General features: G+C 43.2%; 1 protein-coding gene and 1 pseudogene across 2 annotated transcripts; both read right to left on the minus strand.

The window, feature by feature from the left end:
- Positions 1–16,345: 16,345 nt before the first annotated feature.
- LOC147448335 (uncharacterized) lies at positions 16,346–17,029 on the minus strand (annotated as a pseudogene).
- Positions 17,030–19,000: 1,971 nt separating this feature from the next.
- LOC147448336 (F-box/kelch-repeat protein SKIP30-like) lies at positions 19,001–56,363 on the minus strand. Of its 2 annotated transcripts, none has more exons than XM_086524180.1 (2): positions 56,011–56,363; positions 19,001–20,374 (listed from the first exon to the last, which is right to left on the minus strand). In XM_086524180.1, exon 2 carries the CDS (start codon positions 20,322–20,324, stop codon positions 19,281–19,283), a length of 1,044 nt encoding a protein of 347 aa, XP_086380306.1. In that variant the 5' UTR covers positions 20,325–20,374; positions 56,011–56,363; the 3' UTR covers positions 19,001–19,280. The 2 variants fall into 2 exon arrangements, with proteins under 2 accessions (XP_086380306.1, XP_086380305.1); XM_086524179.1 differs by having other exon boundaries at positions 19,001–20,378.
- Positions 56,364–72,089: the final 15,726 nt, after the last annotated feature.

Consider the following 72,089-nt stretch of genomic DNA (forward strand, 5'->3'; position numbering starts at 1 on the left):
CAGAAAAGTTATTCGTAGCAATGATGTGCATTTCAATGAAGCCAAGTTTCACGCTAAGCCAGAGAAGACAGAGGAGATCAGAAGAGTTGTCTTCAGGGAAGATGGACCTAGTGCTAGCACATCAAGACAGCATGGTTAGGCTCAGGAACATCCTATAGTGGCTAGAGAGGCATAATTAGTTGTGGTGAGACGTTCTGAGTGTGTCTCCAAACCATCTGATCGTTATGTGCCATCTCTAAATTATGTCATGCTCACAGATTGCAGAGAACCATCTTGTTACAAGGAAGCATTACAAGTGGTTGACTCGAAAAAATGGCAGTTGGCCATGCAGTCAAAGATGACAGCTCTGCATAAAAACCAGACATGGAAGCTAGTTAAATTACCATAGGGCAAAAAGGCTCTACCTTGTAAATGGGTTACAGGTATAAGATCATCGCTCATGATAGTCAGCCAAAGTACAAAGCAAGGCTTGTTGCCAAGGGCTTTAGGCAAGAACAAGGCATTGACTTTGATGAAGTCTTCTCTCCAGTGGTCAAGATGACTACATTGAGATGCTTTCTTGCATTGGTTGCCATATTGGATTTGGTGTTGCACCAAATGGATGTCAAGACAGCGTTCTTGCCTGGTGATTTAGATGTGGAAATTTACATGCAGCAGCCAGAAGGGTTTGTTGAGAAAGGCAAGGAAGATTTGGTATGCCAGTTGTTAAAGAGTCTTTATGGCTTAAAACAATCACCGAGGGCATGGTACCATAAGCTCCACAAGTTTATGCTTTCTCAAAGCTACAAACGTAGTGAGTTCGATTACTGTCTATATACAAAGAAGGCTAAGGATGGCAGTTGGCTAATCCTTATTTTGTATGTGGATGACATGTTGATTGGTGGCAAACACTTGGAAGAAATTTCAGCTTTGAAGTCAAAGATGGCAAAATCGTTTGACATGAAAGACATGGGTGAGGCAAGTCATATACTTGGTATGCGCATTGAGAGAGACAAATCAAAGAAGTTGATTTGGTTATCTCAAACAGAGTATATTGATAAGGTTTTGCAACGTTTCAATATGGAGAAGGGAAAGGCATTGAGTGTTCCATTGCCACCATATGTAAAACTTAGCAAGCAAGATTGTCTTCCAATGCACAAAGCCCTCTCCTGGAAGTCCCTTTGTGAGTAGATCAGCAGGATTGTCCTTGGTGTGGATCTTTAGCAGTTGTATCTGCTTGTCTTCAAGTACTTCCCTAATGAAGTGATATTTCACATCAATATGCTTAGTCTTCGAATGGAACACTGTATTCTTTGCCAATTGTATAGCACTTTGACTATCACAATATAACTCTGGCATATCTACTTTGATTCCCAAGTCTGCTACCAAGCCAAATAGCTTCTTTACATGCCTCATTTGCTGCAACATACTCGGCTTCTGTAGTAGACTGCGTAATACAATCTTGTAATCGAGATCGCCATGATATGGCACCTCCAGCCAATGTAAAGACATAGCCTCATGTAGATCTCCTCTTATCCAAGTCTCCTGCATAATCTGAGTCAGTGTATCCTCTGACACTCAAATCATGACTACCATAGCATATGCGCATACTCTTTGTATGTTTTAAGTATATCATGATACCTTTCACTGCCTCCCAATGTTTCTTGCCGGGATTTGACATATATATGCTAACCACTCCCACTACAAATGCAATATCCGGACGTGTAGCAATCATTGCATACATCAAACTACCCACTGCAGACGCATATGGAATCTTACCCATTTTAGCCTTTTCTTCCATATGCGTCTGCAGTGGGTATTCCATCCAACAAGTCATCATCTGTTAAAACTGTGTCTTTGAGTAATCCCCATTGTCGATCATCTATTTCCAAAGTGTTGATGGAAATCGGTATCTGTTGATTCTTGAGAGCAGTTTTTCGCTTGAGTACCCAAAGCCTAGCTTCCTCTTGGGCTTCATCAATAACCTGTTGTCGCTTGATCTTTCTTTGTTTGGCTACATGCATTCTCTCTAGCAATTTATTGGTTAGTGGCAAATTGTATTTCTTTAAACGACATTGGTTCACCATCTAGGGTGGACAATTTTACTGCTCCACTTGGAGAAACATCTTCAATGATAAATGGTCCGTTTCTCTTTTTCTTAAACTTGGGAATGTGTTGCTTAAGGCATTAGACTAGAACTAAGTCCCCTTTCTTGAAGATTTTTGTGATTAAGTGAGAATCAAAAAACCGCTTTTGTTTCCGCTTTTGTGCATAGATATGAGCTACAGCAGTTAGCCTTTGCTCGTCTAGCTTTTCTAAATCTTCAAGTCTTTCTGACAATTCATGTCCAGTCCACTCAAGATTATGTGCTCCCCTTAATGTCGGCAATAGAAATTCTATTGGCAATATGGCATCAAGACCATAAACAAGGTTAAAGGGTGTAGCATTTAGAGCTATGTTGAATGATACTTGATAAGCCCATAGAGCAACATGGAGATTCATTTCCCAGTTTGTCCTTCCTAAACTAACCGCTTTGGTCAGTATCGAGCTAAGAATTTTATTCGTATACTCAGCTTGTCCGTCTGCTTGTGGGTGATAGGGAGCTGATTTGTTATGGATGACCATAAACTCATTAAGCAAATACTCTATTACCTCATCGAGGAAATGAGTTCCCTGATCAATGACAATCTCTATCGGCAGTCCATATCTCGTGAATACATACTCCTATAAGAATGCAGTAGTGGTTCTGGCATCATTCTTTTGAGTCGCTTTAGCCTCGGCCCACTTTGTCAAATAGTCCGTAGCTACAATGATATATTAAGCTTGGGTTCTATAAGCAGGTGGCTGTATCGGTCCAACAAAATCTATACCCCATTTTGTGAAGGCTCTAGCCCCCATCATTGGTCTTAAGGACATGTTATCTACTCGTGTTGGAGTTTTTGCTTTTTGACAAGCATCACACCTTCAAACATATTCTTTGGCATCTGCAAAAAGTGTTGGCCACCATATGCCTGCCATCAAGATTTCTCTTGTGGTGGTCTCACTAGAAAAGTGACCTTCAGCTAATCCAGCATATGCTTGTTCTACAATCGGAATATACTCGTTTTCATTTGCACAAAGACACAAATGTTGATCTTTACCTCTCCGATACAATTGGTTCCCAATAAGAGCATAGTCTCTTGCTTTAGTTTTAATTGCTCTTTGACGACGTTTGCTCATATCCTCAGGGAATGTTCGGCTCGATAAGTAAGTAACCAGATAATTACTCCACTTAGGAACAGGTACATTTGAAACAATGTTACATGAGGAATGGGTGGTTGTTCTTGACATTGAGGGCAATCTTTTACAAAAGATCTAACATCTCTCCTCATAGTCGGCCAAAATACTCCAAGTTTCAAGATTCGTTGCATAGTTTGGTCTTCCGCAAAGTGAAGTCCTACTATGGTAACATGTGCTTGACTTAGGTATTGTTCTTTTTCTTCAGGGTTAATGCATAAAAGCAATATCCCGTCCTGATTTCTTTTATATAGCCTTCCAGCCAGTAATTGATACATAGTCGATTGCTCGATTAAATCAATTGTGATAGAAAGTGGTATTTGTGAATCCACTTGAGCTATTGTCATCAATGACACAATGTTTTCCGACCATCTAGGTATCATTTCCACGGAGAACAAATAAGAATCTGGTAATCATCGTCTACCCCTTTAAGTAATTCCCCTGAAACAATCTGTGACAAATGATCTACTCGTTGATGTGTAGTGCATTTTTTTACAACCACAGTGAAATCAAATTCGAGAAGAATGATGAACCATCTCACTATTCTTCCTGTGTTGCATGGCTTGTTGACCAAATATAACAAAGCTTGGTGGTCCACAAAGAACACAAACTTGTTGTCTAATAGGTAATGTCTATACTTTTTAATGGCATAGATCATTCCTGGTCCTTCTCTTTCGGTGGTGGTGTAATTCTTTTCTGCCATGTTCAATTGTCGGCTAGCATAAGAAATAGGAAAGTAAATTTTCCCATCTCCTGGTTGGTGGGCTAGTATACAACCAATAGCAAAGTTTGAAGCATCTACATGTATGTGGAATACCTTATCCCAATTTGGTGCTTTCAATATTGGAGCTGAGGTGAGAGATTGCTTAAGCTTCATGAAGGATTCTTCACATGCCTCGGTCCATTCAAAGTGCATAATCAAGCTATACATGGATTTTGCAATTATAGCATACATGTAGATGAACCGTCTCGGTAATATCCACAATGTCCCATAAAGGTTTGTACCCCCTTGACTGTTGTTGGTCTAGGCAAATCAACAATGACATGAATCTTCTCAATATCAGTAGCTATGTCATTTTTAGACACTATATGTCCAAGAATTTTCCCATGTCTTCCCATGAATGTGCACTTTTTAGGATTTAAGCAACTCCTATAAAGTCTACATTTCTCGAATACCTTTTTGAGGTGTTCAAAATGATCAGCCCGGATTGACGAATGTACGCATAGATCATCCATGTATACTTCTAAGAATTTCCGAAGATACTCTTTGAAAGCATGGCTCATCAACCTCTGAAATGTGACTGGAGCATTAGTTAACCCAAACGGCATAACCCGATAGAAAAATATACCCCATTCTGTTGCAAAAGCATTTTTATGTTGATCTTTTGGGTCAACCAAAAGTTGATTGTATCCCGAAAAGCCGTCTAAGAAGCTTTAAGCTTCTTTTCTTGCCACTCGTTCTAAAACATGCTCAATTATTGGAAGAGGAAAGTTGTCTCTAATGGTAGCTGCATTCACCTTTTTGAGATTAACACACACTCGTAATTTCCCATTCTTCTTAGGTACTACCACAATTGAAGACACCCAATTTGTGTGTTCAATTTCGTAAATGAATTCAGCTTCCTTTAGTTTTTCAATCTCTTCTTTGATCTTCCTGACAAATGTTTCGTTATAAGTGTATGGTCTCTGTCTACTTGGTTTCGCATCATCTCTCATGGGTATAGTATGTTGACAGATTTCTGGATCAACACCCTTGAGATCCTTGTAAGATCAAGCGAAGATATCCCGGTATTCCTTTAACAAGCTCAGAAAAAGCTTTTCTTCTTCTTCTGTTAGGTCATTCGCAATGTAAGCAGGTCTAGGCTCTTCTCCTGGTTCAGCCAAGTCTACCCTTTTAGCATTTTCAGGCCCTTCGTAAGATTCGCCTTATTTTCGTAGTTCCTTAACAGGTTGTTCAATTATGATTTTCCGATCTTGGAGAGTATACTTTTTGTAATGGGATGGAACATGCATTACATGCTTACCATCCTCTTCCATGGTTTCCATTTCGGTTGTGTATATCTCCTTTAGAGTTTTTTTCAACTCTTGATATTTCTTTTTCCGCTCAACTCTGGTCATGAGTGGTTTCTTATTCTGTGATTTTTCTTGAGTACCCTTCCTTGTTTTTCTCGATGTCTGGGATATATTTGAATTTTTGTTTGAAGGATATCTGTCAGTTACTTTGTCCTTGACACAATCATTAGCATCTATCTGTATCAAGAATTGTGTTTTACTGGAGACTGATGGTACAGGTCGTGTTTTCACGATATTGGTGTCTCTCTTTTGTCTATACCATTTTTGTCTTCTTGATTTATGGTTTGGAAAGTCAAAAAACTTTTCCTCCCCTCCCCTTAAGAGTAACTGAGATCTCGTATGCTCTTTTTCTGACCCCGAATCTTCTGAGGTAGTTGAGTGTTCATCTAACTCGTCAGTTGCATCGTAATAGAGGTCAGAAAAGACTTGTTAAGCTTTCATCAAGTCCTTGGGTTCCTCATCTTTTTTTCAATGTTGAGGACTGACATCATTTGGATGGGAATTATGTCGTAGCCTCTCATTGCAAAATTGAGTAGGAATAGAGGTATTAACACATACATCAATTGTTGTTAAAATTTGGGTCCACTCGAATGATTCAAATAAATGCTCTGAAAAGGGTTCAGGTATGTAGGATTCGTTTGTACAGTCCCTTTCTAGGATACATTCCTCTCGTCTTAAGCTTCCATTTTCTGAAGCTCTGCACATCCAAATAGGAATGTCTTTGTTTAGTCAGGATGGAAGTTTAGTTTCAGCCAAAGAGACTGAATCAAACTCTTGGATGGGTGTTTTCAAGACATCTCTATAAGTGTGATCTTTTAGATTGACTCTTGTTATAGATTCCACCTGCTTCAAGTACAGATAGTTGTTTCCCCAATCTTGGATAAGATGTACCTGTCCCATGAAAGGTCTTCCCAATATGATTTCATAGTTGAGTTTTTTCCCAAAGTTTACTATGGCAAAAGTGTGTTGTGGAATTGATTATCACTTTTTCAAGTAGCCCTAGTGGTCTCTCAATGTGTCCGTCAACCAACTGCAATTTTGTTCACGTTTGTCTAATGGCTAGCTATCCCCACGATTCCATTAATGCTTTAGTGGCTATGGCTATGCCAGCTCCACTATCCAGGTTTGCCATGGTTTCAATGTCATTATATTTCACTGGGAGGGTGGTGTTTCCTTCTTCCCCTTCATAATATTCTCCGACCTTGTTCATAGGAACTGATTGAATCTCTTTGTTTTCCATTTCATTTTTCAATTTTTTCAAATTCTTAGAGATTAACCCCATTATTCCCACCTTCTCTAGGGTTTTTTGTAAATCGTTCCACAAGTATGGTCTGAGTTTCAACAGTTCTCCCAAAGGAAGAGTACATTGCATGGGTGTAGACATGATTGAATGAATGTTGTCTACTTCTAGGGTCTGTTTGGCTCTTTTTACTTGAGTGGTCTTGCAAACGATGGATTCACCTTCGTTATCTCCCAAGTAAGAAGGTAATGTTTTTAATGTCAATGGTTTAGATATTCCTAAAGCTTCCGATCCGCAATCCCCGTACAAGGATTGTAAATCCATGTTCATATCAGATGGTAGGTTATCCAACCAGACTTCCTCTATAGGAGCTGACTTTAAAGTTAGGCTCCCATCATTGATCTCTCTCACCTTTTCCCATAAGTGTCCTGGCCAATCTTCCTCTACGAATGGAATTCTGTCTAAGGCATCTTCGTTGTCCGGCATTATAAGCTCTGGTTCATTTGTTTCAAGGTGGGGTTCTGCCACCACATCGGATTTTGCTTTCGTTTCTTCTACCACAAGCTCTTCAGGTTTTGCAATACTTTCAAGCTTGGGCTTTTGTTTATCCAGCATTTCTTGCGTGATTCTTACCAAATTTTGATAAGCCTCCAGCTTTGCTGCTTCCATGTCTGGAGATGGATAGTTTTTTCATTTGTTTTCCATGTTTTGGCTTGCTTTAAGTCCTGTTTGGTAGGCTTCCAAGGCAGCATTAATAGGCTCAAAAATTTTATCAACTAGAATGGATCCTCCAGATTTCACGGTTGTTTCCTTGAATTCACTACCAGATTCTTTCAACTTGTCATGGGCTAGCATTTTTGCTTTCTCTTCGTTTTCAACCCGTTGTTTTTGTTTTTTCATCTCATATCTTTTGCTTCTACTCCTTTTGATTCTTTGAGAAGAAACTTTTGTGTTCTCTAAATCATCAGAGAAGTTGTGTTTCTTTTTCTTTGCCTGGGCTCTAGTGATTACTTTGATTGGAACAATCGGTTCACTCTTTGATGGGCTACTAGGCATCACGTGGACTACGTTTACGATAGTTTTTCCCTTGTTCAAAGGATTCTTAGGACAATCTTCCGGAAAGTGTCCTCCTTTTTGCAACATTGTATGCAATAGGCTTCAATTGGTTTGAGGTTTTTGTCAGGCTTTGGACATTTTTTTTTTCAATGGTCATCAGCACCATAGTTATGACAGTTTTCTGTTCTAGGCTTCATCATGGGTCTTCCCATGGGAGGTCTGACACCTTGATTAGCTACATAATACATTGGTGCGAGCTCTGGTGGAGCATAAGTCATGATTTCTTCCATTGGTGGTGGATGTAGACTATACCAATCTCCATCTACCATTACTGTAGATGGACTAGGCTCTGCATAGGGTGTAACAGGCACTAATGCTTATTTATCTATGACTCCTTCCGAGTGCATGTACTTTACAGGCATTGCATTATGTCCTGGATACGGAGGTTGTTGTCCCAACACAAGTTGAGGTCTTTCCATACCCATTGGTGGTCTTTGAGCTTGGGCCATATTAGGCTGATATCTGTACATGGGTTGTCCGGGGGTTGTCCTTGGGGCCTCATGTGCACGTACAGAACATTTCCATCATACTTTGATCTCATGGTTGGTCCATTTTTCCTCGATTGCACACCATTTTTGTGGCCTAATTGGTTGTCCCTGTGGAGGTATCCCTTGTCCTGGTCCTCTCATAGGTGTTTTTTGCATATTGTTCATCATGTCGTTCATCCTTTTTAGCATATCTTCTATGGTTGAGAGTGGTGCCGCAGCAGCCGTTCCCACTTGTGCTGGTTTTGTGGATGTTGTTTTCTCGCTTTGGTTATCCTTAGGGACATCTTCTTCATTGAAGATCTCGCAATTGTCTCCTAGGTCAATCGCATCAGACACACATGCTTCTAGGATTGTATGCTTTTTATTATAGAGTATAGCATGAAGTTCTTTGTTTAGCAGTCCCTCCAGAAACAAAGATACAAGTCGTTCTTCTGCAGGTATCTCCATCTCTGGGCATCTGGCAATGTATTGCTTCATTCGAGTTGCACAATCCCTAACAGACTCACCATGTTTCTGTTTAAAGCTGTAGATTTGAGCTACCGTATTATGTTTAATCCCCGTTTTGGAACAAGCAGCTACAAATCCTTGTTCAAGTCCATGATTGAACTTGGTGGAATGTTTTGGAACCATGTCAAAGCTTTTCCTTCTAATGTCATTCCAAACCCCTCGACTTGAGTATGGAAATCGAATATATGCTCTCCTCTTAACACTTGCTTAAAGCTTGCTAAGTGGTCATATGGATCCCCTGATCCACTATATTTTCTGACCCATTTTTGAAAATCAGCTAGTCTGACACGTCTATTTGGTTCAACTCCCGATCTTCTGGGAGTTGGTTCTGTTTTGAGTCCTTCAAACCAGTCTGTTGGAAATAGTGACTCATGTAGCCCTGGACTGGCCTTAGTGTCACCCGGTTTTCTACGTGATGAGGTGGTTTCTGGTTTCTTCACATTACTCTCAGATGATCTCTCACGGTGTTCATCCCTTGGAATTGTTTCTGGTTCTTGCCCCAATATCCAATTCTGTATGGAATACCCTTGGTATTTGGTTTGTTCTACCTCCTCAGGAGTCGTCATAACAAAGTTGTTGTTATAAAAATCCCTAAAAAGGTAGGTTGGTAGGTCTGGTGATCCCTTATCTTTGATCTTGAAGATATAGATGATCTTCATAGCCGTTAATTGTCCTAGTTTGGCATCAGAAGTCCACAAAAGATTTTTGATGTTTCTATCTTCTCAACAATAGACTCCGATCCTAGGATTATCCGTACTAAGCCGTTTCAAAGGCTTCATGTCTACTTGATCATATCCCTCGAATTCCAAAGTTGGTGGTCCTTCTTTTGCTGAAATAAATGGGATTATAGTATTTACTTCTAACCCCCATTTGTCTATCACGTCAGGGTTTTTGACCTATAAATACTGAGTCCCGTTTCGATCCATGTACATTTTTCCTTGTTTGTTTGCCCTAACCTCTTCTTCGAACTCAATACCATGGTCATCAATGCGAATAGCATACTCCTCGTTAGGGTGCAAGTAAACTTGGGCTCCATGATGGTTAGTCTTGTAAAAAGATAGTATATACTTATAGCGCATTTTCATTCCGGTTTTTGAGTGAGTAGAGTAAGAAGACATTTCGGATGTTGAATCTGAAAAAGTGTCTGAGACTTCTTTAGGAATTGTGTGCAAGGAATTGCCTTGATTCACGCTTTCTTTGATAGATACTCTACTGGAGGTTTCCCCGAGTATGCCCTGATTTACTAGTACACGACCAGATCTAAGGTTCATATAGACTTATGAAGCCCTGGATAGAGTACTCACCTTTGGATTGACTTGTCGTCAATTTCCACTCGATTCAATTGCAACTTTCTGTCAAGCCATTGATTCCTCCTCTGCAACATGATTCCTGTACAAAATTAATCAAGTTAGCTATTCTTCTATAAAGACAGTAGAGCTCTTGAGAACTCTCGTGATTGGTCTCTATGTATCACTTCAAATAGTGCTATGGAAGTCAAAATTTGACTTTCAGATTCGACTTTAGCAAAATCAAAGGTGTAATTTGCAACCTGTAAACTGAGTGTATCCGTACCAATTTTGATCCGATTGAAGCCAAAATTGCCATGTGGCCTTATATTATGTTGGTCTATCACTATATGAGTTAAAAAGTCCAAAATGATGTCTTTGGATAGCAGAAGTAAATAATCGCGATTATTTACTTTTGTCAATTTTTTGCACTTTTTTGATAGGTTTGGCAAGTATACAACTTGTTAGAGTCTCTGGGAAAATTTCAACAAGTTTGGACCAATTCTGATCAAGTTTAAGTCTCACTTTTGAAATCCAAATTTCACCAAAATTGATTTGTGAGGTCTACTTGATGTGCTTGACCTTGTGGTATTCTCAAATTTGCAAAATCATCAAGTTTTGAAGCAGAAGTAAATAATCGCGATTATTTACTTCTGACAAATTTTTGTAAATTTTTGCCCCAACTTTGACACAGATCTGTTAAGCACCTTAAGTTAAGGTCACTAGCCAATTTCCATCCAGTTTGGACAATTTTTGGTCAAATGGTCATCAATTATCTGTCTGCAGACTAACTTTGCAATTTTAGTCACCAATTTCACTCCAGTGGTCCAAATCTTACCAAATTTGGTTTGTGGGCTTATTACAACATGGTGAAGCTAGTGGTATGCACACTTGGTCAAAAAAGTTGAAAATTAGAGTAGATGTAAATAATCGCAATTATTTACTTCTGACAAATTTTTGCAATTTTTTTGTCAACTGAGCATATACATATGTTTATCACATCAACATAAGCCTATGAATCAAATTTCAAAAAGTTTGGACAAATTTTTTCCAAATTTATACTCAAGATTCAAAAAATCAATACAAACTTTAGTTTTTACCCTTTTTTTGTCAGTTTAGTGATCCAAATCTTTTGGGCCTTTACAAAAGTTGTTTGTACACATGCAATGAGTCAATGGTATGAACCTTGGCCAATTTAGAGTAGAAAGTTAATAATCACGATTATTAACTTTAGGCTTGAAATAAGTACTTTTTTGCAATTTTGTCAAAGACAGTCCTTTTATGATGTTTTTTAAGCCTATAAATCAAGTCAAAACTTAATTTGGCCTAAAATGTCAAGAAAAAGTAAATAATCTGAGTTTTGTTCAACTTCTTGAAATTTTTACCTCGAAGTGTCTTTGAGCTTACGCACTGGTTTGGACAACTCTTAGGCTTACTCTCCAGTCGGATTGAGTGGATTCGAGTTTTTTCAAGCTATTTCTAGCCGCAAACCTGAAATTCTGCAACTTCCAATAACAACTCACACTTGATTCTTTCATAGAGCAATGTTCTGAAATCCACCTCAGATCCTACTTACCCTACTCCTAGATTCTCATGCAATGGGGTTGTGGAAAGTATCCACAAACACTCATTTTCTTATCTTTTACAGTTTTCAGAGCCTTGATCTTAAGACTTGTCTCACCTTTCAATCATTCTCCAAATCCTAACTTAATCCTACAATCCTAAAGGCACTCAGCAAGTACGATTACTTCTAAGCTATCTCTACACAGCAAAAGACGACAATCTTAAGCTATGTGGTTTCTAAAAAGAAAGTTTTGAACTCTATGCGAACCTAAAGGAAGTTAAAGGACAACTACACAAGAAGCTCGTGTTTTTTTCTAGTTTAGTCTCTTCGATCCCCGGCAGCGGCGCCAAATGTGGGACGCATGTCTAACCTCACCATCCTATCTTATTGCAATATTAGCGAGAACCACGATTAAATTGTCAATCCATGGGACGAAGCTGACTCGACTAGTGCATAGAGGCTAACAAGAGTCAATCTCTCGGAAAACAACTAACAACTCGCATCTAGCTCAAGCTACACTCAAGTGACTAAAATCACCAAAAGTCGATCGCTCATCGGCAAGCAAATCACATTCGTTACAGCATCAAATGACATCCAAATGTAACGAAACTTCTAGGACAAGTTTACAAGGCCTAGGCACACATGCCTATGGTCTCAAACCCCACTTTAGGTCAAGTTTCAAAATCGTGATTATTAACAGCAGTGGATTTTTTACCTAGTCATTTTTGACCCAGAATGCATCTAAATGATTAGCAATGATGCCCCAATACCCCGCCTATGCTTAGTTTTCGACTTAAAAGTGTAAATTCCTAGTTATGATGAAATTAGGCCGTGGGTTTTCGACGACGCCAAAAGTTACGAAATACTGTGAATGGCTTACGTCAATGCGTAGAGCTCTTACTTGCGGTTACAATGCAACAAACGCATTCGCAATGTGACAACCGGAGAGGGAGTAGAAAGCGTGAGAAGGAGAGAAGTGAGCGTCGTTAGCTCAGGCTGTGTATTTCTTATCCAAAAACTTACAAAATTTGGCTTTTATACCTTAGCCAAGGTTTTTTGGGTGGTCAAAACTAATAATCAGAAGTTCTACCAAAGCTGGGAATTGACTGGCTGATACAATCTAGAAGCTTGTAACCCCGCCTCATTAATTACAAGGTTTATCAGAGAAAATAGGAGTTATAATATTCCCAATTTATCAAAATAATAAATGTTTTACAAGGAGAACTCCGAAAAATGGTATCTGTGTTAGCTTGCTGCTAACAACCATGCAGTTTAGATGCAGCAAACAGTTGGGACAGCATGGAGTTGCATGGTTGTCCCAAAGGGCTAGGCATCTCACTTATGTGGATCTCTTGCTCTCTCTATGGCACTATGAGTGTCCATGGAAACACAGTTTTGGGGTAAGACCTAGAAGGTGATTACTAGATCACTGCATAGGCATTGAGGATCACAGTTTGATCTATTCAAGTTATACTTTCAAGGAAAGAATCCCACAATCTACCACGGGGTAGTAGACAAATTCAACTTGAAATGATCGACTATGTTGGTTACCGTTACCTGCTAGTTGAGCAGTTTCTATCAGGGGTCTTTCCAAGGGGTTTGACTACGTAGAATCTAACCTACGGGTTTGGATTGCAAAGGCAACACCCCGGGTTACAAGTTTCAATTTCTTTGTCAAGGGGATCTTTAAGCTAGAAGTCTTTCATCCAGCTTGCTCTTTAGCCATGTGACAAGGTCATGTAAGAGCATAGCCTTTTGAGAAAGTGTTTTCTCTCTTCACTGTTCATCAAGATACCATGATAGGTTTGGTTCTTGTTAAAACAGTTACAAAACTACATGGTAGGGTTCTGTCTAGCACATGTTGTCACATGGGATACAACATAGTCTAGGAACTCATGGAGTTCCGTTTAGCCAGTGTGGAGCAAGTCTATGAGGGTATCTCTCACTCGCGTCGCAGAGTGTTTACAATTACCTCCACATACAAGTACATCTCGTACTTGATGGATGTCACTTTTCCTGACATCCTCATTTGAGACACTTTCCACATGTGGAGAATATGAGTCTCTAGGACAGACATTGGCGCCTAATTCCTAATAATGTGTCGCGACGACATCCCTAGGTGCTGGTCACATCCGTTTGTTAGACCATCTAGAGCACACAGTATCAAGAACAATTTTAGTAGCCAAAAATTGTCGGGTAAAAGTCTCGTCATGAAATTGCGGTTTGAATTTGTTTGTGTTAAATGCATGCACACTAGGTGTTATGTGCCCTAGTGTTTAACACAAATTTTTTCAGAGCAGCATGCAAATTCATGGACTTTATTGTTTCTGCAAGTGTTAGCACTTCAAGAGCAACCTCTCTAGCGGATTTAGTATGAGTTCACACTCGACCATATGTGATAATGGTTTAGTATGATTGTCTGTGATTGGATGATCTAAAGTCTCTAAGTTTACTTCGCTCCACTGCACATCAAGTATTCGACTGGAACCTCACTTAGTTAGTCGTAGGTTATCGTCAGTCACAGGGGACTCTTTAATTTATTGGGGAAAGCACCTCACTCTTATTCTCTACTATTCATCCCGCGTTGGATGGACAGTTTACAAGCATTCTATTTAGTACTAGAGGATATGCTAAGCGTATACGTTAGTAAACCACGCTAAAGGATATGTTAAGTGCATACGTTAGCACAAAGCGACACAACTAGATCGGTTATCTTTCTGGTTTAGAGTTTGCTTCATATGATGAAAGGCATGTTGCAATTAGTTTTAGTCTCTGCCTGTTATTCTCAAGTTCTCAACCTTCATGATCAGTTTTGATGAGCTTGGCTACTGGCAAGAAACAACAGCAAGTCAAGGACTTGGTTGTCGCTGATAAGTATGTCAGCATATTACTTTCATGGAAAGTTGAATAGAGGTTTTACTGCACGTTCCAGTATCTTCAGAAGGTCTGAAACCTAGGTTTGTATTTAGACACCTCTTAGTTGTGATAACTTGTTTAGCATTCTCAAGTGAGTTCTACATGGAGTCTTCACTCTATGTTGGTTATGAGACAGTTAACCAAGACGGTTGCATAGGGACAACAATGTGGAAAATCAAGATGTTACTATTGATTTCATTGAACCTCCTACTGGACCGGGTTCCGCTTTAACAAACCGTTGGATCCATGAGGGATGTCACAGTGGAAAACATTAGTATTCTTATGAAGATACCATCACTTGTGTTTTTGAGGACAAAAATGCTTCTCCAGGGGAGTTATGTCAGGCCAATGGTAGGACCAGGTAGCAAGCCAAGGGCCAGGGGCTGAATGGCTCAGTACGGCTAGGAGTTGAGGGCCAGGCATGAGTTAAGGGGACCTACTTGCAAGGGCCAAGGGCTATAAGTAGAGAGGTTGGGAGGAGAACCACATGCCAGTCTACCCTTTGGCCTTTCACTGCTTGCCCATAGCTCATCACTATGTCCCAAATCAAATCGTTGTCTCCTAAGGCGTCCGGCACGCAAGGTGGGCCGACGAATGCACAACACACGAGAATTGGCCCGAGAAATACCTGTGACGGATGTAGCCGTGACTACTACAGTGAGTGTGCGATGAGCAGCAAGTGCATCCCTCGATCCCCGTTGAGATAGTGCAATGTAAGAACGTCTAACACTATCTACGACTGTCGTTGTAGCCCGACAGGTCCTCGGACTACGGATCTCGATAGTTATGCGGGGCTCAACGAGACAAGGGTGTCGCAACCAATGCTCAAGCACCTGAGTGCATGAGGAGAGATCAATGTCGCTGAAGTAGGTCTCCACAATGATGCCTGCACGATATTTGGCTCCAGACACGCTATGTGAGTATCCCATCACCGAAGGACTCGGCTCTGACGCTACAGTAGGGTCCACACATGCCTCCATGCCAACTCCAGAGGGTGCTCCAAGAGCAAGCGAGGGAGATCCACTCGAAGAAATGAGGCGACTATGCTGCGTCGATGGACTACCGAAATGCTCCAAGGTTGGCGACACCATGTGAAACTCCCCAAAGGCACCCACCATGGGGTGTGAGCTTGCCAGCGGGTGACCCCTCTCCTAGCGGGACTCTAGATGTTGAGGAAAATGGTAGAGGGACCGAGCAAAGGGAAGAAGGCAAAAAGCTAGGCGACAGAGGGAGAGAAGAAGAATCACCCTCATACGGCGGTACATGCATGTGAATACCCCTAGATTCCTCGATCGTAGGGCTTGTAGTAGGCTGTTGCAACACATCTGCACGTAATCTTGCTCTAGAGCGTTGCGTTCTCGAGCTTTGCGTCAATTTTCTTCCGCATGGGCAATTGCTTCCCCATCTCGAACTTTGTGGACGGGGTCTTTGTGCTGCCTATCTTGCTTTCGAGACCTTCGTGATTGTGAACCCATGCTTATTCTCGTAAACTATGCATATGCCCCTCATGAACAAGGTAATTGTATATGAAAGCAATCTTTGAGGCATGTCGATATTGAACTCTCACTTGGAAAGGACAACCACATCTCTTGGGCCTCCTAAGCCACTTCATAGTCCCACTTCTACGGGCCGTTCTTCCTCTGTGGCATGCATAGACAACTGTAGTTGTGCTTCCATTTTGGCTTTGATGAGTGAACCTTAACGAGCCTCACCTTGTATTAAACCATAATCTAAATCATAACTTGGTACACGCATAAAATGTAAACATTCTAAGGCTCATGCTTCGTGGCATCCTTTATATCTTGGTGATAGCAGTTGATTTGTGGCATTCATGACCATTGGTCTTTTTTTCACACCCACAACATTCCAAAAGGGCCTTCACATATGCTATGGTTATCCCTTAGTGCTTGGTGTCCAAACACCATGTGGCCTTCCTGTTTCTAATTGTCTCCTCATAAGTGTGGTGAGAATTATTATCTTCACGGAAATGACATTGAGTGATGATACTCTCACATTCCTCAATGGGTGAGATTTTCAAATTTGGGGAAGTTGTCATGCACAAGCACCAAAAGCCTTGTGCATCCGTCCTTAAACATGATCTTTAATTCATTCTTCTCTACCTTTTTAAGTCAAGCATGCCTCTTGGGTCACACATCTCCAAATCCTTTAGGCTAGGTGAATCTTCTCCTTGAAGTGCAAGCTTCGTCAATTTATAGCTAGAAAAAGGAGACACATACATGTACGGATCAAGAGTGGAGAATCCATGTAGCGCATTTTATTGCTCCAAGCCGGTGTCATGGGAATCCATGCCTGATCTACAATACACTCTTTCTTCACTATCGCTACACTTCTTGCTCTTTTTGTCATTTGTGGAGAAAGAACTTGAAGAAAGGGTGTCTAACCATTGAAGATTCCCTTTGTCCTGCTTTTGAGTCTCAAAAGCCAAAAGCCATAAAATCCTTGTGTGGTTTGATCTGAATTTGCGTGGAGGTTTAGGATTGCCGAAGATGCTTGGCAATTGAAGTACACACAATTTAGATCGTAGCTGCCTACAAGAGAGAGAAAAAGTTGCATCTATAAGCATGAAAGCCTAAAAAAAAACAAGTTTATGTAGTGTTCACTTGAGGTTTGAGAAAGTGTTCACAATTGGATCACAGGTAGTTTATGTTGAGAAGCTCTATTGACTCCCCGGACTGCACTTCAACATTCTTCAAAAAAGAACGTGCGACAGTCCCATTTTTTTCAAGCCTCAGTACCTCTGTTTTTAATTGGGACGATGAAAAGCAGGTGCCATCAATGCCGGAGTCAATTTCGTATTCTACTATGTGGAATATCCTCAAGACTATTAGAGCACCTACACATAGGCCTTCCAAAATGGAGGGCCTTTCAAATTGGAAGGCTCATTTTTTGAAGGTTGTGCATTCCCATAGGTACTCTCCTCGCAAGTAGATAGGTGGGATTCATTGGAACTTCCAAATGAGGACAAAAATAAAGCTTTTGATGGGAGGTAAAAGGATCTAGTTGGCTTGCTCTAGTAGGTCATTTCCAATTTAGAAGACCTTCCAAAATGTAGAGGGTGGCTCAAGGACCCTCTATGATAGATGTGCTTCCAAGGTGTGTACCATATTTAATGCCAATGTGACTGCATTTTTTAACATGAAAGACCCTTTTAAAGGTCGCCATCGGCTCTACGTGAAGGCGCTCTTAGATAGACATGATGCATGGTTCTCAATTATTGGATTGATAACTATGCGCTTGCAACTACCCTTTGTAACTCTGCCAAAATGGGCATAGTTGCGAAGGTAACGGCTTGAGAAAATTTTAATGAGCATTGCAAAGGCTTGTGTGGCGCAACGCTTGCCAAAAGCCGCCATGAGAAAAAGCTGCAACGAGTCATTCCACTCCAACGCACACAACCAGAGGCCGCAAAAAAAAAAAAAAGAGCTCCCACCCATGTTCAAAAAAGTTGGATGCATCATCCCATGCTTGATTTTCAAAATTTGTATTGCACAATCACAGTGGTTGTCAAGCCAACAATTAGGCGTAGGAAGCATAGTAGACATAGGGACCACCTCAGCACTAAGTAACACCGGGCAATAAATGAAGGGGGTTGAGAAGATCTATGGTCGATAAGTCCACGCACGAAAATTAGGCCAATCGCAACCGCAAAAGTTATGTTAAAACTAAACCCAAACTCGAATTAACCTTAAAAACCACGACAGTGTATGTTGGCTCACAATATAACATTGTAAACACAAGTGACGGTACACAACATGCACGGGGTGTGGTGGTTAGCCCACATGACCTAAAGTTGGACTATGAGGTTGCAGGTTAAAAACTCAAGTTGCGCTCATTCTTTTGCACTACCCAGGTTTACCTCACCTCCAGGTTCCTTCCACTAGTCCCAACCGTCGATCCCCTCACCATCACTCATTTGATGTGTGGTGTTAGTTTTATTTCAGAATCATAAGGTCACATCTTAAATCTACTAAATCCTCACAATGTGGCAATAAATGTTTAAGGCCCATTTTGCATGCATTCTGCATTTTTATTGGCTGATAAGAGACACAAACCAAGCACAGGCCTCATCCATCAGTAATTCCCACTCGGGAATGAAAGTAGACCTTTTCAAAAACATGCTCTTTCCACAAGTATGTTAAATCTACTTGCTAGCTATTGGCCTGAATGCCACCTCACTTCCTCGAGAGCATGCCTGCAATATCACACAAGTCGGCCCACGTGATGAGTAGTAAGGGAGGTTACATTAGTTACCATATGAATACGACTGAAACCAGACAAACCACACGAGCCATTCAAATTGCACATCGAAGTTAAGTCCAAACCTTTCCATCTGCATCTGGAGGAACCTTACACAAAGAAAACAAGCAAGAAAAAGGCCGTGAAACGCTAATATAAAGTCCACATGTTGAACATACCGTTAGAAAGAATTTTGGCATTTGCAATTCAATACTCATGCCACCCTTAAACCCACGCACCAACACGGGCCACTCACATGCACGCACACACACACAAACGCACAACATAGTACAGTAAGTGAACCCAAATGGGGGAAAGTGAAAACCAAATCTGTATCAGAGGATGTTCTATGGAGTACACAAAACCATTATGAGAGATGACTTGCTCCATGATAAATAGAGAACAGCTGAAACATTTTTCCAGCTGTCATAAAAGAAGCTCGATGTCATCTACAAGCACTTTCAATTTTCTGATGGTGGTGAATACTGACTGTAGAAAGCGCATGTTTCCTTAAAAGCTCCCAAAAAGTCCTATCCCATTGTTGAGATGCATCACATGCATTAATGGTGCGTCAGCAGCTACAGTTTGAGAACCACACAACCAACCACAGTACCCTGAGAGACGGTCATGCCCACTCCTTGTCGCCAAGTGGGTCGCTCCCCATCTAGCCTGCATATCCATACTTCATTCAAAGGTTCAAGGTTGAGATCACCCTGCCTCGGCAATGTCACTCCTCCAACCACATACAATTCTCCAGCCAAACCAGCTACTCCAAACCCAACTCGCCGATACCAGGAGGGCCAGGAGCAAACTGTTCTCTTTAAAGCTGCTGATGTGTGCTCTCTACTTACTATACCATTGAAAATCACATACAGATCACCATTCACCATCCCCATCGGACCTTGTGAAAAATAGCAATCAACAACAACCCATTTGTTCTCAGAAGCCTCGAACACCTGCGTCAAGGGTACTTCCTTATGTATCACGTAAATTTTACCTTCCAAAACAGCACCAGAGCAAGGTGAGTTCATTGTTTGACAGAGATCGGCAATAGGTTTCCAGCTATCATCAGCTGGATAATAAATCTCAGCTGTAGCTATGAACTGTCTGGTAGATGTAAAACCTCCCGCGACAACTATGCAATCATCAAGCACACAGCAGGCAAACTGTGCTCGTGCCATTAGCATTGGCGCTCTCTTTTTCCATACTCGATGGATGGGATCATACACCCACACTTCATTCGTCGCAACTATACCCCCACTGTCACCAGTGACCGGGTCTACATCATCACTTCCTCCGCCGATTACATATATCTTCCCACCAAGTGCTGCAGTCCCAAAATTTGAAAGATGTTTTACTGACGAGGGTACAATAGGTACGGTAAACCAGCGATTGCAGGATGGGTCAAAAGCCTGCCAGACGTTATCTGGGTCACGTGCAGAGACGTATAGCCATTCCTCAGAGCTTCCTGTTTCGTCTCTCAGTTTATAAAACTCCTCACTGCAAAGATGAGATCTCCAAGCACGATTGACAGCCCTCATGAAAGGATGACTACTAAGTGGCACTCGTGCTAGGCACTGCAAGGCAACAGCATCTGGCAACCCATCGATTAAAGCTGCCATTGATTCAAGTGAAGGAGTGTACGGTTTCAAAGCCACATACTCCAATAGACCTGTCTACAAGCACATGCAGCCCAAATTTCCAGTGAGAAAAAGAACAAATATCAGCAGAAAGTACACCTAAAGAATACCCAAAACCCTTGAAAGGACTCAATCAAATGCTGAAACACGCCTGCTTCAATACGTGGAGGCTCATAAAGAGCTTAGTACTAGTTAACAAGCAGCCTATTATAAGTTAACAAGCAGCCTATTATACTGAGCAAAAGTCAGCCAGTCTCACAACCATAGTTTTTTCAATGTCAATCAAACGAGCAGACGAGTTTGATTAAAACCCCTTGGCCAAATCAAAAGCAACCCTAATTTTTTCACATCTTACAAGCATAATGTAGCACTCAAGTCTAAATTACCCATCGACTATCAATATAGAGCATTTGCGAGCAAGGACTTTTTTACTTGCACAGAAAAGATCCTTCTATTAGCTTTTAACCTGCTCAATGGGCTATATCTCCCCTATCAAGAGGGTAAACATGTACAAAAAGAGGAGGGAGACTCTCCCAAAATGAATGAAAATTGTACAATGGCTAGCTTACAATATGGGAGCCACATAGGTAGCCCCTAGTGCCAACAAAAGCCACGATCCACTGTGACAAACAAACGAACGTACTCTCCTTTGAGTGTGTGAATCAGTTCCAGACAGAAGGATTGCACCGTCACTGTAAGATACTAAATACTTAAGCTTTTCAAAAGCTTGTTTTTGTTCGGGTCCCCAATGGAATGGAATCCACTTCTTCGTCAAATCATGGAGAGGACCGGCTATGGCGGCAAAAGCTCGAATGGAACGCCGATAATAGGAACAAAGACCCTGAAAATTTCGAACTTCATGTACTGTAGTTGGCGTAGGCCATTCTACAATTGCTTAAACCTTATTAGAGTTCATTCTCACCTGATTGTAAGACACTATGTGGCCCAAGAAATGGATCTCTTTTAAAAAGAATTCGCTTTTCTTAGCTTTCACAAATAACTTGTGTTTGCGTAATTCTTCAAACACTGTTGCAAGATATTTATAGTGTTCTTGTTCCGTCTCTAAGAAGATTAAAACCTCATCGAAGAAGACTCCTGTAAATCTTCTATGTGAATGGAAAATTCTATCCATCATTCTATTAAATGTTGCCGGTGCATTAGTGAGTCCAAAAGGCATCACTAAGAATTTATACAACCCAAAGGTTATTCTAAATAAGTCTTATGCACATCCTGAAAAGCACTGCGGATTTGATGATACCCGCTCTTCAAGTCTATACGACTAGAGACACTTGCTCCTTGTAACTTATCAAGAATGTCATCAATCTGAGGGATTGGGAATCGATTCTTGACTGTGATCTTGTTTAAAGATCCATAATCTATGCACATATAGAAGGTGCTGTCCTTTTTCTGCACTAAGAGGACAGGTGAACAATATGGAGAAGTGCTAGGCCTTATTAAACCAAAAGTTCATTAATCTGCTTGAGGATCTCCTCTTGCTGCATTAAACTGACTCTATAAGGGGGCTGATTTGGAGGAGAACTCCCTGGGATCAAATTAATCGTACGACCCTCAGGTCGAGAAGGTGGAACTTCATTTGGAAGTTCATCTACGAGACGGTCTTTAAAACTTTCTAACAACTTAATTCTATTTTGCTCTAAAGAGGAAGAAAGTTATGAAGAAGACACATCTCTCTCTCTCTCTCTTGCAAAAATTAAGTACGTCGAAACACACTTTTTCATTTCTTATGTTGGATTTCACTAAACCTAGGTTTTTTTTTAGCAGTGTTGTGCATCTTAATTGCAATGTGATTGGCGATGGGGATAAGCCATTCACCTGCATCCGCAGATTGCTTTCCTTTGTGATCAAAGGATAAGGTTTTTTGAACATAATCGGGGATGGGGTGCATCTTGTAGTCTGGAGGCATTCCCAGAATTACATCACATCCCTCAAGTGACGCTAGTAAGAAAGATTCTTGATCTTTGTAGTTATCTACCTTTAAATTCAGCTTCCCTATAATAGGAGTAGAACTAGAGTTTTGTCCTTTGAAAGCAGATGAGGCTTAAATAGAGACTCCAAAGCGGTTGGGCTGTAAATTGAGATCTTCGGTAAGCTTCATAGAGATGAAGTTATCCGTACTCCCTGGATCAAACAAAATGAGGGCCTGCTGGTTGCTGATGCTACCCCATGCTTTGAGAAGAGCTCTATCTTTACCATCCTTTGTTGTATTACCCTGTACATCCCTTCATGTGTCCAATTTGTCCACACTTGAAGGATCTCCCTTCACTGATATAGATTCTCGACTCTACAAGAGAGAGGTATTTCCCTTTCTTGGGCTGATTAGGCTTGCTTCTCTATCTGAGGCGGTTCCTTTCTTCTTTTGAGAAGAAGAAGTAGCAGTGGGCTGATTATGAAGAGCTTTCTGCAAAGCATGATAAGTGCTTTGCTCCATCTTCCTAGGAGTATCCTTGTCATGTATAGCATCAGCTATGCGAGGGGAAAGTGTAAGTAACTCTAAAGGTAGCAATCCAAATGATCAAGAGTGTAGAAGAGCAATTGCACTACCATCCAAGCCAAGCTCCGAGTGACTCCTGCTATATCTGAGGCAATTCTTTTCTTCTTTTGAGAAGAAGAAATAGAAGTGGGCTGATTATGAAGAGCTTTCTGCTAAGCATGATAAGTGCTTTGCTCCATCTTCCTGGGAGTATCCTTGTCATGTATAGCATCAGTTATGCGACGGGAAAGTGTAAGTAGCTCTAAAGGTAGCAATCCAAATGATCAAGAGTGCAGAAGAGCAATTGCACTACCATCCAAGTCAAGCTCCGAGTGACTCCAGATGTAATCGCGTAATGATGCCTGATCTCCCGCATCTCGCGGATACTCTCTCCAAGAGAGTCCATAGCACTGAAGTCCCGCTCTAGTCTGTAGATCCAAGCAATGAACCTGTCCAAGAAGAGATCCAAGATCATCTCCCTAAGTCCATGTAGATGCTCCTATGTAAGCAAGTGATCTGACGTGTCGAGGTCAAGTGGTAAGTGTCTGTCCACCCAAGATGGTGGTGTCCTCTCTGGGAATGTCGAAATCCATATGTCATGAGCATGGCCATATCTCGTGTGAACTCCTCTGATGAGTGCATGGGTGTGTCCATAGCAAACCACAAGTTACCACCCACATGGTTTGTGTTTTTCACAAAGGATGAAGTTACCTCCTGCCAGGACAACATCAGATGGTGGTCCATGCAATCTCTCAGTGACTGCTGCAATACATGGTAGCTTTTACGTTGGCTTGATCATCAATGGGCGTAGAATCCTTGGGAGATCCATTCATTCCAGCCATCATTCGGCGGTTGCGCACTCCATAGGGCCACGCTGTCCAAAAACGCAGATCTAGCTGAAAACCCAAGTGGAGCCGAAGATTTTCCCGCGACGAAAAGACCCAAAACCGCTAGCGCTTGTAGCCAGAAGGTGATCGCCAGTGGAAGAAGCAAAGAACGCAGGTGGAGGGGGATCCTTCGCAACATAAAAACGCCAAAGTCCATCACGTGCCTGACTTTTGCAAAACGCTGGTAGATCTGATCCCTTGGGAGGAGTACCTAATGCTAATGATGAAGCGCTTGGTCGCAAGACCACAAAGAACCAAGTCCCCCCAAGTGCCTCTGATTTGAGAACACTCATGCCCTTCTTCCTTGCCAAAAGAAAACGTTGTCGATACAACCTTGCTATCTACCCCAAAACGCAAATCTGCCTTGAAGTCCTGCTCCTCAGCGCAACCAAAAACGCTAGGGCTTAGGAGAGTCGCTGAAAACGCAGGAGTAGGGAAGGTAGGGTGTGGCATTAGCACAAGAAGAGGGAGGGCTAGCTGAACTTCGGCTCTGTAATGGCGTCTGATACCATGTGAGTGTCCATGTGCGACAGAGAGAGAGAGAGAGAGAGAGAGAGAGAGAGAGAGAGAGAGAGAGACTAGACACAACAAACGTTGGTATGTGGAAGAGATCAACCGCCCATGACTACCAGAACAAGAGGACCCGTACAATGATCAAATGATAATGAAATGTGTACTCCCTTGGCCCCACATATATGAGTGCCCAAGGTGGGCACCCAACTCAAGTGGGCGGCCAATTAAGGTACAACATAGACAATGGGTGGCCACCCCGGAGACACTAGCCGAACAAGGAAGTACCCTAGACCTATGTGAAGCAACAGAGTGGTGTAATTCTAACAGCTTCTGCCCAAAATAGCTGCATAGTTTCTACCCAATATAGTGTTCAAAAGATGTTCTCATTAGTGTAGTTTGCAGTTGCTTTTGGCTTTGATTAGAGCAGCACCAACATGTTGTCTTTATGTATAGCCTTTCTCATAAGCAAATCGGGCCAATCACGGATAGTCTCTATCTTGGCCGAATCCATCTGCACTCCTATTGCTGACACAATGTGTCCCAAAAAGTGTATCTCTGGTAGGAAAAATTCACTTTTCTTTGCATTAATCAATAATTTGTGATCCCGTAATGCCTGAAAGACTTGAAGCAGATGATCTCTATGTTCTGCCTCATCTTTGGAGAAAACAATGATATCGTCAAAGAAAGTGCCGACAAATAGCCTGTACTCTCGAAAAATCATGTCCATCATCCGGTTAAATGTCGCAGGAGCATTGGTTAAGCCAAAAGGCATTACCAAAAACTCAAATAACCCAAAAGTCGTCCGAAAGGCTGTCTTGTAAACGTCTCCCAGTGCGATTCGAATCTGATGATATCCACTCTTCAAATCAATCCTGCTAAAACATGAGGATCCCTGTAATTTGTCGAGTATATCATCTATCCTAGGAATCAGAAATCTATCCTTGATGGTGATTTTGTTGAGAGCTCTATAATCGATGCACATTCTTCAAGATCCGTCTTTCTTCAAAACCAACAACACTGGAGAGCAATACGGTGAAGTACTAGGCTGGACAAGACCCTTTTCCAAGAGGTCTTTTCACTTGGTTCATAATCTCTTCGTTCTGGGCTCGGCTCACACGGTAAGGTGGCCGGTTCGGTGGTGTGCTTCCAAGTATTAGATCAATGGTATGATCTTCAAGACGAGCATGTGGTAACTCAATTGGCAGGCCCTCTCAGAAGCAATCAGCATGAGAGTGAAGAAAACCTTGGCGTCCTTTATCAAGTTCAGACACATTTGTCCTATCCTCATCACTCAACTCTTTCATAAAGATCGAGTAAACAAACAGACTGGATTTCATTAACTTGGAAATGGCCGAAGCAGGTACAATAGGAACAGACTCCCCCTTAAGTTTAATGTCAAGTACAATAGTTCTGCCCTTCTCTGTGGTCAATGTCGCTTTCCTCGCCCGATAGTCGACCACGACGTTGTTCTTGTGGTACCAGGGAATTCCCAAGAGAACATCACAACCTTCCAAAGGCATTATGTAAAAGTCCTCATGCCCCAATTACCCCTGACAATGCAACCGAAGTTTTCCAATGACAGGTGTAATGGCTACGTCCTTGCCGGGTGCCGCTAAGAACTGCCTCCGCGAGTGGTCCCATCCGATCGGGAGTGATCTCGAGCCGCACCGCCAATTCCGGTGGAATGAAGTTGGCCTTGGCTTCTCCATCAAAGAAGATCAAGGCTTCTTGGTCTTTTACTTTGCCCCAAGCTCGCAGTTTTGTACTCTCGTCCAACGTGCTGGGATCGGTACCCACGCAATCTGGAAACAATCCTGTTTTCATCTTGCCTTTTCTTCCACGTTCCTCAGCTACTCTCGAACTCTCAGGCCTCGTCGTCCTTGTCATTCTGTTCTTCCTATGCCCTTTTAGGGCACTTCGCGGAGATACGTCCAGTTTCCCCGCATTCAAAGCACTTCCCTTCCTTGATGAAGCGAGCTCTCTCCTGAGGAGTGAGTTTGGGTCGTACATCTTTCTTTTCACGGTTGCTCTTCCTCTTTCTGTCACGTGACACATCCAACCCTATGTGTCCGTGGACAAGCTACAGCATGAGCAGGGTTTAGTCAGTCCAGTCAGTCTAGATTAGAAGTGATCTGGCACTTTTGTGAGTCTATTCGTAGACCGTGCATGCCGAGTCACTTGGTATAGATGCATATCCTCTGGTTGCACACAGCATGATCATCAGTATTCCCATCAGAATCCATTAGAATCAGTTAGGGGATTTTTCAAGTGCATTTTACCTATTTTCCCTATTTTTGACATTTTCCACTTATTAATTTAAGTGACTTTCCAACAAAAGTAGGTAGGGCAATTTTGCTAAGAAAATATATAAGCAAACCAAAGCTAGCACTCTTTGGCAAATGAGCAGGAGCACAACAAGCCACCATGCAGCAGGTACTCCCTCTCTCTCACCAAGAACCCCTAAGCACCTTCAAGCCCTTGGCGTTTCCACCCTCCATCAGCATTAGCATTTTTGGTCATCGCCATCACTTCCCCTAGCCTGGCGTTTTCAGCTTTGCTATCATCGCCAACCTCCCCAGATTCCCAACGTTTTCACTAACGCTACAAGGCTGCCAGCGTCTTTGGATTTTCAGCCTTCAGTGAAGCAGACAAGGCAGCATTTTCAGCCTTAGGAACAGCAGCCAATTCAGCCCTAAACACTTACAAAGATCATCATTTTCAGCCTTCAAAAACGCAGCCAAATCAGCGTTTTCAGCAGCCCGAATCAGTCCCAGATTTTCAGCCATAGCGTTTTTATGGACAGCAGATAGAAGACCGCAGATTTCAGCCCTTGAGTCGTCGTCGTCATCCCCGTCGTCGTCACCAACATAGTCACGAGTTGCATCACTCCATGCATTCCATTTGTACCACTTTGTTCAATCAATAGTAGACCACTCTCGCCGACGAGAGTGGAGCCTTCGGAGGAGGGTTTTACAACGTCTCTGGTGTCCTATCTCTCTTCTCTCTTTCTCTCTTTCTCATACACTTGCACGCACAGTGTCCACTCACTTTGTTCGTGATCATAGCACTCTACATTAAGAACGGAAGGCTCTCCCTTCCATAAGAACTAAAAGGAACCTTGAGCAAATATGGATCACTCATCTTGAGAAAATACAACATTCGTTCCGCTGCACCTTACACTTTCTACTTTCATTTGTCGAAGTTTGTTCGGCTCTTTGCGTCATGATCTCATCTATGGGGTAGGTCAAACTGCCAGAGTGAATGGCAAAACCCCGTTTCACATGACTCATCAACTCCTAAATGGAAGCTGACTTTTGTTCCAAGCAATGATCTCGGATCTCTGTAGGAAGACCCAAGGTAAACCGCTCAATTTGTTCCTTGAACGAGATCTTCTTGAATGAAGAGGCAGGTAGAAAAGAGCTCCAGAATCTTTCGCAATAAGCGTCCACTGTATCCTTCGAAGATGGTTCCAAGCAGTTCGTACATCAAGTACATACTCTGGAGTCAGCCAAGAAGAAATAAAAAGCCTCTTGAATTTCAGCCATTTAACTGGCGCAGTCTTATTTAATAGAAGAGTGGACCACCAAGTTCGAGCATTCCCCTTAAAGTAAGAGGCAGCTCTCTGAATCTTGTGCTCGGAGTAACAGCCTCCCGCGAAAGTGATGTCAAACTGCTGTACAAAAGACAAAGCCTTCGAAGCATCTCTAAAACGAGAAAACGCGTCAAATTTAATTGATTGTCCACCTTCCTTAAACTCTCGGACTTTCTTGCTTTTGTCTTCCAGAAAGTCACACTGGTTGGCTTTGTAAAAATTCTTCTTCTTTGCATAAAAGCTGCTATCATCCAAGTCCGAACTAGACGAGTCCTTTGTAGAATTGTCAACCACGGGGCGAGATTTAGACTTCTTTGCCTTTTTCTTCCCCTTTCTGAAGCATTGCTTTTTGTTTCGCTTTTTGCCCTTTCTGTCTTTTTCGCTCGAGTCAGATGAGCTAGAAGAACTGGCTACTCCTTCAAATCGAACACGCTTCTTCTGCTTTCTTGCCTTTTCAAAAGTAGACTGACGACCCAAATAACCCGGGAAGTCAGTGCTTTTCTTCTGTTTTTTGTCATGCTTTTTAACTTTGTTCTGCACGTCAAAAAGCTGAGCAATTCGTGCATCAACCACCTCTTCTAATTCTTTCTCTGTATACCTCTTGGGAGTAGGAGGTTTCTTGAGAGCGGGTTTTCAGGGTGGTTTTGTGGTCTTCTATCACTGTGTGTGAACTTCCTCGAAAGAAGTCTGGCTCATATATTTTGCTAACTTCGGGTCCTTGGCAAAATTAAGTATCATCTTTGTTGCATCGTCGATCAATTGACGACGCTCCATCTCCTGAATCTTCGTTGTGATCCCTTCCCGCATCTCCGGATGCAGAGGGAGTCGACTGATCTTTGCCTGAAGCCATAGGTGCCGCGGAAAAAAATTAGGGATCGGATTTCCCGTAGAAGAGAAATCAGCCACCAGAGACCATTGTAACAGACTTGGACACTCCAAGTCGAGAATCTACCACGACACCACAAATAATCACTTCAAACAATTCACAGATCACAATTGATTCGACACTGGCCCTGCGGAGTTCCGTGCCTAGAGATATTGACCCCAAAGACTGGCGCCCCTTTCGGTATTTCTTTTTGTATTAATCTGTGTTCCAAGTACAAGAGTGCGGGTAGGCGCTCACACTCCGACTCTGCGTCCAGATGCTCTGAGTTGTGAGTGGCCTACCCACTTATTTAAAGAGTACAAGGAATGCCAAAAGCAAAGCCCCAAAAGCTGAAAATCAAAAGCTTGAAAAGTAAAGCAGAAAGGGCTTTTCTCACAAGCTCTCTTGAGCCCCTAAATAAAGTAAAAGCTGGCTCTCTCTCTCTCTCTCTCTCTCTCTCTCTCTCTCTCTCTCTCTCTCTCTCTCTCTCTCTCTCTTAATTGCGTAAAAAAGCAACCAAGAGCTGCCGCAAAAAGCGCCGTAAAACACGGAATTCCGTATGGGCTGCCACGTGTCATGCTCTCCGCAATTTGCGGGATCCGTACAGCCTGCAGTCACGTCATCTTTTCTGCCCGCCAGGGATTGTCTCATGCCAAGGGAGGTGTCACAAAGTGATGACGTGGCGGACAGCAAAAACCCTAATTTCTGCCAGAAACCCTAAAATTCCTGCAAACCCTAAAAACTGCCAGAAACCCTAATTCGCAGCAAACCCTAACTTCTGGAAACCCTAACTGCTGGCTGAAACCCTAATTTTTGGCGCCAGTGCCACGTGGCAGGGGTGTACGGATTTTTCCGGAAATTGCGCCGCAATTTGCGTTGGCACCTTTTGGGCGTTGCTTTTTGCATAAAAGAGAGAGAACTTGCTTTTTTTTTAATAAAAAAAAAAGAGACTCTCTCTAAGAGAGAGAACTGATGCTTTTGATTTTTTAAAGCTTTTGGGGCTCTGCTTTTGGGCATCCCTTGCAACCTTAAAATTAGTGGTGAGGGCCTCACTTCTCAGAGCATCTGGACGCAGAGTCTGAGAGAGAAACCCTAACCGCTCTCTTGTACTTTGATGATTGATTAATACAAAAAGAAATACCGAAAGGGGCGCCAGTCTTTGGGGCCAATATCTCTAGGCACGAAACTCCGCCGGGCCAGTGCAAATCTATTGTGATCTGTGAATTGTTTTGAAGTGGTTATTTGGTGCTGTCGCGGTTGATTCTTGACTTGGAGTGTCCAAGTCTGTTACAGGAGGGGGTGTGTGTGTATTGGGCAGCCACGTCACCTGTTTGTGACATTCCTTCCAAGTGTTTCAAAAAGGAAGGAGGCAGCACCAACAAAAATCCGAGGCCCAATGTCTATTTGGCAAAAGAAGACAAAGATGAAGATGGAGAAGGCGGCAGCAGCCTTCTAGTCTATAACAACATTCTCTAGCTTTTGTTTTTGCCTTTCCCCTTTAGTTGTATTTGTTTGAGGATAACTTGGACTAGCTTGGTCTCAGTTGTATACATTTGTTTGAGGGGAGGTGTTGAGTGTCTCTTGGATTAGAGATAATTTGTCTCCTGGATTGGGGTGGTCTTGTGGATTGGGATGTTCTTTTGCTCCTGGATTGGAGTGTGCCAGAGATGTCAGTTTCTTCAGTTTCTTCATAGTCCAAACCCCAAGGGGAGGGTTGTTAGGAATTGTGGGCTTTGTCCTATGTTGGTGTGTATCTCCTCTATCCTGCGGGATGCATAGGTAGCACAGAACCATGTGTTAGCATGTGGAAAAGGTACTCAAGGGTATGGGTACCCATGGGGGTCATTACTAGAGGGTATGGACTCACCTAAAGTTATTTATTGGACCCCTAAAGTGACTTGAAAGGTCACCTACGAGCTTGCTCGTTGGATTGGCTGATTTGAAGCCTTTGTATGATGTCACCAACGATGCCAGATGAGATGCCTTGGTTAGCTCTATATATTGAACCCTTTGTACACACTTTCAGTTGAATCAATTAATCCACTTTTTGCCTACACTCTACTCTATCTCCATTGCATATTCAAGTGTTGTAATAGCATGTCGATATCACGAATGGCTCTCTAATCTTTCCTCCCTAATCTCTACACTATCCTAGTATAACATCATACTCATTCTTGCCAAAATAGTTAAACAAGGCTCGTTCAACTAAAACTTGAAACAAGTACTCAAAATACTAGAATTGAATGCTAGTATGAACCTACCTAGTAGAGGCAAAACATAACCAAAGTAGTACAAAGTTCAAACCTTGACAATATGAGCCCTTTAATTCGTTGCTTGTCCAAGCAAGAAAAATAATATTATCACCTTTATCATGCATAGCCTGAACAATTGCTATGACATCCCTACTCAATCATCAAAGCCCAAGAGTAGGTGCAGCTTTGTATAGCTTCCTACATATTCAATATAACCCTCTCCGAATAGATTATAGGCTAGCGAAAGCCACATCTTTAAGGGACAAACCATGTCACGTGCACATCTAACCCTATGTGCATGTGGACAAGCTACACATGCACAAGCTATCCCAACTCTAGGATTCAGGTTAGCCTAGGAAGTGTTCTTGCACCTTTGTGAGCCTGTGCGCAGGCCGTGCATGTCCAGGCACTTAGAATAGTTGCATACCCTCTGATTGCACACAGCAGGATCATTAGCATGACATTCAGTACCCATCATGAGCATTTTCCAGAGCATAGAACCCTTTTTTGCCAAAGTACACAATTTTCACTTATTTATTAATAAGTGACTTTTGTTGGAAAAGTAGGTAGGGCAAATTGCTAAAGAGCTATAAAAGAAACGATTGGGCACTCAGTAGAAGCAGAAGAAGCAGGACACAGAAGGGCAGGCACCCGCAGCAGAGCAAGCAGGCACCCATAGGTCCCAGCGTTTTCTCAAAGATCAGCCCAGTGTTTCAGCCTCAAGAAATCAGCGTTTACATCCACCACCACCAGCGTTTTCAGTTTTCAACCTAAGCCTCCCGAGAACCCGCATCCTCTGGTTGTGGATCCTCGCCAAATTCACCATCTAGTACCAAATCAGCAGCGTTTTTACATTTCAGCCCTAGTCCAACGAAGCAGTTGCAGATTCAAGCCACAGTACCGCCACAGCAGCAGATCCCCAGTAGAGCATCTAGCGTTTTCAATTTTCAGCCTTGACGCCGTTGTCGTCGACATCGTCGTCGTCATCGCAGTCCCTATCTTGACGACGACACCTTCGTTATCGTTATCGTCATCGTCATCGCAGATCCCTGTCTTGACGACGATACCTTCGTCGCCATCGTCGCAGATTCCGGACTTGACGACGACACCATTGTCGTCATCGTCATAGTCTCCATCGTCGACGTCGACATTGCCATCAAGTTCACAGCATCTAGACCATTGTACCAGATTGCAATCTATAGCATAGACCTCTCTCGCCATAGAGAGGGAAGCCCTGGGGGGGGGGGGGGGGGGGGTTGAGAATCGTTTGGTGCCGTATTCTTCTCTCTCTCTCATTCTCAGCACTTTTATTCACAATAGCATTCACTTTGTTTGTGATCATTGCACTCACAATATCTCTCTAAGAAGAACAGAAGGCTCTCCCTTCCAAAAGTAAAAGGAACCCTTGAGCACAGTTCGGAGCACTCATCCTGAGTGCTATCAACATTCACTTCCGTTGCACCTTACATTGGTATCAGAGCTTTTTGGCAGTGTTCATATCACTCAAGGAAAGAACCACAAGAATTCTTTTTGCTTGTTTGATCGCATGTAACCCAAGTCCACTTGGGCGTGTCGATTCCTAATCGTGTTTTTGAAGAGTGACAGGTAACCCAAGAAAGAAGGGCTTGTCTAGCCTCCCCTTGTTCCTCTTTTCACTCATTGAGAGCGGACCGTGCACTAAGCAGCCGGCCAATCAACGTGAGGTGAGAAAAAGCGACTTTGGTGTGAGCGCAAGGCCGCCTAAGGGTGCGCCCGCAGGGAGAGTCGAGCTAGAGTAAGAGAAAAGCCTTCTCAAACACCGATTCCAAGCTAAGAACCCAAGAACCTCAAGCACTCAAGTATCCAAGCTCTCAGTGTATGGTCATCACCCGAAGCGGAATGGATACTTTGCGTGAAGGTGATGAGAGTGGAGTTGGAGGAGAAGAAGTTTCTACACCCCCATCCCTATCTACGTATAACCGGCCCGTACAACGTAGAGGGCGGTACTATTTCAATTACCTGTTCACTTTACACAGAGCACTGAGAAGGGAAGAGAACACAGTTGCGTCCAGCGACTAGAATGTCACTGCGCACACGAGACCGACACCCTGTAGGCCCCAAAGACTGGCGCCCTTTCGGTATTTCTTTATTCAAATTAAGGTAGACGATCCGACCACTTAGCACAAGCTTTCACAAAGCTGTCCAAACCTGGCGAGGGCTGAAAACGCAGGTTTTCGACCGGATTTCGACAACATAACGGCGCAAAAACCCCTGTAGGTCAAAAACACCTGTCTAGGACGGATTCCCTCGATATCTGGAAGCTTTCTGGTGAGCTGTCACAGAAATTCAGCGGGCTGTAATTCTCTGTTTTTCACTGCCGGGAGCCCAAAAGCCTGTACACGCATCCCAAGGCTCTCACCAGGCTCCCCCGATGTTCCCTTGCAGTTTAGGTTCGAAACCCTAAACCTGCAGAAAAACACAGCAGGCTGTAATTCCCTGTTTCAGATCGTTTTTAGCGGAGCGAACACGCCTACGCGTGTCCCAAGGGCTCCCGCACGCAATGGGACAGTTCCCCTGTGAATTGGACGAGTTTTCACACGAGAAAACTCTCCAAACTCGCAATCTTTCATGATGGAACTGTACGTACCTATGGGGGATTAGCAATTAGCTAATCTGGTTCCTGTTCAGAAGGCTCTTGCCTTGGCAAACGCGCATGAACCCCCAGAACTGTACATAGGTCAAATGAGAAGCCCACTAGTGGGGCATAACATACTGTACGTAGGGGAGAAAGAGAGCAGTATGTAGCGTGCGGGGCATCACTCCCGTCACCATACTGTGCATAGAGGGCAAGGTAAGCATTCCATAGCTTCTGTACCTGCTACAATCCACCTCAGGTTGAAAAATGGCGCCCCCTTTGTTGATATGCAGCTCGTTTTTGCCTCCCAGAGTGGCAAAATCGCTCACAGGCTGACACGTCGCCCAGTTTCCGAGTTTGGGCTTTCCCTGCTAAAAATATCTCAACTGGTGCGTCAATTGACTTGGCAGCAGAGCAATAGAATGTTCCCCTTGTCATTCCACAGCTAATAACGCGAACACATTTTCCTGTCAAAAATAGCAGTTCCCTAAATTTTAGGAGAGGCTTCCATGGCGTCCCTATCGGTCTCCTGACCATCATTGAAGACTACCATTTGACCAACATCTACAATGTGGGTTAATTTACTTGCCCCTTTCAACTTATAAAGTTGCAATGACTTGACGAGTGGCCCAAATTCCAGTTTGGCGCACACGAGCTTCCATACTCATCAGAATTCAGTGCTAACTGGCCCGGGCAGTCCCTGTCTGACCGACCTAGATCCCTGATGTGAGAAACCCATTTGGCTGCAACCGTTTCACATTGGCCATGCAATGTCCACTTGCACCTTTTCAAGGGTTTTGGGACAAACAAGTAAAAATAAAATAAATATATCTAATACTTATTTACGGAAGGCAACAGGAAAAATACACCTCCTGGTGACACACCCCACCCTTGAAATACAGCAAGCGACCTCGCTTGCATGCCAATAATACCTGCAGATATCTCCTGATATCACATATATTCTATGATGGGAATCCAAGATATACATGCTTTCGGAAATGTAGCGTTGGACAATTAAACAATCCCACCAACCTGGCTACGACACATATATCAAGCATAGAAGTCTTCTAGTGTACTCTTGAGCACAAACTTCTCTAGCTAAATTCTGTATGGAAAGAGTAGATACAATTGCTTAACTACTCTCTTGAGCATCATGAACCATGCTCTTGCTGTCACCAGCGTGTGACTACTATCTATCCTTTTTGTTGATTTCTTTCTTATTATCTATTTACTTTCACTTTTTGGAAACACCCCTGGGGAAATCTAACTGCCCTACATTGCATAGCTAGTGTGGAACTGTCCAGAGGGAGTCCAGGCCTGAGGGCAAGAGAGCACTAAAGTTGGACAAGGACTATGGTTAGCCAAGTGGGGTCATTGACTAGCCAAAGTGGAATCCTTTGCTACAGAGGCTACATTTCAGTTCTGGACGTGGCCGCAGTGTACAAAGAGGGTCGGATGACCTAGACAAATACAATGGCAGCCTCTCCTAAAATTTAGGGAACTGCTATTTTGGGACCTGAAAATGTGTTGACGTCATTACCTCCGGAATGACAAAGGGAACATTTTCTTGCTCTGCCGTGAAGTCAACTGGGCAACCGATTGGGAGATTTTTAGGCGGCAACCCCGAAACGGGAAAATGATAGTAAATTTGCCAAAAGGCACATTCTAGTGCAGTTTCTAATGCAAGAGAGAGTTGGCGCTGAATTTTAAGCTGGGAGAGGCTCATTTGCAGCTTTTGTCACAGGTTAAGAGCTATGGAGTGCTTGCTTTCCCTCTTATGCACAATGCGGTGCCAGGACTGATGCCCTGCACGCTACGCATTGCCCTCTCTCTCCCCTTTGGCAGTATGTTATGCCCCTCTAGTGGGCTCTTCATTTGACCAATGTACAGTTGTGTGGGTTCATGCGCGATTGCCGAGGCAAGAGCCTCTTGCACAGGTACTAGATTAGCTAGCGGCTAATCCCCCCGCAGGTACAGGTGAATTCGGAGAGGTTTCACGCCAGAAATCTCGTCCGATTCAAAGGGCAAGTAGCCCTACAGGTGCGGGAGCTCGAGGACTTGCTAAGGATGCGACCGGCACGCGAAACGGAGCCCGAAACAGTAAATTACAGCCTGCTGTGTATTTTTGCAGGTTTAGGGTTTTGGCCCTAAACGGACCCTAATACCCCCAGGAGGTTCGGGGATGCAAGGGGACCGCTGTACAGGTGATCTGGCGCATTTTCAGGGCTGAAAACAGAGAATTCAGCGTGCTGCAGATTCTCGCCAAGTTTTGCAAAGTGCCCGTATGCGTCGGGAAAGTCATTTAATGCGTGGGAATACTGACTGTGAAGGGTTCTAGTACAGTTATGCTGCCGAAATCGGGCTGGAACAGAGGAAATTCAGCCGAGTTTGTGCGGGGCAGCTTGTAGGGAACCTCAGCGTTTATTCCCTCTTTTGAACAATAAAGAAATACCGAAAGGGGCGCCTAAGTTAGGGGCCAATCTGGTGTCCGTCTACTCATACAGGTGCAATCTAGCAGCCTGTATCCCTCTCCCCTTTGTTGTGTCTTGAAAGTACAGGTAAAATAGACGACTAATAATGGGTGAAAGCTAAATCAAGGTTTAAAGTAAAGTCTACCGCCCTTTTTGGATTGAACAGGCCGGTTTCATGGTTCCATCGACGGGATTAAATCACTTTTTCCCATAGAAGTGAGCCTTGGTCAGTTTTGGGCTTGAAGACACAGGGGATCATAGACCAGACACAGGGAATTGTAATTATGGCTGACAGACCAGATGATGTGACTGAAGAGGTTTCCTCTTCACAGGGTCAACAGACACATGAAGTGGGTGAGTCGTCAAGACCACCACAGACAGATGATGATATATTCAGGACCCAATTGGCTACTGCTGTGGCTATGTTCACACAAGTAATGCAGAATCCGAGGTTTTTAGCCTTTCTGCAACCTCCTGTTCCGTCTCAGCAAGTTGGGTCACTGGATCATATTCAAAAGCCTGTTAAGGCTCGAGCACAGGTGATTCATACCGCACAGTCAATGGAAACACCTGTACACTTGACGGAGAACATGCAGTCTCCACAACCTATGCCTAAGGTGCAAGAACAAGTGGCTGACATGCCAGTCTTTCAAGCTGTACCAGTTCAGCCCGCCACCTTTCAGCAGCCTATAGCTGGTTCTAATGGGCAGGGAAGCAACTTACAGGCTATGCAACAGGTCTTCCCACCACCTTCAGTACACCCTGGCTATTTTGGAGGTGGATCGGTATTCCAGAGCATGGCTGGTCATGCACCTGGAAATCAGTTTTACACGCCAGGAACAGTGTTCGGGGGTGCTCAAACGATGATGCCTAACCCCATGTACAGTGTCATGGGTATGCAACCAGGGTTTCAGAGCACTCAGGGCCAATTTGGGATGCCACAGGCAAATTTTGGTATGGCTGGAATTACAAATCAGCAGCCAAATATGGCATTTCCAAGTCAAGTTAATAGCGGCCAAGGAACACAAATGAACCCTAATAGTGTTCCCATGTTTCAGTCACTTCCATATGACAATTTAACGCCGCTGGAGAGGCCAACTCCGTACAAAGAAGGTGGCAAAGGTGTGACATTCACGACCTTTACAAGGTTTGATGACAGGAAGAAGGCTCTCTCATTCCTCCAGCAGTTTGACAAGGCCTATGCAAGGGGGAAACTTTACAGAGGCTTCAAAGGTCTGCAAGGCAACCACTTTCTTGACAGGGAATGCAGGACAATGGTGGACAACTTTATTGCTTCAAGGGCAAGCTCCGTCCACATGGATTTACTTCAAACAGATTTTTGCAGCAGCATGGTTATCTGATGATTTCGAAGCAGATGTCATGACAGAATGGCACCAGCTAAATGCTGCCACTTGCAGAAATCTGGATGATTACAATCGGAAGTTTTGGAAAGCTCTACTTCCAGTAACTTCCTATAGGTTTGTGCCATTGACAGAACAAATTGAAAAATACTGTTGTGGCCTACCTAAAGGATTGAGAAAGTACTGTACGAAGACAAAAGTCACTACTTTGACGCAGCTCATCGAGGTAGCAAACACTGGCAATGGTTTGCTCAAGGGAGAAGATTGTGAATTTAACACTGGCGTCAAGGCAAGATCAGGCAAGAAAAATTCAGCCAAGAAGCACGTTCCCAATGAGACTCCTAAAGGGACTCAGGAGACGGCCAACGCAGGGAAAGACAAAGCTACGGCTGAATCAGAAAAAGGACCAGCAAAGAAATGGAAAAGACGTTTTCCTCGCAAGTCAGAAGAGCAAAAGAAGGTCCTGAGGACAGAGAACAAATGCTTTATATGTGAGCAGCCTGGCCACATTGCTTACAACTGTCCTACAAAGAAAAGGCCAGCTGATTCTGAAGACAAGGAGGACAGGAAAGGAAAGAAGCCCATGGCCGGTCTAGTGCTAGATATGGTGGGCGACAAGCCAAATTCAGATGCAAGTGAGCTTTGCAGAGCATGGGGAAAGGTCAGGGATCAAACAGTGCTTATCTTCTTTGATCCAGGTGCCAAAGCCAACTTTATTTCCCCAGAATTGGCTTCAAAGTTGGGAATCAGACCTGAAGAGATGGGGTATACAGCAGAGGCAGGTTTGGCATGTCCTGGCCATACAGAGGCTGTGACACCCATCATTGGAAAGTTGCGTCTACATATCCAGTCCTATGTAGATGCTGAAGAATTTTACATCATGCCACTGGACGGATGTGATGTGTTGTTAGGTATTCCTTGGTTGTTTCGTGTACAGGGAATCATGGATGCCTACAACAAAAAGATCACTGTACAGAGCAAGGGAAAGACTCACATTCTGGATGTAAAGCTTAAAGGGGAGTCTATTCCCACTATATCAGCTTCTGCTATTACTTCTGTAATGAAAAAGCATCTTTCTGCGTACTTGGTTTTTGCACGTGAAGTGTCAGATTGTGATGAATCAAATTTATCTGTGCTAGATAAAGAAAGGTCAATGTTTTTACAACAGTATAGTGACTGTTTTTCCGATTCATTACCGTCTCAATTACCGCCAGAGAGACCCGAGGACCATGCGATAGATTTGGTGCCAGGCTGTAGCCCACCAAATAAGCCTCCGTACAGGGTTAGTGCGGCTCAGCAGAAACAGATAATGGGCCAAGTACAGGAGTTGTTAGAAAAGGGGCTGATTCAGCCCAGTTCATCTCCATTCTGTTCTCCAGTGTTGTTGGTGCAAAAAAAGGATGGCTCATGGCGTATGTGCATCGACTACCGTGCATTGAACAAGAATACCATCAAGAATAGGTTCCCTATACCTAGAATTGATGATATTATGGACAAATTAGAAGGAGCAGCTATGTTTAGCAGGATAGATCTAAAGAGTGGGTACCATCAGATCCGCATTAGATCAGAGGATGTGCACAAGACTGCTTTTAGAACGACGTTTGGTCTTTACGAATTTTTAGTGATGCCCTTTGGTCTCACAAATGCTCCTGCTACGTTCAATAGGATGATGGACAGAATTTTCCGTCCACACCAGCAGTTTGTTGGTACATTCTTTGATGACATGATAGTCTATTCAAAGAATGAAGAGGAGCATAGGCATCACTTGGCCATTGTGTTCAAAGAGCTACGCAGTCATAGGTTGCTCATCAATGCAAAGAAAAGTGAGTTTTTTCTGGAAGAGATTCACTTTCTGGGACACATTGTCTCAAAGGATGGTGTCAGAATGGATCCTGCAAAAGTTGAAGCGATCAAGTCATGGCCAAATTTGAAGACGATGCATGATGTCCGAAGCTTTTTGGGACTATGCTCCTATTACAGAAGATTTATCCGAAATTTCGCTGAGATTGCTTCACCTTTACATGCTCTTCAAAAGAAGGCAGTCACCTTTAGATGGACTCAAAAAGAGATTTCAGCTTTTAATCTCTTAAAGGAAAAGATGACTTCAGATCCAGTCATTGTGTTGCCAGATCTTAGGAAGTCATTTGTGGTCCAGTGTGATGCCTGCGGTAGTAGCATTGGTGCAGTGCTAATGCAAGATGGCAGGGTAGTACCTATGAGAGCAGAATTTTGCAAGGGCCAGAGATGACCATGCATGTCTATGAGAAAGAGTTACTGGCTGTGATTCATGCGCTCTTAAGTTGGAAACACTACCTGCTAGGTGCAGACTTTGTTGTCCAAACGGACCATCAGACCTTGCGATATTTCTTGACACAGACAAAGTTATCTGAGAAGCATATGCGATGGGCAAATATCTTGTCCATGTTCCATTTTCAGATTGTGCATGTGGAAGGCAAGAAGAACGTTGTGGCTGATGCCTTGTCAAGGAAGCCACAAATTTCAGCTGTGTCGATTCCTTATCATCATGAACTTGATGATATGAGAGAACAGTATGCAAATGATGAAGATTTTGCAAGGGTCTTCGAGCAACTAATGGATGGACAACGTCATGAACACTATCTTCTTAAAGATGGGTTCATGATGATGCATGGCAGATTGTGTGTCATAAAGCCATTGCGACGCAAAGTTATGGAAGAGAGTCATGTCCCACCATATGCAGGGCATCGTGGTATTGATGCTACAGTTAAAGCGGTTGAGACATTCTTCTACTGGCCTACATTGAGAAGAGATGTGGATGCCTTTGTGCGAGAATGCCTAACTTGCAAGAAGGTCAAGTCTGACAGGCAAAAGGCACCAGGGTTATTGCAACCACTACCTATTCCAGATAAACCATGGGAAAGTATTGCTATGGATTTTATCTTTGATCTTCCGAGAACGCAGACAGGAAACGATGGTATTTGGACCATTATTTGCAGATTCAGCAAACAGGCTCATTTTATTCCTGTCAGGAAGAAGATAAAGCCAGATAAGATGGCACGCTTGTTTATGAGCAATATTTTCAAGTATCATGGCATGCCACAGTCGATTGTTAGCGACCGTGATCCACGCATGACAAGTTTGTTCTGGAGAGGTTTGTTTGAGAATATGGGCACCACGCTCAAATTCTCTTCGTCATTTCATCCTCAAACAGATGGGCAGTCAGAAGAGGCAAATTCTATTGTCCTAGATCTGCTGAAGTGCTATGTGTCAGAGCATAAAGGAAAGTGGGAGCAGTATTTGCCATTGGTGGAGTATGCATACAATAATACAGTGCATTCATCAACTGGCAAGGCACCTTTTGAGATAGTTGAAGGTGGCAAGAAAGTTCCTCCCATACTGCATACAAAGGACAAGATATTTGAAGCAAATAAGTATGTTCAGGACATGGATGAAATGTACAAGGAGGTCAAAGTGGCCTTAGAAAGGACTCAGGCAAAACAAAAGAAAGCAGCTGATCGTCACCGTCGTTAAGTGGTATATTCACTTGGTGATTGGGTGCTTTTACGCTTTGAAAAGGCAAGGTTAAAGAAGATGAAGGGCAAGGAAAGACTGTTTCCAAAGCTCAGCATGCGTTACTATGGGCCTTTTCAAGTATGCGACATAATCAGTGATGTTGCATATAGGCTGAAATTGCCTGACAGTTGGAAGATTCACAATGCGTTTTATGTGAGTCTTCTCAGACCCTATGTGGGTGATGTGCCAGAAGATATGCCAGCTGAAGATCAGCCGGAAGTCGAGGAACTTGACGAGATCTTGGTCCCTGAACAGATTTTGGCACACAAAGAAAGGAAAGTGAAAGGCAAGGTTGCTAGGCGTTACTTGGTAAAGTTCAAAAACTATCCACCAATGGATGCTAAGTGGATGGAAGAAGGTGAACTTGCAGAGTCACCAACTGTATTATCACTTTACCTTGAAGCCTTCGATTTGCAACCTACCTTGACCCCTTGAGTTTCAAAGCTACATGGATTGTCAGTGTGACAATGGCTTCTGAAACAAATCATGTACATGGTATTTAAAGTGAGCTCAAATCAAATACCTGTTACATGAATGTTAGAGCTGTACAGATTGTCAGTTTGGCAATTGCTCTTATGGGATGTCCAAAAGTTTGGTTAGTGCTATAGAAGTGAGTATTTCTTGTCAGTTTGTCAAGGATACAGTGATTGCTTCTATTGAAGAGTACATGTGTAACTACATTCTTAAACTGTCGGTTTGGGTATGCTCGAAAGTGTTACGGGATCCAACGTGTACTATAAGACAGTGGCAAAATGTGCAGCTACCATTTTGTCATTGGAAAGCTAGTGACTCAAAGCAATGGCAGAGTGCGAAGCTACCACTATGTCATTGGGACAGGGTTCACACGCAGGCAATACATGAGTCGACGAGGTGTTGAATACACTAGGGTTGACAATGAGCATGTATGTGTCGTATATGTGTCGACAGGTGTTGAATACATCAGTGTTGACAGTAAGCATGTACGACATAGATGCAAACGAGGACGTTTGAGATTTCAAGAGGGGGGTATGTCACCAGTGTGTGACTACTATCTATCCTTTTTGTTGATTTCTTTCTTGTTATCTATTTACTTTCACTTTTTGGAAACACCCCTGGGGAAATCTAACTGCCCTGCATTGCATAGCTAGTGTGGAACTGTCCAGCGGGAGTCCAGGTCTGAGGGCAAGAGAGCACTAAAGTTGGACAAGGACTATGGTTAGCCAAGTGGGGTCATTGACTAGCCAAAGTGGAATCCTTTGCTACAGAGGCTACATTTCAGTTCTGGGTGTGGCCACAGTGTACAAAGAGGGTCGGATGACCTAGAAAGATACAATGGCAGCATCTCCTAAAATTTAGGGAACTGCTATTTTGGGACCTGAAAATGTGTTGACGTCATTACCTCCGGAATGACAAAGGGAACATTTTCTTACTCTACCGTGAAGTCAACTGGGCAACCGGTTGGGATATTTTTAGGCGGCAACCCCGAAACGGGAAAATGCTTGTAAATGTGCCAAGTGGCACATTCTGGTGCACTTGCCTCATGCAACAAGAAGTGGCGCTGAATTTGAAGAGGGGAGAGCCTCATTTTCAGTTTTGTCACAGGTTAAGAGCTATGGAGTGCTTGCTTTCCCTCTTATGCACAGTGCGGTGCCAGGTGTGATGCCCTGCACGCTACGCACTGCCCTCTCTCTCCCCTTTGGCAGTATGTTATGCCCCTCTAGTGGGCTCTTCATTTGACCAATGTACAGTTGTGTGGGTTCATGCGCGATTGCCGAGGCAAGAGCCTCTTGCACAGGTACTAGATTAGCTAGCGGCTAATCCCCCCGCAGGTACAGGTGAATTCGGAGAGGTTTCACGCCAGAAATCTCGTCCGATTCAAAGGGCAAGTAGCCCTACAGGTGCGGGAGCTCGAGGACTTGCTAAGGATGCGACCGGCACGCGAAACGGAGCCCGAAACAGTAAATTACAGCCTGCTGTGTATTTTTGCAGGTTTAGGGTTTTGGCCCTAAACGGACCCTAATACCCCCAGGAGGTTCGGGGATGCAAGGGGACCGCTGTACAGGTGATCTGGCGCATTTTCAAGGCTGAAAACAGAGAATTCAGCGTGCTGCAGATTCTCGCCAGGTTTTGCAAAGTGCCCGTATGCGTCGGGAAAGTCATTTAATGCGTGGGAATACTGACTGTGAAGGGTTCTAGTACAGTTATGCTGCCGAAATCGGGCTGGAACAGAGGAAATTCAGCCGAGTTTGTGCGGGGCAGCTTGTAGGGAACCTCAGCGTTTATTCCCTCTTTTGAACAATAAAGAAATACCGAAAGGGGCGCCTAAGTTAGGGGCCAATCTGGTGTCCGTCTACTCATACAGGTGCAATCTAGCAGCCTGTATCCCTCTCCCCTTTGTTGTGTCTTGAAAGTACAGGTAAAATAGACGACTAATAATGGGTGAAAGCTAAATCAAGGTTTAAAGTAAAGTCTACCGCCCTTTTTGGATTGAACAGGCCGGTTTCACTTGCCTTGCTCCAAAAAGGTTGCATCAAGTCACTGTGGGTTCCATTTGAAAGGCTTCAAGATACAATTGCAATAGCTGAGGTGAATCAACCAATTCAGACTCTTCCATCCATTTGGCATCTAATGATGGATAGTTCTTGAACTTCACCAAATAGCGTCTTGCAACCTTTCCTCTAACCTTTCTTTCTTTATGTGCCAATATCTGTTCAGGAACAAGGATTTCATCCAATTCTTCCACTTCGAGTTGTTCCTCATCAAGCATATTCTCTGGCACATCACCAACAAAGGGCCTTAGAAGGCTGACATGAAAAGCATTATGTATTTTCCAGCCTTCTGGTAGCTTTAACCTGTAAGCTACATCGCTGATCTTTTCTGAAATCTGAAAAGGACCATAATATCGCATACTGAGCTTAGGAAACAAGCGTTCCTTGCCTTTCCTTTTCCTTAACCTGGCCTTTTCAAAGCGCAAGAGTACCCAATCACCAAGTGAAAATACAAGTTCACGACGGTGACGATCAGCAGCTTTCTTTTGCTTAGCCTGAGTCTTCTCAAGAGCAATCTTTATCTTCCTGTATGTTTCATCCATATCTTGCACATACTTGTCTGCCTCAAATATCTTGTTCTTAGTCTGCAAAATGGGTGGGACTTTCTTTCCTCCTTCGACTATCTCAAATGGTGCCTTACCTATTGATGTATGCACAGTGTTATTGTAAGCATATTCAACCAATGGGAGATGGTGTTCCCAAGTTGCCTTGTGCTCTGACACATAACATTTGAGCAGGTCCAGGACAATAGAATTTGCCTCTTCTAACTGTCCATCAGTTTGCGGATGAAACGAAGAAGAGAACTTGAGCGTAGTGCCCATGTTCTCAAAAAATGCCTTCCAGAAAAGACTCATCATACGTGGATCCCTGTCACTGACAATTGACTGAGGCATCCCATGATATTTAAAGATATTGCTCATGAATATCTTGACCATGTGTTTTGGCTTTATCTTCTTCCTAACAGGAATGAAATGGGCCTGCTTACTGAACCTACAAATGATAGTCCAAATCCCATCATTTCCTGTTTGCGTCCTTGGAAGATCAAAGATAAAGTCCATTGCTATACTTTCCCATGGCCTATCAGGGATCGACAATGGCTGCAACAATCCCGGTTGCTTTTGTCTGTCAAATTTGACTTTTTGGCATACTAAGCATGATCTTACAAATGTGTCAACATCTTGACGCAAAGCTGGCCAATAGAAGAATGCCTCAACCCCTTTCACTGTCGCATCAATTCCACGATGCGCAGCATAAGGTGGAGCATGACTTTCCATCAAAATCTTTGGCCGTAACTGTTTAGTAACGCATAACTTTCCATGCATCATGAGAAAGTCATTCTTAAGCATATAGTGCTCATGATGTTGCCCATCAACAAGCTGGTCATAGATCCTTGCAAAATCTGAATCTTCAGCATATTGTGTCTTCATTTCGTCTAGTTCACAATGGTACGGAATTGACACTGCTGAAATTTGGGGCTTTCATGACAACGCATCAGCCACCACGTTCTTTTTCCCTTGCACATGCACAATCTGAAAATGGAACATTGACAAGATGTTTGCCCATCGCATGTGCCTCTCAGACAACTTCGTCTGTGTAAGAAAATATCACAAGGTTTGATGATCCGTTTGGACAACAAAATCAGCCCCTAGCAAATAGTGTTTCCAACTAGTGAGAGCATGAATTACTGCCAGCAATTCTTTCTCATAGACTTGCAAGTTCCTTTCAGTCTTCAAAAGAATTCTGCTCTCATATGCGACTACTCGGCCATTCGGATCTGAAGTCAGCTTCTCTTTCAAGTGTTTGAACGCTAAAATTTCCTTGGCTGTCCACTTGAAAGTAACTCCTTTTCCTTGCAGTGCATGGAGTGGAGAAGCAATCTCAGCAAAATTTTGAATGAACCTCCTGTAATAGGAACATAAGCCTAGAAAGCTTCGAATGTCATGTACGGACTTCAAGTCTAGCCATGACCTAATTGCTTCCACTTTGGCGGGATCCATGCGTACCCCATCCTTTGAAACAATGTGCCCAAGGAAGTGAATTTCTTGCAAAAAGAACTCACTTTTCTTCGCATTGATGAGTAGCCTATTCTTGCGTAGCTCATTGAAAACTGCAGTCAAGTGATCCCTATGCTCCTCTTCAGACTTTGAGTAGACAATCATGTCATCAAAGAAGGTACCCACAAAGTTTCTATGTGGTCTAAAAATTTTGTCCATCGTTCTATTAAATGTGGCAGGAGCATTTGTGAGACCAAACGGCATGACAAGAAACTCATAGAGACCAAATGTTGTCCTGAACGCAGTCTTATGGACATCTTCTGGTCTAATGCGTATCTGATGATACCCGCTCTTTAGGTCTATTCTTGTAAACAATGACGCTCCCTCAAGCCGATCAAGAATGTCATCTATCCTCGGTATGGGGAACCTGTTCTTGATAGTATTCTTATTCAAGGCGCGATAGTCAATGCACATGCGCCATGCGGCCTGTTCAATCCAAAAAGGGCGGTAGACTTTACTTCAAATCTTGATTTAGCTTTCACCCATTATTAGTCGTCTATTATACCTGCGCTATAGTGACACAAGAGAGGGGAATGGGATACAGATGCTAGAATGCACCTGTATGAGAAGACCGACACCAGATTGGCCCCTAATTTAGGCGCCCCTTTCGGTATTTCTTTATTGTTTAAAAGAGGGAATATACGATGTGGTTCTTTCCAAGCTGCCCCGCACAACCTTGGCTGAATTTTGACTGTTCTGGCTTGATTTCGGCAACATAATTGTACTAGAACCCTTCACAGTCAGTATTCCCACGCATTGGCCGACTTTCCCGACGCATACAGACACTTTGCAAAACCTGGCGAGAATCTGCAGCACGCTGAATTCTCTGTTTTCAGCCCTGAAAATGCGCCAGATCGCCTGTATAGCGGTCCCCTTGCGTCCCCGAACCTTCTGGGGGTTTTAGGGTCCGTTTAGGGCCAAAACCCTAAACCTGCAAAAATACACAGCAGGCTGTAATTTACTGTTTCGGGCTCCGTTTCGCGTGCCGGTCGCATCCGTAGCAAGTCCTCGAGCTCCCGCACCTGTAGGGCTACTTGCCCTTTGAATCGGACGAGATTTCTGGCGTGAGACCTCTCCGAATTCACCTGTACCTGCGGGGGGATTAGCCGCTAGCTAATCCAGTACCTGTGCAAGAGGCTCTTGCCTCGGCAATCGCGCATGAACCCACACAACTGTACATTGGTCAAATGAAGAGCCCACTAGTGGGGCATAACATACTGCCAAAGGGGAGAGAGAGGGCAGTGCGTAGTGTGCAGGGCATCACTCCTGGCACCACACTGTACATAGGAGGGAAAGCAAGCACTCCATAGCTCTTAACCTGTGACAATTTCTGCAAAACAGCCCCTCCTCTCTTCAAATTCAGCGCCAACTCTCTCTTGCATTAGAAAGTGCACTAGAATGTGCCACTTGGCACATTTACAAGCATTTTCCCGTTTCGGGGTTGCCGCCTAAAAATCTCCCAACCGGTTGCCCAGTTGACTTCACGACAGAGTAAGAAAATGTTCCCCTTGTCATTCCGGAGGTAATGACGCCAACACATTTTCAGGTCCCAAAATAGCAGTTCCCTAAATTTTAGGAGATGCTGCCATTGTATCTTTCTAGGTCATCCGACCCTCTTTGTACACTGCGCCACATCCAGAACTGAAATGTAGCCTCTGTAGCAAAGGATTCCACTTTGGCTAGTCAATGACCCCACTTGGCTAACCATAGTCCTTGTCCAACCTTAGTGCTCTCTTGCCCTCAGGCCTGGACACCCTCTGGACAGTTCCACACTAGCTATGCAATGCAGGGCAATTAGATTTCCCGAGGGGTGTTTCCAAAAAGTGAAAGTAAATAGATAATAAGAAAGAAATCAACAAAAAGGATAGATAGTAGTCACACGCTGGTGACATGAACCATCCTTCTTCTGCACTAAGAGTACAGGAGAACAAAAAGGGGATGAACTGGGCTGAATCAGCCCCTTCTCTAAAAGCTCGTTGACCTGACCCATAATCTCTTTCTGCTGGGCTGCACTAACCCTGTATGGTGGTCTATTCGGTGGACTAGAACCTGGCACAAGATCTATAGTATGATCCTCAGGTCTCTCAAGAGGTAACTCCCCTGGCAAAGAGTCCGAAAAACAATCACTGAAACCACTCAAAAAAGTTGACCTGTCTTTATCTAAGACAAATTAGATACAAGTTGAGGTACTTCTTTTGCAAAGATCGAGTACGCAGAAAGATGATTCTTTATTACAGATGAAATAGTAGAAGCAAAAACAACTGGAACAGACTCACCTTTAAGCTTTACATCAAGGACATGAGTCTTTCCTCTATGTACAAGGGTAATCTTTTTGTTGTAAGTATCCACCATAGCATGCAACCTGTAACACCATGGGATACCCAATAACACATCACAGCCCTCAAGCGGCATAATATGAAATTCTTCCGCATCCACATAGCTTTGAATGTGCAGACGAAGCTTTCCCAGAATGGGAGTAACAGGCTCTGAATGTCCTGGGCATGCCAAACCTGCTTCGCCTGTCATACCCATCTCCTCTGCACGAATGCCCAACTTTGATGCCAATTCTGGTGATATGAAATTTGCACAGGCTCCTGGATCAAAGAAAACCAGCACTGTCTGGTCTCTAACTTTGCCCCAAGCTCTGCACAGCTCCGTGGCATCTGTGTTTGGCTGATCTCCAACCAAATCTGGAACAAGTCCTGCACTCGGCTTTGGCTTCTTCCCTTTATGGTCTGACTTGTCATCCTTATCCTGTGACTTCTTCTGTGGGCACTCATTTGCAAAGTGTCCTTCCTGTTCACAAATGTAACATTTCTTGGCCTCCCTAAGAGCTTTCCGTTCTTCAAAAGTTTTGCCAGAAAAATGCCTCTTTTGTCCTTGTCCTCGTCCCGAAGAAGACTTAGACTGCTTCTTGGACGTATCACCTTCTTCAGTGGAGGGCTTCTTTGTGGGAGGCTCAGAAGGATTTGCTGCAACATTGCCCTTGGCTGAAAACTGTTTGCCTTGGGACCCTTTCTTGAGGCTATTAAATCCATCAGAATCTCCCTTCGACAGATTGCTGGCCACTCTTGCATTCTCTATCAACTGAAACATATTCATGACAGTAGTCTTTGTGCAGTAGTCCCTGATTTTCTTGGGCAATCCGCAACAATACTTCTCAATTTGTTCTAACAAAGGCACAAACCTGTAAGAGGTGACTGGCAACAGTGCGGCCCAAAACCGTTTATTGTACTCTTCCAGATCTGCACACTGTTTAGCATTCAACTCGTGCCATTCCGTCATTACATCCACTTCAAAAGTGTTTGTCAACCATGCAGGCGCAAAAAGTTGTTTGAATTGGACCCACGTTGTTGGGGCTTGACCCTGGTTCAACAATGCGGTCCACCATTCGAGCGCATTCCCTTTCAAGAAAGTGGCAGCCTTGCGTATCTTTGAAGATTCCGTGAAGTTGCCTCTAGCATAAGCTGCATCGAACTACTGTATAAAGGTCAAAGCCTTTAATTGGTCCTCAGTTCCTCTGAAAGTTTCAAACTTCACTCCCTGTCCACCTTCCTTGTAATCCTTAGGCTGACTCAAAGGAGCCACATTATCATAAACAGGTGCCTGTAACAGTGGTGCTCCATGAGTGTTCATTCCAGCACTCGCATCAACTGTTTTCCCTGTCATATCTGCATTTTGTACGTATGGCTGCGAAAAACCAGCCATACCAAATTGTATCCTAGGCACTCGAAACTGGTCGTAGGCACCTTGAAAACCAGGTTGGACACCCATGTTCGCGTACATAGGGTTACCCATGCCTGTTTGCATTGTCCCGAACACATTCCCTGGCATATAACCTGTGGAAGGTCCAGCCATAGCTTGAAACACTGAACCACCTCCAAAATAACCAGGTTAAGTATTAGGTAATGGAAGGGTCTGACGCATAGCCTGTTCATTGCTCCCTTGACCATTCACAAACGGTTCCTGTCCAGCTAAAGCAAGTTGCTTTGGAACATTGGACACCGCTAGTTGCTCAACCACATGGGCTTTCCCTCGAGCATCATGAGTCCTCTGCGAATTGGAAATCTCCTTTTCCTGCAACGGCTCAATCATGCCCTGTGTAGGAGGCTGAAAACCCTATGTCGGAGCCTGTAAGAATTCCTGCATCCTTGGGTTGTTAGCCAACTGCTGAAACATGTCCATGCAACAACGCAGTTGAGTTCTAAAGAGTTAAAGGAATTTTCTCTGTGCCATGTGAGGAAGATCCCTCTTCAGGTACTTGGTCTCCCTTCTCTGCCATATCGACAAGCTCTGTGTTGCTTTCACCCAAAACAATCCACGCTGCACTTTTTGAAGAAAAAGTGACTATCCCGTCGATGGAACCATATAACCGGCCCGTACAACGTAGAGGGCGGTACTATTTCAATTACCTCTTAACTTTACACAGAGCACTGAGAAGGGAAGAGAACACAATTGCGTCCAGCGACTAGAATGTCACTGCGCACACGAGACCGACACCCTGTAGGCCCCAAAGACTGGCGCCCCTTTCGGTATATCTTTATTCAAATTAAGGTAGACGATCCGACCACTTAGCACAAGCTTTCACAAAGCTGTCCAAACCTGACGAGGGCTGAAAACGCAGGTTTTCGACCGGATTTCGACAGCATAACAGCGCAAAAACCCCTGTAGGTCAAAAACACCTGTCTAGGACGGATTCCCTCGATATCTGGAAGCTTTCTGGTGAGCTGTCACAGAAATTCAGCGGGCTGTAATTCTCTGTTTTTCACTGCCGGGAGCCCAAAAGCCTGTACACGCATCCCAAGGCTCTCACGAGGCTCCCCCGATGTTCCCTTGCAGTTTAGGTGCGAAACCCTAAACCTGCAGAAAAACACAGCAGGCTGTAATTCCCTGTTTCAGATCGTTTTTAGCGGAGCGAACACGCCTACGCGTGTCCCAAGGGCTCCCGCACGCAATGGGACAGTTCCCCTGTGAATTGGACGAGTTTTCACGCGAGAAAACTCTCCAAACTCGCAATCTTTCGTGATGGAACTGTACGTACCTGTGGGGGATTAGCAAATAGCTAATCCGGTTCCTATTCAGAAGGCTCTTGCCTTGGCAAACGCGCATAAACCCCAGAACTGTACATAGGTCAAATAGTGGGGCATAACATACTGTACGTAAGGGAGAAAGAGAGAAGTATGTAGCGTGCGGGGCATCACTCCCGTCACCATACTGTGCATAGAGGGCAAGGTAAGCATTCCATAGCTTCTATACCTGCTACAATCCACCTCATGCTGAAAATGGCGCCCCCTTTGTTGATATGCAGCTCGTTTTTGCCTCCCAGAGTGGCAAAATCGCTCACAGGCTGACACGTCGCCCAGTTTCCGAGTTTGGGCTTTCCCTGCTAAAAATATCTCAACTGGTGCGTCAATTGACTTGGCAGCAGAGCAATAGAATGTTCCCCTTGTCATTCCACAGCTAATAACGCGAACACATTTTCCGGTCAAAAATAGCCGTTCCCTAAATTTTAGGAGATGCTTCCATGGCGTCCCTATCGGTCTACTGGCCATCATTGAAGACTACCATTTGACCAACATCTACAATGTGGGTTAATTTACTGGCCCCTTTCAACTTATAAAGTTGCAGTGACTTAACGAGTGGCCCAAATTCCAGTTTGGCGCACACGAGCTTCCATACTCATCAGAATTCAGTGCTAACTAGCCCGGGCAGTCCCTGTCTAACCGACCTAGATCCCCGATGTGAGAAACCCATTTGGCTACAACCGTTTCACACTGGCCATGCAATGTCCACTTGCACCTTTTCAAGGGTTTTGGGACAAACAAGTAAAAATAAAATAAATATATCTAATACTTATTTACGGAAGGCAACAGGAAAAATACACCTCCTGGTGACACTACGCCATCGATTGAACCAAATCCTATGGAGGCTTTGGTCAAGTCGATGATGGACATGATGCTACGACAAGAGGCACAACGCGCCGCCATGGATCGCGACCACGAAGAAAGACAGGCAGCCTTGGAGCGCAAGCACGAGCACGCGCGCTTGGCGGCCGAAGAAAGAAAGGCAACCTTGCTTGGAGCGTGAGCATAAGCAAGCAAGCTTGGCGGCTGAAGAAAGAAAGGCAACCATGGAACGTGAGCGTGAGCAAGCGAGCTGGGCAGCCGAAGAAGAAGGGCAGCTATGAAGTTTGAGCGCGAGCAACTACGCGAAGCTCTACGCATAGCGGCCGAAGAGAAGCGAGCGGCTATGGAATTAGAGTGTGAAGCACAGAGAGACCAACGCATGCAAGAGTTGGTCCTACAAGTACTCACCTCGAAATCTGAGCCACTCAAGGACATGGGCAATTCATCAGGTAGCACAAGTAGAGATGCAGATTCCAACAACCCAATCACTGAGAAGTTGACGTTCAGTAAGTATGACGGTAAGATGGATGCTAATGTTATACATTCTTGGTTGCATCAATTTAATGCTTACTTTGCGACAACTAAGAAAACAGGGAATAGCAAAGTTTTGGCGGCAACCATGTATCTTGTCAACGATGCCATTAATTGGTATCAAGCATGGCAAGAGACACAATTGGCTGCGCACCTAGAGGAAGCTGAGGAAGGCGTTCCCCTTTCTTTCAATTGGGCCGACTTCCAAGACAAGCTCAAGGCGCGATTCATGCCACCTCAGTACCTAGCGCCGTTGAGAGAAGATTGCTGTAATCTCCAGCAAAATGGTATGCCAATTATGTCCTTTTCTAATCGTGTTTTGCAACTCGGCACCCAATTACGCAAACCGGATAAAGAGCGCAAAGAGGCATTCCTTTTCGGGTTAGACGAGTATATCAAGTTCGATGTCGAAATCCTCAACCCAATAGATCTCAACAAGATTGCTCTTACGCAACAGATGAAGCACAACAAAGGAAAGCCTAAGGAGAACAAGTCTTCTCACAGTACCTCTCAGAATTCTCAGAACCCGTCGAACAGTAAGAACAACAGTAATTCTCCTAATCAATCTTCCTCTATTTCTCAAGCACGGACCTAAGGGAAAAGGAAAAGCTAAAAGTCAAGAAAATCCTAAGTTGACGTCCGATGAAAAATCTGCTCAAGGAATTTTAGGAGGATGGTTAACTCTTGAAGAACGAGCCGAATATGCACGAACCTAAAGAACCCACGGAACCCACGTTCTCTGATAATGCCATAAATGAGAACACTAGTGTGTCCCATGTTTCTAATGATCATCTAGTTGATGAGTCTCTCAAGAAGTGTTATGGTCATGTGAATGGTCAACACATTGTGATCTTGTTTGAATTTGGTAGTATACATGATGTGATTGGTGACTCTCTTATAGAAAGCGCCCGCTTGGAGGTTAGCCAGACAACTCCTCTCGAGGTGTCAGGCTTCGCTCCCGGTATGGACTCTCTTATTACACAAGTGCTGTGATGTGTTATTCGTTGTTCAGCAAGCTTCCTTCCGTAGAAGATTTGTTGTGTCTCCTCTCTCAAAATGTGTGATGATTTTGGGCATTCGATGGTTTCGTGAACATAACCCTCTCATTGATTGGGCAGACAATACGCTCACTCTAAATGCCAAAAGTAACTCTCCCATCAATCATCATTCGTGGTGAGGAGGGTCTTCATTCTTTACTCTTATTTCTGATATGCAAGCGAAGCTTGAAAAGAAACATGAGAAGAAGACTCTCTCAGTCCTTTCTTCTTCGAAGCACGACATAATAGAGATGTGATTGTTCGCAAGGATGATGGTTTGAATTATGATTTTTCTAATGAAGCTAGCCTCATTGCAGATTTGATCACTCACGCAAGACCAATCTTGGCTCTCGAGTCGAGGTCCAAAGATCCCACTCAGGAAGTATTGTGTGTTCGCATGATAAGTCAACACGCATTGTTCGAGTTTCTCATTCGTGATGATTTGTTGTATTTTCGTCACCGTCTTTATGTGTTTCCTTTTCACAAGCATGCCATATTGTATGATACACATGATTCACTCACGGATGCACACGGAGGTATGCGGATCACTCTCAAAAAGAAAAAAAGTTTGCATTCAAGGAATTCGCATTGTTTTTCGATTGTCCGTTTTGTCAATTGCTTTTACATGTTTCTTCCTTGGCGTGACAAAATCTCAGAAAGAGTACGAGAAAGATTGTCCATCAAGCATCGTCATTTCCGTATTGTGATTTGCCACAATTGATAGGTTTAGGTCGAACGGTCAAGATCCGATCTCACTTTTTGCGTGTGTTTAGTGAACGGTTTGGCACTCCGTCACTTTGTTCATCTGCATTGCATTTAGAGAGAATAGTAATTTTCCAATCACTCTACATGGAATGGTTTTGTGTTGGAAATGGTTTTCAAAAATTTTCCTCCTCGGAGACTCTTAAAGAAGGTGGGGTGGATCCACGACCATAGACGCAGTTGGAGCATTGGAGCTACAACAGATCACTTTTGTCGCTTTCAGAGCGGCCCAAAGAAGCAAGCACTGCTGACCTTCATGAAGTTCAAGTATCGCACGACTCACGCATCAGAGTGGACCGACGAAGAGTCCTTCGCAAAATTCCAGGAGTTGTTGGCACACTTCCTCGATGCCATACAGCTCGGTACCAGTACCTCATTTTAAAAAGGAGGGGATGTCACATGCACATCTAACCCTATGTGCATGTGGACAAGCTATCCCAAGTCTAGGGTGTTTTGGCACCTTTGTGAGCCTGTGCGCAGGTCGTGCATGTCCAAGCACTTAGAATAGTTGCATACCCTCTGATTGCACACGGCAAGATCATTAGCATGACATTTAGTACCCATCATGAGCATTTTCTAGAGCATAGAACCCTATTTTGCCAAAGTACACATTTTTCATAAATAAGTGACTTTTGTTGAAAAAGTAGGTAGGGTAAATTGATAAAGAGCTATACAAGAAACCATTGAGCACTCAGTAAAAGCAGAACACAGAAGGGCAGGGCCCAAGCACCCGCAGCACAGCAGGCAGGCACCCACAGGTCCCAGCGTTTTCTCAAAGATCAGCCCAGCGTTTAAACCTCAAGAAATCAGCGTTTTCAGCCACCACCACCACCCAATTTTTCAGTTTTCAGCCTTAGCCTCGCGAGAACCCACATCCTCTGGTTGCAGATCCTGCCAGATTCCCCATCTAGTACCAGATCAACCTAGCGTTTTCAGAATTCAGTCAATCAACTAGCGTTTTTGTATTTCAGTCCTAGTCCGGCGAAGCAGTTGCAGATTCAGGCCGCACTACCGCCATAGCAACAGAGCATCTAGCACTTTCAGTTTTCAACCTTGACGCCGTCATCGTCGACACCATCGTCGTCATCGTTGTCGTCATCACAGTCCCTATCTTTACGAGGTCACCTTCGTCATCGTCATCGTAGATCCCGGACTTGACGACGACACCATCATCGTCATCGTCATAGTCTCCATCATCGACGTCGACATCGTCATCATCAAGTTCACGGCATCTAGACCATTATACCAGATTTGTGCAATAGCATACACCTCTCGCCATAGAGAGGGGGGCCCTTGTAGGGGGGTATGAGAACCGTCTAATGTCGTATTCTTCTCTCTCTCTCTCTCTCTCTCTCTCTCTCTCTCTCTCTCTCTCTCTCTCTCTCTCTCTCTCTCTCTCTGCACTTTCATTCACAGTAGCATTCACTTTGTTTGTGAGCATTGCACTTGCACTCTCTCTCTAAGTAGAACGGAAGGCTCTCCCTTCCGTAAGTAAAAGGAATCCTTGAGCACAGTTCGGAGCACTCATCCTGAGCACTATCAACATTCACTTCCGTTGCACCTTACAAACTAACATCGCCCCATCTTTCCATGCTTCAAGAGAGACAAAAAGTCATTTCCAAACAATGTTTGGAATCCTACCTTGACAAAAGAGAGAGAGAGAGAGAGAGAGAGAGAGAGAGAACTCTGACAATACATTTTGCAATTTGATCGTTGGTCGTGCGAGAAATTTTCTCGACTAATTGTCACAAAATTTTATACATCAATTGTCATGATATTGCCTCCATAACGATATTGAATATTGTACGCTTAACGCGGGACCATGGCCATCATGGCCATGGAAGAGGCAGTATGTATGACTAGTGATTATTGATGGTGGAATGGGATCCTCCTCCAGAGAGCTCTTTCCATCTCACTCTCAAATAGTGAGTGCACATGCGAGGAAGCAACCGGTGGAAATTCAGTCCATCTCTCTCGATCAGAGAAAACCTATGCTTGATACAAAGCCTCTGAGGATTTTTGGGGTTGTGGTGGTTGGTGGGGGGGAGAGGGGTTCCCTCTATACATAATATGTTGAATATGAGAATTTTAGCAGGAGGAGAACTATAATCACACAAAAAAACGTCTCATTCTCATATGATTCAAAGCATCTCAAACCTTCTCGATCTCACATGGAAAACTACCCGAATTCCACTATCCTTTTACAATTCTTGCGGCCAAAACACCAAACCAATTTCCAAAGGAAAGATTACCTGGACAGTCAAAACTCAGTCACCAAACCCTGCAGATACATAGATAAAACACAGTTTGCAGCTGGCCGCAGGTACAAGTTCGCTCAGGCCCCAAATTCCCAGGTTGTAGGTGCGTAGCAGCAGTGTGCTGCAACACACGTCGCTTGCAAGCCTCGCAGGTGCACAGCAGTTTTTGAAGCCTCGCAGGTGCGCCGCAGCAGAGGGCGACGGACTTTTCTCTGATATGGATACGCAGGGTACTTTTCTACAGAATTTCTCGAGTTCTCTGGTTAGGGTAAAACACATAAGAAACAGGAGCTGAAATCAAGAGGCCTGCCTATAACTGGTCAGCTACAATAGATTAATTATATATATGAGTAAGGCTCCCTCCGCGTGCCACCTATGGTTGCAAAAAGAGAACATTAAAATTTAAAAGTCCTCTTTGTCTTAAGCCGCAATTATTAAGATGGTGGTGTGGATCGGGACTTGCCAACTTGATATTAGAAATAGAAACATATTTCACTGAGAGCAATCTAGTGTTTCTTTATTATTATTTAATCTATCATCTGCCTTGTTCTATAGAATACCTTACAAAGTACCATGCTTTTATCTATCTTTTTGGTCTATCTCTCTCTCTCTCTCTCTCTCTCTCTCTCTCTCTCCCCATTTCTGAGTTATGCATAAATTATGCACAAATGTGCATTTGTATCTTTGCTTGGCATATTGATGTTTAATGTTTATCTACACATCTATTTGTCTCCTCCTAAGTATTTTTAGGCTTATAAGTTTGTCTAATCGCAACCCATGAAGCGGCTTAGTTGTGTTCAAATGGCTTCATTTATGCATGATAAATCATTCTCAGATCGATCTCTCTCTCTCTCTCCACACATTAAAAGTGAGAAGTATCTTTTAAATACTCACAACAAGCCTAGGTCATGTGTAGTCCCACCTTTAAGATTTTGAAATCCACCAAGTAGTCATCACCTAGAAATTGAGTATTACTAGAAATTTTGGAGGAATTTAGAGCAAAAGACCTTAGAACGTACTTAATCCTCCTCCGACATGGAAGGTTTTTAACAGAGAGATCGTTTGAGCATGGATTCATTATTTGTTTTTAAATTGTTCCTCTCTGTTCACCATCCGATTTTTGTACTCTTTTACGTGATCTTTTATGTTTTCTAACAAAAAAGATCATTTGAGCATGGATTCATTATTTGTTTTTAAACCTTCCTCTCTCTTCACCATCTTTTTTTTTTACACTTTTGAGTGCTCTCTAGTTATCATTTCTCGCTTCTTGTCTATGATGATATGATGCTAAAGGTCCAAAATCATGGTAGTCTGCATGTTTATGATGCCAAAAGATTGAATAAGGGTCAGACCTTTGGCATTTTCTTAGAAGGGTCTATGTTTAAATATGTGTTCGATATTACACGCTATACCAAGTGTGCGAGAGACAATATACATAGCTAGGTGTGTTTGGGGACATGGGAGTAGTTGTCAAAGTTCTCACATGGGCCCCAAACACATGCACCTCTAGATGAGAACCTTGTTGTAGAAATACCTGTTAATAAGTTGGGACAATACTTTGAGGGTAATGAATTCAATGCAACCATACCAATCACTACCAAGGGATTAACTGTGAAGGGAATCCTTGGTGGTGGTGTTGGGGTTAGCATTGTGACTAAAAATTGCTAGGAAACACCGTGGGACCACAACCACAGTAGTAAACATGGCCAATGGGTCTATTGTTAAACCTATTGGGATGCTAGAAGATCTCAAGATCAAGGTCTTTGGACATAAAATAAGAAATACCTTCATTGTTATGGATTTCTCCAAGCACACTATGGCATCTGAGATGATCTTAGGACGTCCTTTCATGAGGGAAGCAAAAACAGTGCATGACTGGTCTAAAAACCACGTCTACTTGCAAATCCAAGATTCTGTCATTCGAGTGGATCTTCTAACTGGTCGAGCACATCCTCTAGGAACAAGTTTATAATTGATCATAGATATGACACCACATTTCACTCGGCCCCATTACAGTATTGTTACCCATATAAAGTGGACACTAATGTTGGGGAAGATTCTCCTTATATGGATGTACTACCTGGGATGATTGAGTCGGACAATGTGGATTGGGTCCACTTAACAACAACCATAGATACTTGGGGAAACAAAGGGACGACTTGGGTAACACCTGAGGGGGATGAAATGCCACCACTCGTACCCTTAAATATGCTAGAAGCAATGCATATATCTTTTGATGACCTACAAGATGAAGGTTTGACTGGCATTGGAACCTGTAGCATCTCACAAGACTATAGCCCACGCGATTTGGGGTCAAAATCATCAATTGAAATTAACTCTGAGGACAAAGAATCTGAGTTAAATCTTAGTGCAAATGTGGGGACAAACCATTCAGGGCCCAGTGGTACCCTAGATGACAATCTATCCAAGGGAGCAGAAGACACAAGGAGCAATTCATCTAGTGACTCTTCACTAGAGATCGGTCGTAATAAAAAATTAGACAAGAAGAGTAAGAGATATAAAAGGCAACAATATCGAGCAAATGTGCATGCTAAAATAAATGAAAAGAAATCTACCACAGAATGGCTTAATTATATAGGGGTATGTGATGCTCATCGGAAGTTGGTAGATAACTGAGGTGAATACCTTCAAAGCGTTATGTGGTGTAGTCCATAACCCATTGACATCCACAACTAGAGGCTACAGAGAAGCCAAAGTTGAGTCATACCGTAAGGAGCCGACAAAATGGAGAGTTATCTCAACAACAAAAGGATCCGGGAGTGAAATCACAATCCACAGAATAGTAGGACCCCACAGACTTACACCCATCAGCTGAAGATTTCAAATCCTACATCATAGAAGAACGTAAGGTTGTGTATATAAAGGCTCAAAGAAAACCTATCGATGGAACCAATGGAGTTTATGACGATCTAGTGATAGTTAAGAAAATAGAGTTAGCAGACCTAGGAGAAGAGTCCAAACCTGTTTTCATTGCCCAAGATCTGACAGAAACTGAGGAGGGTGTACTTTAAGAACTTCTCAAGGAATTCAGGGATATATTTGCTTGGACATATCATGATATGAAAGGTGTTCCACCTTCCGTGGTGCAACACACAATCTCCATGAATAGCATGTCTAAACCAGTTCAGTAACGACCCTACCCAATGAATCTTAAATATGCAAAGATTGTTCAAGAAGAGATTGAAAAGCTTGTGAAATGCGGATTCATATACCCTATTGAGCGCTCAGAAAGGGTGTCTCCAATAGTAATTGTGTAAAAAAAGAATGGGACACTCAGAGTGTGCGTGGATCTCAAGAAGGTCAATGCCGCCACTAGAAGGGTGTGGGACGCATGTCTAACCTCACCATCCTATCTTATTGCAGTATTAGTGAGAACCACGATTAATTTGTCAATCCATGGTCTGAAGCTGACTCGACTAGTGCATAGAGGCTACAAGAGGTTCAACTTGTCAATCTCTCGGAAAACAACTAACAACTCGCATCTAACTCATGCTACACTCAAGTGACTGAAATCACCAAAAGCCAATCGCTCATCGACAAACAAATCACATCCGTTACAGCATCAAATGACATCCAAACGTAACGAAACTTCTAGGACAAGTTTATAAGACCTAAGCACGCATGGTTATGGTCTCAAACCCCACTTTAGGTCAAGTTGCAAAATTGCGATTATTAACAACAGTGGATTTTTGACCTAGTTATTTTTTACATCTAAATGCTTAGCAATGATGCCCCAATACCCCGCCTATGCTTAGTTTTTGATTTGAAAGTGTAAATTCCTAGTTATGATGAAATTAGGCCGCGGGTCGGTGACGCCAAAAGGTACAAAATACTGTGAACTGCTTACGTCAATGTGTAGAGCTCTTACTTGCGGTTGCAATGCAACAAACACGACTGCAATGTGACAACCGGGGAGGGAGTAGGAAGCACGAGAAGGAGAAGAGTGAGTGTTGACCGCTGGGTCAACAACACAACATAACTCAAGTTTCGTAGCAAAGTCTTATCTTTTGTGAGTTATGAAATGCTGCGGATTATGGATATAAACGTCATTTGTAATGAGTAGTTATTCTAGTTTCAAAAGCCGGGGTGCAATGGCACTTCCAGATTGTAAATACAAAGCCATTTGACCCTTTCAACCCCATTTTTGGTTAAACCTAAGGTAGCCTTAGTATATAAGGTACCTAGGTCATTTTGTAAGGAGACTTTTTTCATAATCAAAACTTCAGCGCTGCCGTCTACTGTGTGTGAGAGAGAAAGAGAGTGAGCGTGAGCTTCATCCTCTCGCTACGGCCGGCTCGCTCAACACATTGGAGATCCGACTGCACCATTGCTGTAGGCTCGAGGAGAGCTACGCGACAACGCCAAGCATTCCACGCATGACGAAGCGCACACGCCGACGCATCTACGAGCTATTTGTGGCCGTAAGTGTATCAAACGATGTCTGTTTTCTGCGTGCTGGTAGTCTATAGAATCGTGGAGACATAAGCTACGCATAGGTACTCATAAATTTCAGTTTCGGGCACTTTCAAAATTCAGCTCTGTCATCCTACGCGTTTTCCATAGATGGGTTTAGAGTGAGGATTTTGAGTGTAGAAGCTTAGGGACAGGTGTATCCTAGTGAGGGGATAGTGTTCCTTAAGTTTCGTATGAATCTGGCATGATTAGGTGAGTTACCTTCCGTATGTGTGTATGTGGCTAGGTGGTGTAGTTGAGAGCAGTGAGGTTCTTGATTGTGGTTTAGTTGGCCTTCCAGAGTGTTGTATGTGTAGGACGGTCTCAGCCTGACAAGCTAAAGAGATTTCCTCCGTGTGCCTATCGTGTCATATGTGTCCTCGATTGACATTATGTTGATCTAGGTAGTGTTTGCATGCACTTCATGGGTGTGTGAGTCGCTTCCCGTCCAACATTGGCGCCGTTGCCGGGGACACAAGGACCTAAGTAGAGTTCCTACTAACACTCGTGTGATGGTTGCTTGATTTAGTTTCGGCTAAAGAAAGCATTTTTCTTAAGTGGATCTAGAAGAGGATATTCCGTGATCAAGTGGATAGCCAGGAAGCGTGTGTCTTGCCGAGGGTCTGCGACTAGATAGGTTTAGTTAGGATCTGTGGATTAGAGTAGTTGTTGGTGGTCGAGTGATTTGTGAGGTGATAAAATCGTTTACTAGTCCATGTGTGGCAGTGAAGCGTTTTTCTACTCATAGATGCAAAACCCCATATGATTTGTAGGAGTAGCTTTAGGTAAGTGATCCGATTCTGATCTAGAGCTATTCAACACTGAATTATTTGCTAAAGTGCTTGATTGCATTTGAATCATGGAAAAGTGTGCTTTTGAGGGTGAAAATGCATTAAACAAGCTTTTTGTGGATATTTTTGTATGACTGACTGATGCTTTGCATATAAAAGAGCATTTGCAAGGGTTCTGTGAAGAAAACCTGCAATTCTATAAACATAGACATCCTATGCGTAGGATGTCTCAAGGGGGTTCTGGAGACCAAATTTGAAAATTCTGACTGCACCAGTGGGTTCAGAGGGTAGGCTTTACCCTATTTTCATATTGACTTAGATGTTTTCCCTATTTTTGTTGACCAAAAGCCAAAAGGCGGAGTCAGAAAACGTAAAATTTTAGAAAAGGCTTAAATTGAGTGATTTTTGCATGTTTTTGCAATTGTGAAGCATACTTGCACGTGCTGAGAGCATAAGGAAGCATCAAGGACACTTCAGTCTCAAAAAATCAACAGTAGACAGCCTACGCGTAGGATGTCTACAGGGTGATCTGGTGAAAATTTTGAAATTCTGAGTTGACCAGTGTGTTCAGAAGGTAGGTTTTACCCTATTCTCACATGGAAAGGGGAACTTGACCATATCTTGGCAGGATAAGGCCAGATAGACTGAAATTGTCAGACATCCTACCCAAATTGTGCCAAGGCATTATTCCAAGACCAAAACCATAGGATGGCTTCAGGAGCATGATCTACATAATATATTGAGTGGCTGAGAGAGGTTTCAGCTCATTTGGGTGAGAAAATTGGGTTCAAAGCGGACTTTAGCACTTTTGACTAAAAAAGACTAGAACAGCTAAAATTGGGGTCTTTTGAAATCCAAACCAAAATCTGAGCATACCACTGGGTTGCTGACATCAAGGGGAAGCTTTGGCTCAAGTCTGGGGTCAAACAGGCCAAAAAGACATCCTACGCGTAGGATGTCATATGTGTGATTTTGCACTCCAAACTTAATTATGAGCATACCACAGTGATCAGCACCTTAAGGAGAGTCTGTGGTTCAAATTTGGGTTCATTCTGAGCAAAAAGACATCCTACGTGTAGGATGTCTACTGCATAATTTTGAAACCAAAATTCTACTGTGACCATACCATGCTGTCATATAGCCATAGGCAAGCCTCCTAGGCAAATTTAGTCCAATTTGGAGTTTATTTGACTTAGGAATTCATTAGAACAGACATCAGGCTTTTGGAACAGATTCTTGATCATTTGACCAACCTATAGGTGTCAGAATCAAAAAGTAAAAATAGCTGCGAGTTTAGCACATCAAGGGGAAGCTACATTGCAAATTTGAGCTGAAACAGAGCAAAAAGACATCCTACGCGTAGGATGTCTCCAGCTTGATTTAGGACTCCAAGCCAACCTATGAGCACACCACTGTGATCAGCACATCAAGGAGAAGCTGGGGTGAAAATTTCAAGTCATTCTGAGCAAAAAGACATCCTACGCGTAGGATGTCTCAAGGCCATTTTTAGGTCCAAATGAAATTCTGAGCTTACCATTGTGTGGCTGGACTTAAGGGGAGTCACTGGACCAAATTTTGTTAAATTCTGAGCATATAGACATCCTACGCGTAGTATGTCTCTAGGTCAGTTTTAGGGTCCAACTGTAATTTTGACCATACAGAAGTGTTCATAGTGTCATAGAGATCCGAAATCTTCTTAAAAAATTGAATTTGGACTCATTTTGGCCATTCTAAACTGCATTTCACTGTTTTGGCCATAACTTTCACAAACGGTATGGGATCGGAAAAGTTTTTATATCAAAACGTAGCCTTAGAGCGGCTCTACAGATCTTAGAGCAAAACTTGAACTAAATGATGCCTACGGCAACTGTTTAGTTCAATTTTGAAAAAAACATCGTTTGAGGCCTCAAAATTCATCCTACAATTTGCGAGAATTGTGATGAAACGATTGCGGTTTTGGACATAGTTTCGACTTTTCCCTAACCAAAGCACTTGAACACAGTGGACTAAGTCTACTTGAACCAAACAAAAGCTCTTAAGCCCAGAAATCATGTTTACCCTAGATTCAAACGGAGCTTACACAAGCTTGGAGATCCCGACAATAGAGGAATATCCTCCCACAATGGATCTTCCAAACTTGCAATTGATAAAGACCCATCTTGTTGAGAGAGTTTGGATGATTGGTCATGAGAGTGAAGGACTATATAGATACATTGACGACAATGAGGTCAATCTTTATAGGTGCTCATATCCATACCTAGAAGAGATAACGGATTACAAGCTCTTATATGTCTACACATACGGAGTCGACTGTCAATGGAGATCTATAGTTGTCGACAAGTATGGACGAGAATACAGAGTTGTAGAAAGCACAAATCCACAAACTGTACTAGAAAGAGGTGGATATTTGGTCAATGAAGGACCACAAATGCCTCCACCAAACACAAGAATTCCTATAGGAATTCCAAGAAGAGAGCCACCAGGATTCCCTTCAAGAGCGATAACGAGAGAAGGATTGGGAGAGTCTCTGGTTAGACTTGTAGACAATCGACGAGTTAGACCATCCCAAGTCCAGAAATGGGTAAACAGAAAATACTCCGGAGATAAAGATCCGAGAGATCACGTAACGGCTTTTAGAAGAGTGATTAGAGCAGAGGAAGTTTCAGATTTTGCGACATAGTTTGCGAGATTTGGATTGACTCTAGAAGATGATGCAGCTACATGGTTCGACTTGGTGGAAAAATGGGATTTTGAGACCCTAGATGAGCTGTTTGAGGAGTTTATTGAAGAATTCTCGCCAAAAGGCATTGCTCACAACACGATCTCGCAAATCCATAGATTCAAATAGAAAGAGAATGAATCAGTACGCAAAGCATCATTACGGCTCAAGAGATATGTTAAGCTCTATCCGAGAGCAGAATTACCTACGCAAGCACGATTGATGTTGATCTTTATCCAGGGAATGAGACATGCGGGCCTTCAAAAGGATCTGCATATGATAAGGAGGATGACGCTAAACGAGTTGATCAAAGAAGCTCTTTATCTAGTGGATAATTGTGAGGCATACAAAGAAAAGAACTTAAAGAGTCAAGGAGATGACACATCCTCTCAGCACAGTGTTTCACATATAAGTGACTCCATTGCCAAGCCAACGGCACCTATTGATCAAGAAAAGCTGATCGACGACTTGGTCAAGAGGTTGATTCCTCTTGTAAGGTCTGATTCGAGAGAGCCGAAGTGGTGTGAAATTGAGAGAAAATGGACGAACCATATGGGGGAAGAGTGCTATTATAGCATGGAAAATGCTAGGGAGAGGTATGTACAACCTGTTCCAGAAGCACCTACTCCACCTAGATACATTACGGGGAATGCACCAAGACTAGTAGGAGTTTTAAGGCCACAGCTTGTCTTAGGACAACAACCTCCGTTGCCAGGTGCTAGAATGCCGTTAGACATGAGATACATGCCAATGATGGAAGCATCAAATAAACCAACGCCATTACCAGCTACAATGTGGTATAGCAACCAAAGTGGGTACTACCCTTCGGAGCAACAAAATGTGAGAGAAACACATGGAGTGGTGAGGCCGGTACAACCTCCACCTCATGGGTTTCAGTCGAAAGAAAGAAGGTATGAAATGGACGAAAGGACATTGCGATTCATTGCAAATAGCGGCTTATCTAGGTCAAAGCTTGCTTATAGCCAAGAGGAAATTCTAAAAGAATCTCCTCAACCAGAGACAGATTGTCACAAAAGTCGTGACAACCACTTGGTCAAACAATGTCCTCATACGGAGATCACTGAAGTAAATGCCTATTGTCTTGAGTGTGGCATCACTCACTTGATCCCCGATTGCCCAAAAAACCCAAACCAAATCAGGAAAATCACGACAAATGTATCAGGGATTGTTCAGCTCCCTAGTAGCTCAGAAAATGAAAATGTCGTAACAGTTCAAGTAGTTACGAGAGCACAAGCTCAAAAGAAAGCTGATGAGAATCCAAAGACAAAGAACACGGAAAGTGACATGAGTCCAAAGACAGATGATGGACCAAAGACAGACGCATCTAGTCAGAAAACCAAGAGCAAACGAAATAGTTGGAAAGCTAGAAAGACTAGGATGAAAGCACGCAGGGAACGAGAGCAAAAATCCCTAGCTGAGAAGCTTACCGAAGCTGAGGAGAAGATAAAACAACATGAGGAAAAGGAGGCACCTTCTCTTACACAGATGGTTAAACCTCTAGAAGAACCATCCACGGATGAGAAACCGAGAAGTGCTAGTTCAGGAGGATCTGTGTTGGCAGAGAAGGTTAATGAGACATTAGATGCCCTCTTGAAAGCCTATGATGTGAGGCTAAAAAACAACCAAACCCAAGAACACAGGTGGATGACATATCCCTATGCGGAACTAGAAAAGCAAAAATTTGAAATGTTCCAGAAAATGATTCAAACAGCCCAAGCTTTACTAGAACCACAAGTTGCAAAACTTGAGGATGTGATCCGTGTCATGCCTACACAAGTAATCCCACCAAACCAGGAACTAAAAGAGACAGATTCTAGTCATGAGCACAGACCAAACCTCAAAGACCCAGCATTAGAACCAAGGATAATACTGAATACCACAGATAACTCTTCCGAGGGATTTCACCAAGCTATACGTGAAGATTGTAAAGAGATAGATGGTCTTGACGAATTGTGGAAACAAGTCAGAGAGGCCAATGAAGCCGATGACCTAAGAAGACGATTAGACAAGACTGGTGATGAATGAGGAGTGTTTCTACCACCAATAGAGGAATTTGAGACTGGATCTCAAATGAATCTAGACGTGAGATCGTGTTGGGGCGACAAAGGATATGTACAATCTATGGATAGTCAACCCCATTCGCTAAGAACACTACCATCTTACATGGGAGAGTACGAGACCAAGTCAGATGTGGTTGCAGTCCCATCAAAGAGACTGTCTCCCAACAAGGTCATCGATTCAAAGGGGCTAGTAGATATTCTATCTACCCCAGTCACCTGTACAATAATGTTAGCCGAGTTGCTCAGAATAAGACCAAACATGTGGGCTAATGTGGGTAAATGTGTAGAGAAATGTGGTGTAAAAACCCCAATGACTCAAATCGAGGAAGGCATCAAAGAGCTTGAAATGCCTCAACTAAATACTAGGCCAGTGCCATTAAACAAGGTAGGCGAGTATTATGAGAGAGAAGATGGAAACACCACCCTTTCTATGGAATTCAATAACGTAAAAACCATGGCAATCCTTGATAGTGGAGCTGGTGTGGCCATTGCAACCAAAGAGGTTTGGAAAAAGTGGGGAAAACCTGCCTTGAGATCCACACGAATGACCCTGCAACTTGCAGACGGACACAAGGAAAAGCCCCTAGGACTGCTAGAAAAAGTACTTGTTACTTCTTGTGGCATTGAATATGAACACACTTTTGCTGTTGTTGACTTTGGCAAGAAGAACAACTATGACATCATTCTGGGAAGACCATTCATGCGACAATTGAAAATGGTCCAAGATTGGGGTTATGACCATATATACCTGAGACATATGGAAACCATAACAAAGATAAACTTGAGGGACCATAGCTATAGGGATGTGACGAGAACACCGGTTGAGGAGTTTGATTCCGCCACAGTAACACGATCAGAACTTCCAGCTTGGTTAGGTAAGCCTAAAGAACTGTGGATGTGTGGAGCTTCACAATGTGGTAGCTTGAAACGTGAGGAATGTATCCTAGAGCGAGCTATGGAGGATAAGGACTATATCCCAGAACCATTTCCTGAAGAAGAGTTAGAGCCTTTTGGATGGGAACACATCTTGGCTACTTTGGACGTGTGCGCCGTGGAGGATGCTCCCACAACAAAGTTTTGTGATGAAAATGGCTATGATGTCGTTCCTTATTTTGCAGTAAGTGTAATCCAGGAAAACGAAGAGAACCAGGCATCAACAAGCTCTTGAAATAAGGAGCAAACAAAGAAATGTGGAGAATCAAAAGATGAAGGAGATGACGAGTTCTATGACTCTGTAGAACACTTCAAGCTTCAAGAAGATCAACGACCCGGGAATCAATGCCGTCGCTACACGAATAAAGTGCATCAAAAGTGGATTCCAAAGTCCTCGGTGAAGACACATCCACCACAAGCATCCTCATACAGGGCTCCTAATAAGGATGCAAAGACCTAGCTAGGAGGAATACGACCAGAGCAACGAGCGAACAATGCTCTAATCAATGGGCTAGAAAAGTGCTCCAAGAAACTACCACCCACAAGAAAACAGACAGTAACTTTCCACTACCAGCCAAAAAATCAAGGGAAAGTACAAGAAGTCAACCTTGTTGAGGATAGTAGCGATAGTGATGAATCTTACGACATCCCCTATCATCAACTCAAGCCATCACTATCACCAACCCCTTCAGCAACAACCAAGACATGTCAAAAGAATAGGACAACAAGTCAAAGCCAAAAAGCTCGACAAATTTGGATACCAAAAAGCCAGATCGGCCAAAAACAGATATGGATCAAGAAGACAAAGATCTCTAATGACCAATCACAAGGTCCAACATCAAAACAAAAACAAGGAAAGCATGCACGAACGGGTAAGAATATCACAAAGTCGCAAGCTTTCACAACTCAGGTTTGGGTTCCAAAGAAGTTGATTCAAGCACAAAAAAGTCAGGAATTCATTTGGATTCCAAAACAACCACAGTATCAACTTTCAAAGCTTGAATCCTGTCCCCAACCAAGCGTACAAGGGATGAAGCAAAGACCACTGTTGACTCACACAACAAAAAGGTGGATCCCAAAGAAGTCTCTGCAAACACAAACGAAGCACGGGCAAGTATGGATTCCCAAACGAGAGCCAGCAACAAAACAACCAATAATCGCAAAGAAATGGGTCCCAAAGAAGATCAACAAAACTGCTGTCAGCGCATCGATGCTTGAATTCTTACAATTCTTCCTACGATTACATTATAGTTAGAAGAGAGCAAGTCGCTTCAATCAAGCAATGATACAGGAGCTTCAAAGACCATTACATTGCTTAGAATAGGAAGCCTCGCCAACAAATGCCAATAAGCAAATTGCTTATACCCACAACTTGCACAACATAAATCTTTTCCATGCATTGACTGTGTATGCATAATAGGGCTACATTACAAGGCCTGCATAGGCACAACTTTTAATTGCCCAAGCACAACACATACTCTTTGCGATACCCTGTCGTAAAGGATGACTCCAAATAGGAAGGGGGGAGGCATTCTGAATGCAGACCTAACATTATGACTTTTAGAGGGCAATGTTTTGTGAGATGCATTGAATTTTTGCGTTTTATTGTGATAATTTTTGACGAAATTTAGAGTATATGCCCTCATAGTAGTTTTACAGAGGAGTATGGGGACAAAATCTCTATATGAGCCCCTAGGGACATTTGTATAGTGTACATAGCATTTAGATTTCTATTTGAATGATTTTTCTTTTGTTGAGTTGTTTTAAGATTTTCTTTGTTTATTATTGAGAAAAAATAAAAAAATCCATAATCCACATGAAGAAAAGACTAACGAGAGGCCTGAGTACTACAAAGAGGAGAAGGTACAGAAAAACGATGAAACTTCACGAAGCATGTCTCAACAGCCACTACAACAGCCAAAGAACTTGTCACAAAGCAGTGTCAACAAGCAACCGACAAGTCATACAAGTCAGAGTCGAGTAGCTAAGCCACAAAATGAGTGAGGTGTTAGTCCCAAGGCTTCAAGTAATATTCTCTGTCGTCTAAGCGTCTTAGCTATTCTAGGTACTGCTCAAGCTGGAAGAGTTGAGCATATTTATGTTGTGTCGCTCATGTTGGTATAGGTGAGCAAAAGAGTCGAAGTCTAAGTACTTAAGTCTGGTGAAGTGAAGGAGAAGGTCCAAAAGACACTCACGTACTGAGCACAGTGAGATACAAGTGGAGAAACTTCTACATCGACAACCCTTCTTGGAAAGGTGGAAGCTATTGAGACATCTTTTGATGTCACATGTGCTACATTTATTCCTCGAAACACCCATCATCTCCTTCTTTCACATTGCATGCTTTTGTTGACAAATTTCTCATATGCATATAGAGTGTCCCATAATTGGCACTTGCATCAGGCACTCTTTCCGTGTTTCACCCAAGCACTCACCTTTCATGAACATGTACTTCACGTTCAACTGCTCAACTCCAATAAGAGCGTATACCAAAGGCATTTTTTTTCCCACCGGGTTTTTTCCCTTTGTTCATCCAGGTTTTAGACCCTAATCTAAAGACACCTATCACCATCCTCTTGTACTTATTCTATCTACATCAACAATAAGGAAATGCTACTCAAATCAATTGACAAATGAATTGGAGCACCAATTTCAGATCATAGCATACTTCTCAATGGCGAGTCGAAGAATGGCCTACAATGACAAAGCTATAGACAACACTAACAACATGATTGCACAGGAACAAAGAAGTCCCCAATGAAGAAGAGCAGACATAAAAGTAATCAGAGGATATCTCAAAAGATGAATGGTTATGATGATAGATGTCCGCTCTAATGGATCATAGTTCTTGTTGTGGTTCGACAAAGATACAAGCAGTGCAACAGATGAAGCGAAAACCACAGCAAAGTGTTGACCGCTGGGTCAACAACACAACATAACTCAAGAACAAAGAAGTCCTCAATGACAAAGAGCAGACATAAGGGTAATCAGAGGATCTCAAAAGCTTGTCCTTGATCATGCGCATCGAATGCTCGGCAGGGTTTTGAACCTCAAATTAGAATAATTAAGTCCTGGATTCGGCCTGACAGACAGACTTTGCATTGGAGTGCAACTTGGCCTAAAGAAGTTAAGGGTTTAGCCATACAATTTCTACAAAATCCTTACAAAGTTGTCATTAGCTCACAAGATCAGAAAGCCAATCACTCAATTCTACAGATTGTAGAAGTTGTTTCTGAGAATCACAAATACTCCGAATTGATAGATTTGCTGGAGCAAATGATGGATGGAGCTTTCTCTATCCATGATGATAAGAGTCAAGTTAAACGACATTGGGCTCTTTTTGAATTTAGATATGGCAGTAGACCTATAATGACAGAAACAGATGCTGCAGCTCGGAGCGTGGATGTGAAAGACATAAAGTTCGTCATCAATTATGATTTTCCTGAATCGTGTGAAGACTATGTACATCGGATTGGACGAACAAGACAAGCTCCTACAAAGGCTATAGCCTATACTTTCTTTCCAACAACAAAACGACAGCAACAAAGACCACATCGCCATCAACAATCAGGTCATGTCGGGGACGACATGAACGGGGAAGGGGTGAGTGTTGACCGCTGGGTCAACAACACAACATAACTCAAGTTTCGTAGCAAAGTCTTATCTTTTGTGAGTTATGAAATGCTGCGGATTGTGGATATAAACGTCATTTGTAATGAGTAGTTATTCTAGTTTCAGAAGCCGGGGTGCAATGGCACTTCCAGATTGTAAATACAAAGCCATTTGACCCTTTCAACCCCATTTTTGGTTAAACCTAAGGTAGCCTTAGTATATAAGGTACCTAGGTCATTTTGTAAGGAGACTTTTTTCATAATCAAAACTTCAGTGCTGCCGTCTACTGTGTGTGAGAGAGAAAGAGAGTGAGCGTGAGCTTCATCCTCTCGCTACGCCCGGCTCGCTCAACACATTGGAGATCCGACTGCACCATTGCTGTAGGCTCAAGGAGAGCTACGCGACAACGCCAAGCATTCCACGCGTGACGAAGCGCACACGCCGACGCATCTACGAGCTATTTGTGGCCGTAAGTGTATCAAATGATGTCTGTTTTCTGCGTGCTAGTAGTCTATAGAATCGTGGCAACATAAGCTACACATAGGTACTCATAAATTTCAGTTTCGGGCACTTTCAAAATTCAGCTCTGTCATCCTACGCGTTTTCCGTAGATGGGTTTAGAGTGAGGATTTTGAGTGTAGAAGCTTAGGGACAGGTGTATCCTAGTGAGGGGATGGTGTTCCTTAAGTTTCGTATGAATCTGGCATGATTAGGTGAGTTACCTTTCGTATGTGGCTAGGTGGTGTAGTTGAGAGCAGTAGGTTCTTGATTGTGGTTTAGTTGGCCTTCCAAAGTGTTGTATGTGTAGGACGATCTCAGCCTGACAAGCTAAAGATATTTCCTCCGTGTGCCTATTGTGTCATCTGTGTCCTCGATTGACATTATGTTGATCTAGGTAGTGTTTGCATGCACTTCATGGGTGTGTGAGTTGCTTCCCGTCCAACAGTGAGCGTCGTTAGCTCACGCTACGTTTCTATTATCCAAAACTTGTTAAAAACTTACAAAAATTGGCTTTTATACCTTAACCAAGGTTTTTGGGTGGTCAAAACTAATAATATGGAGTTCTACCAAAGCTGGGTAATGACTAGTTGATACAATCTGGAAGCTTGTAGCCCCGGCTCATTAATTACAAAGTTTATTCGAGAAAATAGGAGTTACAATATTCCTGATTTATCAAAATAATAAATGTTTTACAAAGAGAACTCCGGAAAATGGTATTCGTGTTAGCTTGCTGCTAACATTCCCCCCTCCTCGCCTCTGTCGTCCCTTGACACAGCTTTATGGGCTCAAATAATCTTCGGGTTGACGGTTGGGGAGGCGGTCTTTAAGCGCATTTAGTGCCTTTTGGTATCTGATTTTCTTTCCTTATCTCGCACTTGCACAAACTACATGGTCACTCTATTCTTCAACTCTACCGCTGAGTAGTCTACAAATCTGGATGTGAGGTTGCTGATCATTGGTGCA

The sequence above is a fragment of the Adiantum capillus-veneris genome, chromosome 11, assembly GCF_014529385.1.
Source record: "Adiantum capillus-veneris isolate H3 chromosome 11, ASM1452938v2, whole genome shotgun sequence".
Taxonomy (NCBI): domain Eukaryota; kingdom Viridiplantae; phylum Streptophyta; class Polypodiopsida; order Polypodiales; family Pteridaceae; genus Adiantum; species Adiantum capillus-veneris.

Coding starts and splice junctions, on each gene's coding strand:
- LOC147448336 (XM_086524180.1), bottom strand. CDS start 20,324: ATGGCAGCTTTAATCGATGGGTTGCCAGATGCTGTTGCCTTGCAGTGC.